This window comes from Citrus sinensis, chromosome 7, assembly GCF_022201045.2.
Source record: "Citrus sinensis cultivar Valencia sweet orange chromosome 7, DVS_A1.0, whole genome shotgun sequence".
Taxonomy (NCBI): domain Eukaryota; kingdom Viridiplantae; phylum Streptophyta; class Magnoliopsida; order Sapindales; family Rutaceae; genus Citrus; species Citrus sinensis.
The window spans coordinates 24871594-24941972 of record NC_068562.1 but is presented as its reverse complement, the minus strand read 5'-3'; the positions used below and the strand labels follow the sequence as shown (position 1 = coordinate 24941972).

Genomic DNA, 70379 nt, shown 5'->3' with positions numbered 1-70379 from the left:
TAAAATTTATTACTATTACTGATGTATAGGATATGACCTTTATATCTTTTTGGGATTATAATTTGAGTTACATTTATTTGTTTTGTTTGAAATCATTATATATTTTTTTGAAGCTCTCGAAAAGAAGAACATGATTTATTATAAATTCTCTATAGTGGATCAGCAGATTATCATCAATTTTTTTTTTGTGAGTCTCAATTGCAGTTAGAATACTTTTTTTAATTTTTGGAATTCTTTCCAGATTTTGTCTTTTTTTCCCCTAGAAGTTGGTTTTAAGAATTTTTTTTTCTTGATATTAAATGGCTATTAAGTTGAAATAATTTAAATTTACCTCTTTCGGTAAATTTGGGTATTAGGATTAGAAAGGGATAAAACCTAGTTGTGATATCATAAAAATTATCTCTTTGAGAGCATTCTTGCGTTTTTATTCCTTTGCCTTATATACATAAGAGAAGAATAAAATGAATTTGTTGATTTGATTAGGTCTTCAAAATTGAACTGCTGCAGTATAAGAAAAAAGAAGAATAAAATGAATATGATTTTTAAATGAATTTGTTGAATTAATTAGGTCTTCAAAATTTCAGTTATTGATTTTAATTTGTATCTTTTTTCTGCGCTGAAGATTTCAATTATTAATTTTGGATTTTATTAGAATAAATAAAATTCCTCGTGCGATCATCTTTAATATGAAATCATGAATTGACCCGAATTATTATTCTTCAATATCTATCGGTCTCAATTGGTGTGCGAATAAATCAAGAGAACACCTTTTTGCTGGGCATGGAAATAAATCAATGCAAGATTTTTGCTGAAGATTTGCCCGGTAATAACTACTCATGTGATGTGGATAGTAATTATCACCGTAAATTAATTGATACTGGAGCCTTCTTTACCATGAATATTTGACAAGATTATCAAAAAATTATTGACGATTTTATAAAAGAAAACAACTGTTTCCATCAATATTATTTTCAAAAAGTAATGCATTTAAAAATTCAAAATTCAAAATAAGAAAGAATGAAAACTTTGAAAAATCGAGATTAGGAAGTTATTTCACTTAGCAAAATATTTTGTTTTGATAATGGATTTAATTTCTTTAATTTCATTAAAAAAAATTGTAGAACATTTATGGAAGAATATAAACAAATCATATACTCCAATATTTGTGAATATTCATTGTGCGTAATTGTGGGCAAAATTAAGGGAAAATGACATCAACACCCTCAAGATTTGGAAAAATGTTTATGTACACCTCAAAATTTTAAAAAAGGGATAGTAAGACTTTTTTTTTTACCATAATACCTTTTAATTATAGTAATTAACAAATTAATTTTAAAATTTTTAGTAAATATAAATAATGTAATGTGTCAGTAGACTAACAATATTGAACAAATATAATATTTTAATTTTAAATAAATTTAAATATGTAAATTACTATATTTGTATTTTTTGTAGAGATTAAAATAAATATTTGGATTAAATATATTTTACAATTAAAAAAATTCACGTACTAATAATGTTAAAATTATGGAATATTCAAAATAATTTAAATTTTTAAAATTTTATTTTAGTATAATGTTTTTATTTATTATAAAATTTACTTCAATATAATAAAATATGCCTAATAGATTGTAATATATTAAAATATTTTAAAATGTACATATTATTGCATTTATTTTATTATAAAATATTGGAGTGATTTTTTCAGGTTAATAAAGTCAAAGGGTATTAGGGTTAAAAATAATTTTCCCTAAAACTAAATTGATTTTTTACCTCTAATTTTTAATATTGTAATTCAGCGACTATTAACTAAATAAAACTACCTAGAAACCATTTGGGCATATCCCAAAGGCATAAACATGTGGATAAAATAGATTGTTAAAAGTAAGATATCCACAAATATGACAAGAAATTGTTATCTGATTCTACGAACTTTTGTTCTTGTTACCTATAAAAATGTATTTCTCAAAATTACACATAAATAAAAATTTATTTTCTCAAAATTATATTTATACTAAAGCACAAATTAATACCAGCAAACAAAAAATTAGTTTAACAGCAGTGGTATATAGGAGTGAAGTATGTCATAACCAAATGGCTGTTCTAATTAATTATTAGCAAATGGGATTAATTAGATTAGAAATTTATCATGCTATAATAATAACCAATGGGCAATGGCTATATATATTTAATTAGCAAATGGGATTTATTTTTTAAATTCAGCGTGTGGTTTCACCTTTTTTGCATTTAAATTGAGAGCAAATCGAGAGAAGATCGAGCGGAGATTTGTCCCTATAATTGTTGTTTGCTTAGGTGGCCAGTTGGCTTACTACGTGGCTCTAGCTTCATAAGTTTCTTTGTTAAATGTTTATTATATATAGTATCAATTAATAAAACATAATATCTTATACACATATCATTTTTTATTTATTGGCCATATATATATATATATATATATATATATATATATATATATATATATATATATATATATGCCTCTAATAATTTTGTAGTCGCTAGCTCTCTCTTTCTATCTATTAAAGCATCGATATATTTTGGGATCATTTGCTCTTTACTGTTGAGGACTCAGCCACTGTTGTTGCCTTTTGCTTCGAGGTTAGTACTGTTTCTGCTTTCTCTTTTTTGCTTTCTCTGCTGTGCCAATGATTTTTTTTTGTGAGTTTTTTTTTTTTTTTTTGGCTCGTTTGATTTGCTTGCTCAGCCTTGTAATAGGAGGAGTAATGTATATACAGTATGTGTGTTTGTGTGTGTGTGTGATTTAGGGTTGCAGAAACTATGTTACGATATGATAATATAATTTCTCTCTCTCTCTCTCTCTTATTTCTTTGTCTAGTCTGTTTGTTTGCTGAGAAAATATGAAGGAAAAGAAAAGAAACGAGTAAAAGAAAAATCACATGATAGCGGTGTCCAAACACATGTGGCTGCTTGAATACTAGTCTTTGGCCTACTAATCTGACAATCAAAGTCAAAACTATTATTTTTCACGTGATTTTCATTTATTCTCCTGAAAATTATTCCATTTAAGCAACACTTATATAATTCTATACGCTCTCTCGTTTTCTTTCTCTTTAGAAGTCTTCCTTTACCATTCATCTTCCGCTCATATCAGTTTACATTTTTGACTGAGTAAATAAAAAGGAGTATTTTCGTTTTCGATAATTGCTTTAAAAATAATAATAATAATAAAAAGAATATATATGGGCATGAGAAGCCATTAGTTTGGTAACATTACCAAACTCTCAACTCTTTTACTAGATAACTTCCATAATTAGATAGTTTGTTTTAGTATTAGTTAAAGGTTTAGACTTTAGGCATAGGATTTGCATTAATTTTTTTAAAATTTGCTCTTTGTCGGTGTCTTGATAGTGCCATTTAGCATTATGTTGAGGAGCCTGGGAATTCTCATTTTCTCTCCAAGTTTCTTGGCACACGAAACTTGAGATGCCGGGAAGTAATTTCATTTTTGAATGCTTGCAACTTACAAATATATATATATATAGATAGTACAACTCATAAATCTATTTAGATTAGCTCAGAAATCAACTTCCACTAATAACATTGGAGATAAATTTATCTTTATTCCATACATCACTTACCCTTTTACTGTTTCAATAACAATCAATAACTCACCTTACATAAAAAAATTTAAAGGAAAATAAGAGTAAATGAGTCATTTGCTTGATATTTTATCTTAAGAATATAAAATATGTATTTATGATAAAGCAAAGACGTTTAAAAATAACAAAAAAGTGTTAGAAAATATTTTATTATTAATTTTTTTATTTATACGGAAACTTGTATTTCTTATTTTTAATATTTAAAATTTTTATTTTTATTTTATATAATTCATTTAATAAATAATGAATATGCGTATTTAAAAATAAAAATAATAGTGTAAAATTATGATATTATTATAAAAACAGTAAGAAAATAAGTAGTATATATTAATTTTAGTTGAAAAAAATACTGGTAAATCTCCCTTAAAAAAATCTAAATGAACCAATGAACTAGGTAACATATGTACCCCTGTATAGATATCCATATTTCACCCATAACCTACTACATGGGGTCAAAAGTTAGCATAATTAGTTAATGAGAAAATGGGTTTCTTGATTGTTCCACCACCTGTTTTTTCTTATATAATCATGCTTTATTAAATAATTAAACACGTAAGACATGAAAAAGATCATCACTTGGCTCATTTGTCATAAAAAGCTAAACAAATTAATAATAAGTGCTAATGCGATGACTCAAGAGATCTCGCAAATGCACGTGCGGATCATAATCTCTCGGACAGAGCAAAACAGATGCCATTACCGGATAGAGCTATTGTCTCAATATTTCATAATCAATCCAAAGCTTTGAAAAAGAAATATTAGAAATTAATTTATTAAATAAAATATATATTTTTATATACAAAATAAAGAGATATCATCATTTTGCCAGGCAAAAACAGCACATTTATGGTCCATTTTCTTTGAAAATTGTTTCTTCACTTTACCCTGACATGTATAGTGGTACATGCATATCACAAATGACAAGTGGCTAGAAAGTTGCAATTATTTGAATAGAAACATTTAATCTAAATCTATGTGCAGTTACATGAATAATTTGAACCATTCTTTGTTTATCTTATCTTTTTTTTGTACAGACATTCATATTTCTTTCTCTTTTTTCTTCTTTTTTAATAAATGATAAAAAAATTATAATTCTTAATAGATCCAAGTAATACATAAGCGCAAAACTACAATCATGATAGTAGTTTTGTATAGTTCAGCAATTGAATTTTCAAGTTTTTTTTTTCCAATGAGATTTCTCAAATTTTGGGTTACATTTTAATTACGTGTCGAGTTTTAAAAATTGTGAATGACGTAAACATTTAATTTTAATTTTCACAATTGTTATGTCGAACCTTTAAAAATGTATTTTTTTTAAAAAAAATAGAAGGATGTACAAAAATAAAAATTAATTTTTAATCTTTATTTCTCCTAAAAATCGAACTCAGATACGATCACAAATATAAATTAAAAAAATCTTAAGAAAAAAATTATGAAATCAACCTACAACAAATTTAGAATAATAGGATGAGAAAAGATTATTTCCTCATGTAGATAGATACACACTAAAAATGTATCATATCTTGGCATTTGCATCAACTCTCTCTGTCTTTTTTTTTTTTTCACAAAAGTATTTGTTGTATTTACCAAATACGTTTACCCCAACCCCCCTTTCATCAATTTGCCATTGTTGATCTGTGATAACATAAGATAAGGCTATTTCCCCTTCTTTTTCCGAAGGAGGGTGAGGTCATAATTGATTGATATTTTAAGTGCATGGGACCCTCGAGACACCAATCATGATTTCCTGCCAAAATCAACGGCAGAAAATGAGTGGTCGCGACTCTGGGGTCCCACTCATAGTCAGAGTGTAGGGACACTTGGTTTTGTATGCTTGCCCCCATTAATCAATTTATGTGTAATAACATGTAGCTCCCTAGGGTTCTCAAAATTTCTGAACAGAGGATCTACCTTGTTCATTCATATCAAACAGACCTTTACTTTTTATCTTAATGACCAATACTCCTTAAGTTTTAAGTTACGTAGTCTTTAGCTTATAAAGGTAATTTGATTTGTTTAATTAGGATTTAGTCTGTAAACTACTCTTTAATTGAGTGATGGGTTTTTTCTCACCTTATTTTTTAAATACAAGTAATTTCGTATGTATTGAGCATATTAATTTTTTTTCCAAATATTTAAAAATAAATACAACTTGATTTGAACTCAAATATTTGGACTATCATATCGCACAACTATTATTCAATTAAGTGGTGGATATTTAATTTCCTTATTTATTAGATTGTGAGATTTTTCGTATATATTATAAAAATCGACTTTCTTCCTAATCTTTAAAAGTAAATATAATTTCTTTCAAACTCAAGTATTCAGGCTGTCATATCACAAAATTAAAATTCTTCTAAATATTTAAAAGTAGAAATAGATTATTTTAGATTTAGATATCTAAATTGTCATATCACAACATTAATATAAGAGTTTTGTGAATATAAGAATATTCTTAAAAATACTTTGTGGGATTTATCACAAAATTAATATAAGAGTTTTGTGAATATAAGAATATTCTTAAAAATACTTTGTGGGATTTAGTACTATATTTTAGGACTTATTTGATGCAGGCATGGAAACTATTTGCTTATTTGAGAAAATATAGAAAAAATAAAAAAAGGAAATGTAGGTTGATTTAGGAGTTTTGTGAATCTAATAATATTCTTAAAAAGAAACCGTGGGATCTAGGACCACTGTTTAGGACCTGCTTGATGCGAATATAGAAGCTATGGGCCATTTGAGAGAATAAGAAACAAGTAGGGATGTAGAAGTTATATTCCAGTAGACCATAATCTATCTTATCACCTCTCTTTCCCGTCCGTACAACACCAGATCTCTCTCTCCTACGCCGTCCGTACAATATCTTTCTGTAAGTGAAGATCTTCGTGAGCTCAGATAGATGCTCCGATCTGATTTCTTTCATCATCGGTTATGATTTGAAAGAGAAAAAGAAAAAAAAAATGAAAATAATTTCACGTGAGTTTCTTTTGTTTCTCTGTTTTACTGCATTTGCTTGCATGCATGCAAGCAAGCTCAGTCAGTCCCAAACAAGTAAAATCAGTTTTAAAAAACAAAACCCTTTTCTGGAAAACAAACAATTTGCTTCCTTCTCTCTGAAAAAACTTGTTTTGCCCAAAAAAAGAGATCAAAAGTTGTTCTAAATTTAGGAGCACCTTAAGAAATGAAAGGGATTGATGATTGAAAATGGAAACACAGGAGTAAAGAAAGCAAAAAGGTCTGTTTTTTAAAATTAATTCAGCATTATTATTATTGTTATTTTAAATTTCTGTAGTAATAGCAAACAAGAGTCCCAGAAAACACGGAAAACTGTTTTTAAAAAGCAAAAAGATACAGAGTTCTGCTGCTGCCGCTGGCCTTGGCTGCTGCTAATAATACTACAGAAGCTATATCATAGCTTTACCTTTAACTTTGGTTTGGTTTCATTTACATTAATGGGCACCAAAAGATACATCAAACTGCAAGACACAACACCCAAGAAAATTGTTGTTCATTTGTTAAAAATGAAACCCAATTGTCATTTGTCTCTCGCTCTCTCTCTCACAGGCCGGATTGTTAGTTAATTTTTGGGATGGTTCGTTTTCTTCTTTACTATTATCATTATTATGTTGATGTTGTAAATTCTTTTAGCTCCATTTAATGCCCCTTTTTAGAAACTCTCAAAAGAAACACTCCTAATTATTACATCTCTACATATTACATAACCATTAAGCAACTGTTTTCTGTACAGTCGTTTTAATGATTTTTATTTATTACTCTCACTACTCAATTTGAATTTTTCCTCATGTGGGTCACTTAGATTTCCAATTTTTTCAACTGGGGATCTGTTAAAAATTTAATTTAATTTTTTGTAATATTAAATTTGCTTAATTGTGTGTAGTACTAATTGTGGGCTTGCTTTTTGTTCTTGCAGAGAGATTATATTTATAGTAGCAGAGAAAGCACAACTCTAGCTTGTAGCTTCTTGTTTCCCGGGCTAGCGCCGCTTGTGTTTGTTGTTGTCGTTGTAGCTCGTGCGCATCAAAATCCAGATCTCGAGAAGCCACCATTGGCGATTTGGTTTCAATTTCGAGGTTTTAAAAGTACTTTACTTTCTCCACCATTAACGCTTTATAATTTACGCCTGCCAAGCCAAAGTGCTGCCAACCTTTGGAAGTGCTTTTGTTGGGTTCAATACAAAGCACTTTTGAGGAGTTTTGGCTCTTTTTTTATATTGTGCTCAAAGGTGGGAAAATTGACCTTTGAGGTGTTGCTCAAGCCTTGATCTTAGGTGGGTCGGTAATTGTTTTGGACTTCTTTTGTTTGTTGCTTTGCATTGAAACCAAGATATTAGTCCTAAGAACCTTGTTGATTGATGCTTTGGTTTGTGTTGCTTGTATTTGATTATTGTATATTTTCCGGGTTTTAGGCAAATTTTATATTGGGATTAATGAGCAAAGGTGGTTTAGAACATGCTAAACGAAAAATTGGCAACTTGCCATTGGTGTTTTGAGGGGTTAGAAGCTGGTTCCTCGTACTTACCCATGTTAGTAAATTGTATATTCTGTTGAATTACTTATTACTAGCTGTTTAGTCTTATTAATTTACATAGTCTAGAGAGGAAAACTCGGTCCGTGATTTGAGGTTTCGGTGGGTTATTTAAGGGGTCTGTGAGCTTTTTGTTTAGATGCATAGGAGGAGTGCTTGAGAGAAGTGGTCTTTAATGTGGAATTTTGGTCTCGATTACAAGACATGCTGAGCTCTGATGAGGGTGTAGATGATGTGTTCTTTGACTCCACTGATTGTTTGTCATTCGAAGAATCAGTTGTATCAGAAGAAGAATTGGGGCCCGGGAAATTAGATTATGATATTTGGATGAGTGAGCCACGAAGTGTGAAGGAAAGACGTAAGAATTTTTTATGTAAAATGGGTCTTGTTGAGTTTTCTTCAAAGAATGAGATTACTTTTGATGATTCATCGCAGATGATGGGATTGGATAGGATTATTGAATGTAGTGGAGCTGTTTCAGGTTCTTCGATGAACACGGTGGATGAAAATCTGAATTGTTTTGATAGAGAAATGGATAGTGAGGCCAATTGTATGGTTGATGAATTGGAGCAAGATCAGATGAATGAATGCGTCGTTACTCTCGAAGGTGAGAGCAATGGACTTTCACAATCAGTTGATAAATTTGAAAATCCTTTTCCAGAATGCAAGGGTGTAAATATAAAGAAAGTGAAGAAATTGTGGAAACGTATTGTTAGCATGAAAAAGAGAAATGTAGAGACCTGTATGTCTGAGAAAAGAAAACCAAATTCTGAAAAACCTAAAGCAAATAAAATGGAGGTGAAGCAGAACAAAAAGAAGTGTATGGAGTTCACAGCTCTTTACACAAGTCAAGAAATTCAAGCTCACAAGGGCTGCATTTGGACACTGAAGTTTAGCCCAGATGGCCGGTATTTGGCAAGTGGAGGGGAAGATGGAGTTGTAAGAATTTGGCATGTCACGTCGGTGGCTGCCTCTTGCAAATCTTTCACTGATGACGGTGGTTTTGGCAGCAATGCCAAAGAAGGCAAGATTAAGTTTGGGAAAAAGAAGTCTAGTCATGTGCCAGTTGTCATACCAGATGAGGTTTTTCAGATAGAAGAATCACCGCTGCAAGAGCTTCATGGCCATAAGGGTGATGTTTTAGACCTTGCTTGGTCTAATTCGAATGTGAGTACCCCTGCAAAGAATTTTTCTTTTTATTGAAACTTTCTAGCATGTTTAATATTTTCCATTGGGGTAGCCGCTGAGTTAATACTAATTCAAGCTTCTGGTTGCAGTATCTTCTTTCATGCTCAATGGATAAAACAGTTCGTATGTGGCAAGTGGGCTGCAATCAATGTCTAAATGTTTTTGATCATCATAACTATGGTGAGTATGATTATAGTTTCATTTCCATTCAAATTTTCCATAATATGATGCAAAATTTAATTCCCTTGTCTTAAATTGGAAACAGTGACGTGCGTTCAATTCAATCCCATTGATGACAATTACTTCATCAGCGGCTCCATAGATGGGAAAGTTCGGATTTGGGGGGTTTGTGAGAAACGAGTTGTTGATTGGGCTGATGTACGCGATGTAATATCTGCAATTTGTTACATTCCTGATGGAAAGGTATTATCTGAGAGCACAATCTTTCCGCAAATTTATACTCCAGTTTGTAAGATTGCTATTGAAGTACTTTTGTTAACTCTTATACAAGCAGGGGTTCATAGTTGGTTCCATTACAGGCATTTGTCACTTTTATAAAGCATCAGGTACTTCTTCTTCCATCTATTTGGGATTTTACTTATTAAAATGTGAATCTGAGTTGATCATTTTTTCTTGAGGCATGCCTAAACTGCTTTTGTGACTATGCAGGTAATGATCTCAAGCTAGAAAAGGTACATTTCCACGATAGGAAGAAAACCTCTGGCAACAAAATAACTGGGATTCAGGTTTGCACTAGCAGCTCTAACTAGCATTTATATTACACAGACCATAATCTTGTTCATTATTGACATCCCATATCATCTCACATTGCAGTTTTCCAGGGACGAATCTCAAAGAATTATGATAACTTCAGAAGATTCCAAACTCCGTATACTTGATGGAGTTGATGTCATTCATAAATTTAAAGGTAAATGTTTGAAATATAGCATACTTTGAAACATTTTTACTTTGATTTTCATTTCAATTTTCAACCAAGTGAAACTTAACCACCCACATAGAGTCAATGCATAATAGTTAAAGAACAAAGCATCAGACTTGGAAGTTCACTGAGCATGTTTCGGAAAAATGGAAATCGATAATGCTTTTTTTGTTTTGTGTTTGCTTTTATCTCCTTTCAAACAAGCTGTTGTGTAACTGTTTTCCAGAAGGTGCATTTTTAAAAGACATTTGTTTTATTACTCAGTGTTTTTGTTTATCCTTATAAATTATATTCACAGGATTATTCCAATCAACTTCCACGTCAAGACAAACAAAATTTTTATATTGTTTCAAGATTGCTTTTTCCAATCCAACTCCAGAAAGCTGTAAATCTTTGGTTCAGCTTGAAATCTCATTACAGCTACACCGTGAACCTTATAAATCATATTTTGTTAGTCAATCACATCCATGTGTACTATTACAAGCTTCTTACTACCAATACATTAAGGAAAAGAATATATTACTTCCCTTCTTTTTATTACATAGTGATAAGAAACTTGTATTTTCTTGAAGTTTCTATGCATATTCGTATCGTTTCCCATAAATATTCTATCTAGCCTTGACATCTTACTCATACATTGCATCTATACTTTGATGAGTTTAAGAAAAGGAGAATCAGCTTCATTGTATTAAAACCTTACAAAGTTGATCGCCTTTTCCCATTAAGCTTTACAGCTGTACTAGTGCTTGTATTTTGTTAGTAGTTATCTTTTTTAATGGAGTTGTCATTCTTGGTTTTCTAGTAATACTTTTCAAAATTGCAAGCATTTTACACAAACAGTGAATGTAGGCACAGTTAACAAGGTTTTTAATTTTTATTATGTTCACATTAGCTGAAGTTGAATTAATAGCATTTATCTTGTGGGAATCATCCAATTCTTTATATTATTTAATATTGGAGCAATATGTTGCTGTCTTCCTAAAGCAATTATTTAATAATGCAGGTCTTCCAAAGTCTGGAAGCCAAATGTCGGCTTCATTTACCACAACGGGGAAACACATAATCTCAATTGGAGATGATTGTCGTGTTTATGTCTGGAACTATGATGAGTTATGCTTCCCATCATCGAAACAGAAAAACTCTGTACGTTCTTGTGAGCATTTCTTTTCTGAGGGCGTGTCTGTTGCAGTACAATGGCCAGGCATCGGAACAGAACAGAAGAGTCTATGTAGTAGTAGTCTTCGGGATTGCTCACAGAAATGGGACAATCTAGAGACTGCGCCCTGGATCAGAGATTCGGAACGTTTTTCTCTTGGTAGTTGGTTCTCTAATGACGGTCCTTGCAGGGGCTCCGCAACGTGGCCTGCGGAGAAACTTCCTCTATGGGATGTAACAATCGATGGTGACGGATATTGCCAGGATCCTCAACAGCAGCGGCTGCAACAACAATGCCTGAACAATGTCGATGATGTCAGAGCAATTTCTGCAACATGGGGTCTTGTAATTGTGACAGCCGGATGTGATGGTATGATCAAGACATTCCACAACTATGGGTTGCCAATTAGGCTCTAGGAGCTGGCACAGATCATAACTCAACACAAATGATATGCTAGTAAAATTAGAAGCAGGCTTAAGATGGCATGAAGATTCAGAAAAATGCATTGTGCCGAACTCACTGTATATATTTTAGGTTGCTCAGATCTCAGTAGGTGAAGTACTCTGACATGTTTTGTAAGTTAGTTTATCTTGACAAATCTTCATGTCACGAGGCTTTAGTGGCTGATCAGCTCATTAAGGTGGCTTTATCTATATTTATTTTTCTTGTGAATAATAATTATAGGACCAAACGAAAGAAAACGGGATACAATTACATTTTTAGAGCCAATCCCCGTCTGTTTCCTTGAGCGATGGTTTTGGTGTCTTGAGTATATATCAAATATCACCACCTTTGTTTTGTTATCAAATTTTACACACACATAAATACACATACATATACACCCACATATATATATTTTCTTCGGTGCAAATGTTTGTATTTTAATAAATACCGATTTGTTATATGTACCATATGACAAGCATTTTAAAAGATATATATACATTTATTTTGCCCCGTAGTCATATTAAAGTGGGGATCCACACGTAATAATAATAATAATAATAATAATTCTCTAGTGAGAATGTCACTGACAAATAAAAATATATTGTTTTAATGTATTAAAATATATAATTTTTAATATTTTAATGTGCATCGTCCTTTTAATAAAATGGAGATGTGCTTACTATAGAGGGATTATATATATGTATTAATGTATATACATACAATTATTTTTTGGTGAAGATGTTTGCATCTTTTAAAATACCAATTTGCTATATACACTATATGGTCAGCATTTAAAAGATATATACATTTATTTTGTTATATATATATATAGGTGCATGTCGGTTCGATCCGGTTTCGAAATAAACTGAATCAATTGGTATTTTTTACAAAATAGAAGCCAAATTTAATTGGTTGAATTGGGTTTTTTTGGTTTTAAACTAGGGCTGGGCAAATGGTTCGGTTTTTTCAGAACCGAACTGAATCGAAAAAACTTAATTCGGTTCAGTTCGATTCTAAGGCAAAAAACCGAATGATTTGAAATTATAAGAACCGATTGGTTTACATTCTATTCGTTTCAAAACCGAATAGAATCGAAGAACCGATCAGTTTAGTCCAATTATTTACAAATTATTTTAATCAAAATTAAAAAATATAAAAGCTAAATCCCAAATTCCCTTTTTTGATATCCTAATTTCGTAACCCTAATTCCTAAACCTAAAGTCCAAAATCCAGCTATCATTGGTGTCTCCCTCACCGGATCGGTGACTCGCCGCCTCTCCCTAAGTCCCTCGCCCCACGGTCAGCGGTGGCACATCCCTTCAAGCATGGTGACGCCGTCAAAGCCCTCGGTCTCTCACGGTTTCACGCGTTCACTAGCTCTATCCCTCACGCTCACGGTCAGCGATTGCCGCTCGTCTTCGAGCCTCACTGTTCTAACTGCCACTCGTCTTCTCTTATCACTCACAGTCTCACACCTCACAGTCTCCCTCTCACTGGTCCAAACCTCCTGCCATCAGCCCACATCTTTAATCTTCATTGCTGTAGGTTCTTTTTTTTTTTTTAATTTATGTTGTGGCCTTTGTGTTTGTTTTCTTTTTGTTTAAATTGAAGCTTATATGGGGTTAAATTTGTGCTGGTGTTGGTGTATATCGGTTGTTGGAAGTCTGGAATTGTACAATGAGCAAATATAATGGGTAATTAGATATGGCCATTGCAAGTGAAATAGTTGTATAATTGTATATTGTGAGAATATTGATAAGTAAATATTAAATTATCAACACCCTTCATTGCTTTCGGAATTTGGATACAAAGAATATTTGTGGTCCTGTAACTTCTATTTAGTTTGAAAATGGATGAGAAAAAGTAGATATTGTTTGGTGGTTGAAGACTTGAAGTTACTTAAATATCCCATTATTATCATGTTAACTAGTTGAATTTGAATTGCCAATGCCATAATTATGCAATTGTAAACAAATATTGCCGCATAGAAAAGAAAATTCAAGAATAAATTTATAATTAGTTAGCATAATTGTGAAGTAAATTAAAGTTGTTGTTTCAATTTTTTTCATTGAAAGTAAATCAAATTATTAAATAAATCAAGATTGCTTTTTTTTTAATTTTTTTATTTCAGATGTCTAATTATTCAAGAGTTCAAGACAACCTTGATTGTGTAGCCAATGATTTTGAGCATAAAGTTGAAGTTGATGATAATGAAAATGATTCGGCAACAATTGTCACCGGTGGAAACAAGCGGAAAAAGTCATCGTCATCCAAACCACCACTACCAAGGAAAAAAATGGCTCCAAGATCAACATTGTGGCAACATTTTACTAGACTTCCAAATAATGATACAAAGTGTAAATGCAACTACTGTGGTGAAGAATTTGAATGTGGGACTAGCACTTTGAGAACTCATAACCGTGAAAGATGTCAAAAGTTCAAGGACTTGCAAAAAGACCAAACAATATTTACTCAAGATGTTGGTAGTGATGAAGTTGTAGCAAGGGATTTAGTCAAAACGCTTGCAGACGGGCCACCGTGAAAACGATTGTTCTTGATTAATTGCTTTTTTCTGTTGTGGAGAATCCAGATTTTAGGCATTTTTGTAGTGTTGCAGCTCTGAGATATCTTCTCCCATCACGAAGAACCATTGTAGGGATACTCTTGAGATGTATTTAGAGGAAAAGACTAAGTTGAAGAGTTTATTGGCAGGGAATAAGTAAAGAGTATCTTTGACCACGGATATTTGGACTTTTATTACAACATGGTCATTACAACTCACTTTATTGATAGAGATTGAAACTTACATAAGAAGATTATCAGTTTTAACACTGTTCATGATCATTCATCGGAGACAATTGGTAAGCAACTTGAAAAATGTTTAATTAACTGGGGTATTGAGCGAGTGTTTACTGTAACTGTTGACAATGCAAGTCCAAATGAAGGTGCTCTTAGGTACTTGATTGATAGAGTGAAGACTTGGAGGGATGATGGCTTAGTGTTGAATGGAGATTATTTGCATGTTCGTTGCTATGCACACATATTGAATTTGATCGTTACTGAAGGGTTGAAGGAATTAGAGCAGAATATAGTTAGTGTTCGGAATGAGGTGAAGTATGTGAGATCTTCTATTGTCAGGATGCAAGCATTTCAAATTCATGTGCAATAAGAGAAGATTAATTGTCAAGGAAGTGTGATTTTTTATTGTCCCACCAAGTGGAATTCTACATATTCCATGTTGAATACGACATTGAGATTTAAGTCGGCATTTGACCGAATGACACTTGAAGATAAGCTTTATGATGCTTATTTCAATGAAAAAGAGGGTGGGAAGAAAAAAAGGAAGGGCCCGCCATTGTACAGTGATTGGGAAAATACTCGACGCATAGTCAAGTTTTTAAAAACTTTTCATGATGCGACTTTGCAGTTTTCTTCATCTTTGAAGGTAACATCAAATCTTTATTAATTTTTTTTAATTTTTGATATATAATAATATGTTCTTGCTATTCTGGTGTCTACTGTTGCCTCTGAGTCTGCCTTTAGTACTGGAGGTCGTATACTAGATCAGTATAGAAGCTCTTTGACTCCAGACATGGTGGAAGCATTGGTATTGTTACAAAATTGGTTGCGGACTTCTCTTTTCGTGGATACAACATCGGACCTAAATAAATTAGTTCAAGACAATGAGTTTATGGATCAACTTGCGGAAGGTATATTTTGTAAAACTTTAATTTAAATTTACTTTTTAAGTATTATCAACCTTATATAATTTGTTTAATTTTAATTTAAGTTTATTTTTTAAGTATTTCTAAACTTGTTCAATTTGTCCAATTTTTTTATGTAGAACTTCGCAAATCAACAACGGCCGACCAACTTTGTAGGTCAACATGAAAATTGCAGTTGAAATAAACCAGTTTTAGGTAATTAAATTGATATATATTTATTTGTTAATTATTAAATCACTTTATTTTATTTAGTTTAATTATTGAGTGCTTTGGCTCACTTTGAAAGTTTGAATTTTGATGTAGGTGATGTGGGTGGTAGATGAAATTGTTGCTTGTGTATTGAAGTTGAAGGCTTCTCTTATTTTGTTTAGAGCATGGGATTTTGATGTAGGCGATGTGGGTGGCGGATGAAATTGTTTTTTCTCTTATTTTGTTTTTTACTTGATGGCTTTGTATTTGAAGTTGTTGCTTGTGTTTTGTAGACTTGTGTTTTATTTTTCTTGTTATGAACTTATAATTTGTAATAGATTTTAAATTTAGGTTTGTTTTTGAATTGTGACTATTTTGTATTAGGACTTTTGTTATTTTATTTTTTACTTGAAGGCTTTGTATTTGATGTTGTTGCTTGTGTATTGTAGACTATTTGTGTTTTATTTTTCTTGTTATGAATTTATAATTTGTAAAATGCAGGTGAAAATTGTAAAATACAGTAAGATTTGGTTAAAACTGTAAAATACAGGAATATGTGCGAACCGAACAAACCAAACCGAACCGAATTTTAGAACTAAAATTCAATTTGTGTTCGGTTTGAGTTTTTTAAAACCGATCGGTTTCGGTTTGGTTCGGTTCAATTCTGAACTCGAATCGAACCGAACCGAAAAATGCCCACCCCTTAATTCCTTTGCCTTAATTTTAAAAACCTAACTGAGCCGATGGTTTGGTTTTTTAAGGGGCGACGGCTTTTTGGCCACCTCTAGCAGAATAGGTAAAATGGGATACGGAGTGACGAGATAGCAAGAAAAGGAAGTGTTACATACAAACTGATAGCTGTAAATGCTCCATAATCTTGTGTTTATTCAAAATGTAAAACAGTCTAGGTTAGTTATTCTCAGTGGAGGAGAAATAAATGAGTTGATGGATCAACTTTTCTGTTTTTAACCTTTCTGTTCAGTCTTGGAATTTGGTTTAGAAGAATTAATGGGAAGAAATTATCTCAAGCCAATGCCAAATAATCTTAACATATAAAGAAACAAAAAGAGGTGGCCGGTACGTTGAAAGAACGAAAGGGCGAAAGTGAGAGAAAATGAGGCAGTGGCGTGAGTTGCTTTGAGGCTAAGGGTTTTAATCTTTGATAGATAATTGGAAGGTAGATTTTAACTCCATTTTCACTTAAATTTGAAAGGTAAATTTCTGATATCGTCCTTTACGTTTCTATTATCTTGATTTTTATTTTATTCTCTCATTAACTGTTATTTGAAATATCTACTTATTAGAGAGATAGATATTAGACTCTTACTGTGAGCCAAGATTGTCGGGATTCTTCTTGTTATTAGTCTTTAGTGTTATCCATTAAGATCGGTGCTTCACGAGAGTCTAACTAGATCTTTTCAATGTTAAGTGAACGAGTACTTGGGAATGGACTAAAATGTATTGACATAGATGATAATCGATTGCTTTGCTCTTATGTGAAGGGATGAGATTAGCCTATTCTATGTATCCATTTAACAATAAGATCTTCTCTAATTGTGATTGGTAGTCTTTTGAGCTTCCTTGCAGATGAATATTTGTCAGAAGTGTGGTGATAAAGGTGTCTTAAACGACCTTATTTACTGTGTCGACTGTAAGGTTTCTGCAGAGCATCGGTATGTTAAATGAGTAGACCTCCATTCTTACTTCTGCAGTACTTAGGATCGAACATTTTTTTGGTTTCCTACTCGGTCTGAAATACCAGTTTGATCGGAGTTGAATTCAATGACAGCATTCTTGTAATTTAATGCTTTATCTCGCATTACCATCATCTACTCATACCAATTCATCTCTGTGCTAATTGTTTGCATGATAATTGATGATATTGTTTTTCTTTTTCTTCCCCTGCCTCTCATACTTCATTCTTGTGCATGTTAGTTACTGTCTGGATGTAATGCCGAAAAGCAAAAAGGAAAAGGTTGTTTGGAAATGTGAGGAATGTAATCCAAAGGATACCAAGATTGGTCCAGTTCCATCCAGAAAAAGTGATCGCATCACTGAAGCTGCTGAAGTTAGATTGAGTAGGAAGGAGCTACGAAAGCAGACCAGTTTCTCAAGATGCAGGACTAATGTTCATGTGGGCAGGTCACCTGAGACAAAGCAGCCCAAAGGGGATTGTTCAGTCTCTAATGAGGAGTTTAAAAGGCTGCCATATTCTGATGAAACAGTTTGTAATCAAGAGCTTAGAAAGAAAAGGAGGAGATTGATACAGGAAGACAGCGATGCCTCAGATGGAGAATCCAAAGAAATTAAATCTGAAGCTTCTCAGTCAGTCCCCACTATCTTTGATGGTCTGTCGAACTCATCATGCAATTTTCTACCTTTAGAATCCAGCAACAATGTCCATTCTCGATCGACTGTTGATCCTATTTGGAGGTAGTGGTTGTCCTCTTTAGTTGTTTTACTGCAGTAGCATCAGTGTTTTAGCTACTAAACATTTAAGAACTTTCTGTTTTGCTAGCTTTGTGATTTCGACATGAGGAAAGGTTGTTTTGTATTTGAAAAACCTGTCACATTTTTGACAGGGGATGCTTCAAAGTCAATGGTGGCAAGGTTCAAACATCTGTTGGACTTGTAGCTCGCTTGACAGTCAGAGCTTGTCCAAAACTGGTGTATGCGGCATCTGTGCTTCCACTGTGGGTTCCTGTTGAAATCCTGTCTAAGTCTGATGTGTGGCCTCAAAGATTTCAGATATCACCACCGACTGTGGATGGTGCTGCTCTTTACTTCTTTCCAGAGTATGAAAGGTAGCTACTTCTGGATTGTAACATATTTATGAAGGAAGTTTTTCATTATTGTTTAAAGTTTTTGCCTTTATTATTCATCACTTCATGTTCTTACAGTGATGAAAGAGCTTTTGATAGCATCCTGGATGACATGATCGACCACAACCTCGCTCTTAAGGCAGTGATAAAGGATCAGCAGCTCTTGGTCTTCTCATCTCGTGAATTGCCACCTGATCATTGGCGTAAGTTAAATAACCATTTGTGCTTCGTAACTTCAATGTAATTTGCAATTGAACAAAAGCATGGAGTTTAATCATTTCCCGATGTATTTTTATGCAGGAATCTGTAGGAAGTACTATTGGTGGGGTGTGTTTGAGCCAATTAATCATATTGTCCGAAGTGGAGATACCAAGTGTGCCACAACTACCGAACTCACACACAATTTGAGCAGGCAAGAGCAAAATGATCTTAATAAGCTCGGGAACTGTCAGAGTCCTCATAGTCCTTTGAGCCTATGTAGTTACACATCAGACCCAAGAGGTTCTATCTTTCATCCATAAGTTTTAAAGCATGTAGATCCCTTCTTTTAACCAATTTATGCATGATGCTGGGATGTCTTGATTGCGAAATTTTTCCAGTTAAGAGTTAGAAAATATCCTGTTTCCTTTCTCCTGTTCCTCCTATAGGTTGTATGAACAATTTTGCTGTTACATCATTCTTTTCTTTCCCTTTTCTGTACAAACAAACACTTCTGGGATTAAATCTTTTTTACATGATTACAAAAGCTGTCAATCTCGCAGCAGTAGTACTCGCCTTGTATTGGAGGCCTGAGCCTAAATAAGTAAACAGCCTGATTTTGATGGCGATGAAATGCAGGCATTCTTGTATGACCTTAGTTAGACATAATGAGCTCCAATACATTTCGTATTACTTCATTTCGACAGGAGCATTAAGTATTGTTACCTCGGTTTTACAGATGCATTTGTTTTCTTTTCAGATCATTCTTGGTCTCCAAGTAGCGCATGCATGGAGACCACCAATACAGGGCTAATTCATGGCTTTTGATTCCCATATCAGTTGTAAAACAATGCTTGTTTGTGCATCACTCCAATCAGTGCCATCAATTCTAAATGTTGGACGCTATAACTGATATGTAGCATAAAAACTTGCAATTTTTTTTAAAAAAATTTTATATCTTAAATATCACGTACTTATAAAATAAATTTAAAAAAAAATTTTTTTTTCTAAGAAAATTGTCTCTGCACTACTTCAATTCTGTTGATGTAACTATTAAAGAATTATAACAATGTCTATGCAGCATCTAACTTTTTTTTTTCTATTATTTAGCCACTTCGTCATTACAGAAAATTTAATTTTAAAGAATTTATGGTGAAAGGCTAATTTGCCACTGGAATTTTATGGATATGATTTTACCAATGAAATGTAAAAAAATTATGAAGACAGTAAATTACCAATTACCCTTGCATTAAAAAATATAATGACAAACATGCCCGCAAAAGTAACTGTTGGAATTAAATAAATAAATAAAAAGCCCGACTACTTTTTAGTTACTTAAAATGTCTTGTTAATAAAAAACTGAAAGTTAAGTGCCGTGAAGATATTTTTAGAACTCTTGAGTGAGTGTATAAAATTTCAATGAAATTGAGGTGGTCCACAGATAATTTTTTTTCTATTAATACAAAATAAAAAAAACAAGAAGATATTTTCTAACGTAATTGACTCGAATAACTTTTTTTAGCCAAATTCCAACAACACTGACAACAAGCACAACATGCATTTCACATTTGATTCATTTTGTTTTTTTTTTTTTTGGGTTTTTGGCCCCAAAAAAAAAATTATTAATTTATTATTGAAAGGCATTATCCGTTAGTGGAACAAAAGACACTTAAACGGAGTGCAAGAAGCTCAAATCTTTTATCAATTTGGCGGCAGGAATTTGAAGAAACTTTGTAATTGGACTGTTGGATGGCAATCTCCACTTCTACTGTATCATCGTCAAATTTGCTATCGTTTTCTTCTACCTTGGGTTCTTCTAGAATCCATCGGAGCAGTCTTATGAGTTTCCATAATCATCAGCAGACCTCAAATGGACGGCTGGTGGTCAACTGTTGCTCTTCTTCTGATATGGGTTCTGCTCAAAACCCCACGAATGGAAGGTAATAATGCTTGAGTTCGTCGCATCTTGAATCGGTGGTAATATGCACATCTTCTGTTCGTTTAAATGTCTCTGTGGAATGTGATTTTATGTTGGTTATTTAAGACGAGCACTTGAAGTGCTTTTTAAAAAATAACCACTTTTCTGGCAAGTACTCTTAATTGGTGTGTTTGGTGTTTTAATGTTTTTGTGTTCATGCCCATTTTGTATTATTTGTAGATGTTTTGTTCTTGCACATGAAAGAAAAGAAGGCTGAATTATAGAGCTGACAGAGGAAGAAAATTTTAATCGGCTTTATGAGCTAGAGGGGCATTTTGAGTTTACTTCTCCATTCTGCTAATTGCTAAAGTGGTTTCCAAATCATATTTGTGAAGTTTGGTTGTGCTTAACTGACGTTCTTGATCCTTGCAAGTGTGATTTTTCCTTTGAAAATATATATGCTGATGTAAATATTTGCATTACCTGCATTTGATTTCCTCATGGCAGATTAATTTATTGAAATTAAATGCTAGTTCTGAGATATCCACTGTCTTAATGTCATTTGTTTAACAGGCAGCCACAAATGTCATCTATGTCTCCCTTTGGAGTGACATTGAATGACAATGGGATGTCGAAGCCATCCTACAAATGGCAAAGGGTGCTGCTTAAAGTGAGTGGAGAAGCACTCGCAGGAGATCACACACAAAACATTGACCCGAAGGTTGAAATGTGAAGGATTACGCTATTCTCAAGATTTCTCTTATCTTTGTTCTTGTGGTTTTTATGGATGGATTTATCTTTAAATGTAGATTACAATGGCCATTGCTAGAGAGGTTGCATCGGTTACTCGCCTTGGCATAGAGGTTAATTTTCTGTCCCTTCAGATTTATTTGTGTGGCATGTTATTTGTTTTTTTAGTTCCTATTTTTCTTTATATTTTTGTGGATGTGTATATAGTTCTTTTTTCTCTTTAGTTAGAAACTCTTATTACTTTCTCTATTTGCATTTTCATAGCATATTGCTGATTTTTGTTGAATTATCTTGTAGACATGAGTATAGTTAGTAGTTTGAGTATTCCCAAGGACATAACTATGAGTGACGTAATGCGGTTTGAGTGTCTTATGGATAGAACCTGCATAATTTGGCAATTAGGGAAAAAGAAAAAAAAAAAGGAGAACCACAATATGTTATGAAGGGAAGAAGAATAAATATCAAAGGGATAACGGTTCTGTGTTTATGTTCGGGTTATTATTTAATCAAAGGGATTGTGAATTCCAAAGTAGGTTCATAGTCCGTTTCCATTCCACTGTCTATCGTCTAAAACATTTTTGGGGAATGTTTCAGGTTGCTATTGTGGTTGGAGGGGGAAACATATTCCGTGGGGCATCAGCAGCAGGAAATAGTGGCCTTGACCGCTCATCCGCTGATTACATTGGGTATTTCCTTTTAATCTTGATTGATTGAGTGCATTTTAATTTCACGAAGGAGTGCCTCTGTTCCCACATAGAAGTTCAGTTTCCATCTAGGACAGTTTATGGTTATAGCAAACTGATTTGGAATTGACTTTGTCCATGGAAAGATAACTAAGCTTTTTCGTGCCTGCCCTTTTTGTGGATGAGAATGAGAATGGCTCAACGAAATATTGTAATTAAGCATGCTGTATTGGATCCTATTGAAGCATGTTAGAATCTGGTGCACAGGAGAATTATCACACTGTAGAAGTAGAATACTCTTAGTTGAAGTCTTGCGTTGTAACAAAGATGCTAGTTGGGTTTAAAAACTATATACATTTTTGGTTCTTTTCTTTTATTACAAGCTTGTACATGTGCTTACAACCTATAATATTGAATTATTGTTTATTAACTCATTTTTTGCTCCTAAAAAATAATGGTGTTTCACCATCTGTCAGTGAAAGAGAATTATTTTAATAAGCACAGTTTTCTGATTTTACTTCCCTACTACTGATCAACTCAATGTTGTAGAATGTTGGCGACTGTCATGAATGCTATATTTCTTCAAGCAACCATGGAGAGTATCGGCATTCCCACCAGGGTGCAGACTGCTTTTCGTATGTCAGAGGTTGCAGAGCCATATATTAGGCGAAGAGCTGTGAGGCATTTGGAGAAGGGTAGGGTTGTTATTTTTGCCGCTGGAACAGGAAATCCATTCTTCACCACAGATACAGCTGCCGCACTTCGATGTGCTGAAAGTAAGTCTTTGATTTATTGGCACATTGAAACTTGATGGTACCTGCTGTAATGTGGGTACTTCTTGGCATGCTTACTCGCACTGTTCTGAGCATATGAACTTATGAATAAGATAACTGTGATACATTGCTGGACTTTTATACCAATTTAGTTTTGCTGTTCCAAGAATCTAATCAACATCCAATTGTTGAGTCAGTTAATGCAGAGGTTGTTCTGAAAGCTACAAATGTTGATGGGGTTTATGATGATAATCCTAGGCGTAACCCAAATGCCCGTCTTCTTGATACTCTAACATATCAGGAGGTGACATCAAAAGATCTTTCAGTAATGGACATGACGGCCATTACTTTGTGCCAAGAAAACAACATTCCGGGTATATTGAGATCATCTTTAACTTAACTGCTGTTGGCTCTTGTGGGTTGGTGACATTGTCATATAATTGCAATGAGCTTGTTTCCTTGATGCAGTTGTTGTCTTCAACCTAAACCAGCCTGGTAACATCGCAAAAGCCATACAGGGAGAGAGGGTTGGAACATTGATCGGAGGTACATGGAATTCAACAGTGTCAAAGACACTAGGATGATCTTCTTTACCCCATTGGAGGCGGCTCATTTATTGCAGAAGCAAAAGTGATTTTCTTCTTCAGCACTCAGGAAGCAACCGGGGGAATGCACGACCTAAAGCGTGCTGGTTTTGAATCCCTCTAAATTGACTTTTTGAACGCAATTAAATATGACTTTTTTGTACATAATTATTTATTTTGCCTCTAGGGCTTCTGGGAAGTTGCATAGAGTTTTTGCACTATCGAAACTAATTCTTATTGAAGTGTTTATTCGCCATTACCTGGTTTTGGAATTTTCAATGCGATGAAATGAGCCGCAAAATGGGGACACGAATTGGCAATGTTTGGTTACTACTTCTAGATATTTGTACAGTATGATAGTGCTTGGTAAAAAGCCACAGCTATGAAACAACAATATCCCTTCCAAAAAAAAAAAAAAAAAAGTCCTATAAGATTACTATTTAAACTAACAACTAAAAGGGATTAGAGAAGTTAACAAAACAATAGTTAGATCAGACTCTTGATGGTTGAACTGATATTATCAGATTGGCTAAAAGTTATGAGTTAGATACCAGCTGCATTAAATTTACAACAACCTCAATAAATGATCAAGTGATACATGTTACAAACATCGTTACAAGTTACATCCATCTCCCACCAACCGTTTTTGCAAAATTGAAGAAATTTTACCCACTACTACTAATCACAATTAGTCCCCTACACATTTCAAAATCCTATCTACCACCAATCCCTTTTAATACACACACACACAACATCCTATATATCGGACATCCAAGAAGAATTACATTCAAGACTCTTGAATCCAGAACTACTAATCTCTTTCTTCTCTTTTTTTTTTTTTTCAATCAACAACGACAATGATTACAGCTACCATGAAATGTTAAATGGTACTGGAAGGACTTGAAATTACTAAAAATTCCAAATTTGACCAAAAAAATCAGGAGATAAAACAGGAGAACCCAAAAAACCTGATGAGAACAAACCCGAAGCAGATGGACTGTTATTCAAGAACCCATAATTCCCATGCGTAGATAACCCAAATGGGTCAGCCCCCGCCGATGCCGACGCCGCCGTTGGAGAGAAGTACATTTCTTGAACCAGCGGCGGCAACGTCGACGGGGACAGTATCCCCGGAACTCGACCCACTTCAAATTCAGCCCCTTCTCCTCTTCCTTGATCTTCTGTTTCTTCCACCACGTAATCATTATTTATTACAGCAGCGGAACTGGCCTTATCCCTGGGACTGTCCATGACTTTCTCCACCACCGCTATTCTCGCAGCTGGAGAAACGTCTCCGTCGCCGGAAGAAGAAGAAGAGGCACCGGTCAGGCGCTGGACAGTGGTCATGAAGTCGGCGACTGTGACGTTGATGACTTTGGGAGAGATGGAGTAGATGATCACCGGCTGCTGTCGTTCGCTGTGGTGGTGGGGTTGCTGCTCCGTCGGCGGCAGCGGTGGCTTTGGTGGTTTCTTGATCTTGTGGGAGTCTCTGTGGATGCTTAGCGGCGGAGGCCGGGGGCCTTGGATTTGCAGCTGATCCTGTCTCCTCTGGCCCGCGCTGGGCAAGTTTGACGAGTCCATATGGTCAAAATCGAGAAAATATAAAAGTGCAGGGGTGTGATTTTACAGATGAAAAATGATTGAGATTTGAGACTTGAGAGAGAGCTAAGATGGGGAAAAAAAAAAAATCTCTACCGCTCCAGAAATGAATGGTTTGACGAAAGAGATGATTTTCAAAAAAACACCATATATTCATTGGAACGGGGCTTCATATAATTGACTTTGACCTCAAAATTTTTTCTAAGAATAATGATTTTCAATATCTTCATGTGGGTCACTTGTTTATTAGCAGTCTTTGGACACACATAGCTATGTGTGTCTAAAACTTAAGCCAACTAAGAACTATTTGAATTAAAATTTAATGTATTAAACAATATTTAAAATTTATTAGAAAAATTATAATTTTAAGCACAAAGAGGTGAAGTTATTATAAAACACTCTCATCTAAAGTTTTCTTATATTTAAAATTCTCATTCACTAAAAAAAATTGATAGTTGAATAAGTATAGGATAAAGAAAATGGATAAATAATAAAATAATAAAAAAAATTTATATGATAAAAAATAAATATATGTAATAAGGGTATTAATGAAATGGCATATATAATATTTTGAATCGCTAGTGAGTGAAGTTTTAGACTAATTTATAAAAATCATAGACAATAAAACATATTGTCTATGATATAAAGTGGAATCACATTATAATTTATAAAAATCATAGACAATAAAACATATTGTCTATATATGTCAAAATTGTTACGAAATAGTTATAACAATATGGATATTTATCAGAGCAGCTCTTCATCTCTTCACCAAACAACTCTTTATCTCCTATAATTTCTACTATTTCATAAGAATTTATGACTAATGATGTATCCATTTTCTAATCATTTACTTTATTTGTATGGTTATAAAACTATAATGGGGGGTTCATCTCCTTCATTTTACTCCTTCATTGTATACATTTGAGATTTAATATAAGTTATCACTAAACTATCATTGAGCCTCTTATTTGCTTTCTCTCTTTCTCTTACTATATTGTTGTGCTCTTAATTGATAAATAATTAGCACTGGAGACATGAGTTTATTTGGTCGTTCTCCATCGCCTCTATTTAAGATGCAACCACTTGTATAGCTTAATGTTGCGGACCGCCCAAGTTGTTAGCCCAATTGCCCACAATTCCAGGCCAAAAGTGCTAGCTTGGCCCCATTTCAGAAATTTCTAGGCAATTCTAGCACATTTGAGCTTGTACATATATATAATTCTCTACACATTTCTAGCTCATGTAAATATCTAGAATTCTAAGCAAGTGGTAGAATTCTCTAGAATTGTAGAGCTTGGCAAGCCTCCCCTATAAATAGGGCATGGCATTTGGCATTTGAGCAACAAACTTAGAGCAAGCAACTCAAGCATTCGTGTAAGCACTCTTTGAGTAATATAATTTCTCTTATTCGGCTCCATTGCTCTCTTCTCTCTAACTCTCCAAAAACCTCTAGACTTAGCTAGTCGAGAAGTTCAAGGCTTCCTTAGCAACATTCGGCAAAGGTTGTCTAAGTGCTGCATAGATTCGTTGCGCAAAACACTCATCACGTGACATTAAGCAAAATTGTAGCCGTTTTTCAATACTAGAGTTTTTCCTCCAAAAGTATAATTTAATTAAATTTGATTTAAATTATATATTCTCAATTTTCACAATTTGCATTCTTGGAATTAAAAGAATTCATCTTGAAGTATGAATATTATAATATACAATGAAAGAAAATTAAGATTGCATCCTTAAAAGATTGCACTACACATAATGAAGATTTTCTTTCAAAATATGTTCCTAAAGAACTATTTCAAAATTGTGATAGTATTCACCAACATCTTGTTCATAGAGGATTCACTATATAAGTGCATATTTTACATGTCCTTGAAGGACTATACAAATATTATGAGTTCATGTATATCATGCAAAACTATACAAATTTCCTTCTCCATATCTCCTATAAGGAGTTACAAGTGAATATTAAATAAGGTATAATTATTTTTTTGAAACAATTTTGAAAGAAAAATAAGACAGTCAAAAGTGATTGAGTAAATGCAGTCATTAAAAAAAGAAAAATTGTTCGTCTCTGGTTTGAATAGTTTATTGACTTTGTTCACTTGTTGTTTTATTTTCAATCTCCTAAACTTTTAGTGATAGATTTATACATGTTTATTTATATTAGATAATTTTCAAGACGAGTTTGATATGATAAAATATAGAAATAAGTTGTAAGTAGCATATTTATGCACTTAACCCTTTTAATTGATCTATATATTTTTATTGAATTCTTGATGAATGATTCTTTTATGATTATCTTGAATTATTAAAGTCTAATTAATATTCACATATTTAAGATCGTGAATAGTACTTAAATAATTTTGTGGAAGAAATCAATCCCTGAAGGATTGTAGAAGATTATGATTTTCTTTTATGATCATGTTCCTGAAGGAGTTAAAAGTTCATCTATATAAGCTTGATGATAATTTCAAAAGCTCGATTGATTCTCTCATTTGAAATTATGTAGAGAGAGTAATATTAAAAAAATATTAGACGACACATGATTGTATAGCACAAATATGCTTCTATAGTAGCAAATAAAAAAATGCTAATATAAATCAATGTTGTGTTTTCTTTTATTAAAAGAAAAAAATGAGTTTTTGAGTAAAAAGAAAATCATGATTAATTCAAATCCTTAATGAATTCTTATTCTTGTGGGAGTAGTAATGGATGTAACCATTATCAAATAACTTTTTTTAAAATTATAATTGTTATAGATCTTATCATAAGAAATTAACATGTGAATATTATACCACTAGAAGTGGTCTAAAATTGAATCAATATTGGTGATGGACAAGAAGTTCAAATCCAAAATCTTCACTAATTGGCTTAGTAAATTTGCTATACAAGCTTAAATATTTTTTAAAAGTTCTCCTACGATTAAGGAAAGTAAAATGATATACATTTGATGGACAACGCAAATGGTTTGTTTCACCTTTATCCCATTTTGATCTTTATATAAGTTAATTTATTTGAACTTGAAGTTCAACAAGATTATTGTACAATGTGCATTATTGATCAATTATTGAACGAGTTTATTGATATTGAAAGTGGAAAATCACAAACAAAATATGATTGTTGGTTGATATGATGTCTTTGAAGGGTAAAATGGTGAGACAAATAAATATATAAATGTCTGAGGCATGTGATAGATCAATTAATGCAAAAATTTAATTCTTGGGAAGTTAACGTGAAACAATTTGGTGCTCTTGAAGAGATCATATTTGTGTGTATAACAAAATATTTGATCTATATTAAATTATTAAATTTATTACCCCTAGAGAGGCATAATGTACCAACTAGAAAATGAATCTAAATACCCTTAAAGAGCGTAATTATGAGAAATAAAGAGAGATTCAAATTGCCCTATAAAAGGCAAGCGTGCAAATTAAGAAAAAGAAATCTTTAGCTCTTGCAACGATATATTTATTAGAAGTTTTGAAAGATCTCGTTGGGCATATTTATTGAAAAGTAAAAAGTATTTGATTAACGATATGTCGGTACTTGGTGCAATAGAAAAATTAAAATTGACATAAGATTTTTGTCAATAAAAATTTAGTTATTATGATAAAATTTTTAGGATCCTAAAGCAAAAAAAAAAAAAGTGAAGATCATTAGATTATATAATTGGCCAAAATTGTAAAATATTTGGACCTGTAGTCCATATGTTAGAGGACATAAAATTGATTAGTCAAATTTGAGGAATTTTAGATTTGTAGCTCATACACCTGAAGTTATAAAATTTATTATTAAAATGGGAATTTGAGCTGCAGCATGTAAAATTAAATTGAAGAATCTACGAACTTATCCCCGAAGGATAAAATGCTTGAAACAAGTAGTTAAAATACTAAATAAAAAAGCTTACACCTTATATGTTCTTGATAAAACTATAAGCCTATAACCATAGTTGTGTATATTATAGCAATCTAAACTTATAAAGTATAATTAATAGACTAAATTTATTATAAGTGGGATTTGTCATTATCCACTTTGCTATGTGATTTTATTAAAAACTAGAAATTAAATATGCAAACGTTGCAAAATATGTTGATGATATCAAAATGGAAAAGACTCTTAAAGAGCTTACGATTTTATTTCTTTTAATAATGGAATTCAAGATGAAAGATCTTGAAATGAAAGAATTTCAATTTACGGATTGGAATTTATCAGGTGAAATACTAATATTATAGAAATACTAGAAGTATTTCATATTCAAAATTATTCTACTTTAAAATATATTGCATATGTCTTGTTCCTGAAGAACCATATTTTTATGGGAAATTTGTAACCTACCCCCAAATAAATTGACATTTTGCATCGCGTCCCCAACAAATTTGACTTGTTGCACTGCGCACCCAAAAAAATTGACATTTTTGCACCACGCCCCCAATTCCGTTATTTTCTCAGTTAAGTTTAACGGTGGAGGGGTAAGATTGGAAGTTTATTCCTTAAATTAATTTTAATGGGAATTCTCTTTATTGTAATTAAAATAAAAATCTTTAAAAAATTAAAGGAAAAATAATAGTGGTGACAATGTACATGTAACAAGAAATTTTTTATTACAATTAAAATAAAAATCTTTAAAAAATTAAAGGAAAATAATAGTGGTGATAAATGTACATGTAACAAGAATTTTTTTTATTAAAATCGAAATAAAAATCTTTAAGAAATTAAAGAAAAAATAATAGTGGTGACAATGTACATGTAATAAGAAATTTTTTTATTGCAATTGAAATAAAGATCTTTAAAAAAATTAAAGGAAAATAATAGTGGTGACAAATGTACATGTAAGAAGAATTTTTTTTATTAAAATTGAAAAAAAATCTTTAAAAAATTAAAGAAAAAATAATAGTGGTGACAATGAACATGTAAGAAGAATTGTTTTTTTTTTTTTATTGCAATTGAAAAAAAAACCTTAAAAAATTAAATGAGCTAAAAATTTTGTTTTTTTACATAGAGGGGCATTTTTGTCATTCAATCAAAAGTTAAACGGAGCCGTTAAACTTAACTGAGAAAATAACGGAATTGGGGGCGTGGTGCAAAAATGTCAATTTTTTTGGGTGCGCAGTGCAACAAGTCAAATTTGTTGGGGACGCGGTGCAAAATGTCAATTTATTTGGGGGTAGGTTACAAATTTCCCTATTTTTATTCCAAATTTTGCCTATAGAGACATTGGAAAATTGCATAATTTCAATTTAAAATATGTTTAGCATAAACTTGAAAATGCCAAAATAGTGTGAAAAGTATATTACACTATTTCCTTGATATATCAAGCTAAAGAAGATCAACAAAAATTATGAAGGTATATGCATGGCAATATTTTTCAAATTTAAAATGATAGTATCTGTAATTTATTTTATGTTTTCAAGCTTTCAAAGGATGAGGTTGATCCTGTAGATTTTTTACCAAAGTATGACCAACAAAAAAAAAAAAGGATTGATCATTGAAGCACCCATGTCATTTCGAGGGGGATCGTATTTAACAAAGAGAATTATTGATATGGAGGATTACATGCATTGTACTCTTTTTTCTTCACTAGTCTCTTGTCCCACTAGGTTTTTACTAATAAGGTTTTAATAAGGTAGTTTGCACCTCCATAAAATATAGATAAATGATATACTATTTTCCTTTAGCTAGTCTTTTTCCGAACGAGATTTTACTAACAAAGGTTTTAATGAGACAATTTTTTTATTGGATGAACATCAAATGGGGAGTGCTATGAAATAATTATAATTATATGAATGTTCATTAGAGCAACTCTTTATCTCTTCATCAAACAACTCTTTATCTCCTATAATTCACACTATCTTATATGAAATTATGACTAATGATGTATTCATTTACTAATTATTTACTTCATTTGTATGGTTCATCTCCTTCATTGTATACACTTGAGATTGAACAAAAGTTGTCTCTAAACTAATATTGTTGAACATCTTATTTGCTCTCTCTCTTTCTCTTACTATATTGTTTTTTGTGCTCTTAAATATTTCAGATGTTTTATTCTTAAAAAACAAACTACTTAGTCATATATTTAGATATTGAAAAAAAAAACAAACATGTTATTCATATATATGCATTCAAACGTATTTAGACTTTAATAAAATTTAAATCTATTATAAATTTTAGATAAAAAAATAAACGTCAGCTTAGACTGCGATGAATTCTTCTTCAGTGAATGGGCAACTCCATCCTGTAGCTTGATATGATCACCTTTCAATGAATTTCTTGCAAGATTCATAAAAAGTTAGAGGTGTCGTTGTTGCTGGCAAGAACCCTTTGAATGTTACCAAGGGTTTTAGGTTTTCTATACGCAATTTGTGATTTAACTTATGCTACAGTACGTTCTGTGATATGTGCACTAGGTTTGGTGATACTTGTCATTATTTTGTGGCAATATATGTTCATGATAACCCTACCCATAACTGGCAATCTCTTAATCATGCCCCCTCTAAAAATATATGTGAGATATGCAGTTAAGCTCACTAGATTTTCGAGCTCAAATATTAATTTTGAAATTTGTAACCCAAAACATAGTACACAATAATAGTCAAACCAGAGGCCAGGCTTGGATTTTGAGAATTAGTAAATTAAAATAATAAGTTATAATTGAATAATTATTTTAATTAAAAATAATATGTATTAAAAAGATATTAATAAGTTCAAATAACCCCACTCATAATTGCCAATCTCCTAATCATCTTTGAACTAAATTCTCCTTCTCTTTTTAGGAATTTTTCTTGGTGTTCCCTCTAAAAATATACGTGAGATATGCAATTGAGCTCATTAAATTTTCAACCTCAAATATTAATTTTGAAATTTGTGACCCAAAACATTGTACACAATAGTAGTCAAACGGGGGGCCAGAGTTCGATGTGAGTGTGACAATGCCTAGACCCGGCCGGAGCATGTTTATTGGACAACCGGACCGGACTTAAAAAAATCTTTGCTCAATTGCTCTTAGTCATGCCGCCACAATGTGGTGCTATTGGCACAACTCTAATAACCTCTTCAAACCCTCCACTTACTCTTATTTATAATTTTTAGCCTAACTATAATTACTCCATCGCACCCACACTCACATACAACACAAATGAAAAAGTTCAGTATCAGTAGCTAAAAGAGATAAATGAGGGTGTTAATAGAAATTATATGATAATTTAAATAATTTAATAGGGTGTGTTTAGAAAAGTGGTTGAGAAAACATGGGTGTCGATAGTCCAATTCTACCATTTAATGGTACTACTTTATTGGATCGATAACAAGCATTAGGTCCATGTAAAATGTTTTCATGGTGGGCCTGAATTTGTATTATGCATTTGGGATAGACCATTAACAAGCTTGGCCCTTTAAGGGTTCATTTGGTTATGCTGTTGGGAAGTAGCTTAAAGAAATCATAACCGTAAACGGTTTTTAAGGTGATGTGATTTTATTTGAAATTTGTTTTTGATTAAAAAAAATTATAATACATATACTAATTTTATCAAAAATGTCATTTAAGAATCATATTTACTAAAAGAGCCAATTTCTTTTCAATACTTAAAAATGAAGATTATGTCCTTCATCTTCAAGCTTCTAAGCTTCCAAAGCTTTAAGAAACTATTCGATACTTGCAAAAGGCACCCGAAAGTGAAGTTAGTGTTTGATTCTTTAGAAAATATAAGAAAATCAAGGAGTTTGAATTTAGAAAATGTTTTCTATTTCCATTCATGAGAGAGAATCTGTTAATTCTCCCTTGAGACTCTATGTCGCGATCCTTTTCAAGTAGTTCAACATTTCTATTTATAGAAATTTTCAACTATGAGTGATTAGATTGTTCTAGATCTAATCTCAGTCTTTCTTCTCTTTATTTAATCTGGTCTTTTCTATTTATTTATCTATCATGTGACTCACATGCCTTTTCTTTTTGAGATTTCTCTTTTTATTCTTATTGCACAGTGAGCACATTTGGAGTCTTTAAATCTGCAACTGATAGCCACTTCGGCACATTTGTGGGGGCTAACGTGCTTATTTGTTTAATATTTCAAAAAATTTCCTCTCCCTCGTGCAATACGAGTGGAGTATGGACATCCCTCTTTTGTAAGGGATTATTTATCTAGGCATGTACTTCACAGAATTCAATATAATAATATAAGTCCCAATCATGTATTTCTAATTGTAAATATCAGTGTAATATATCTGCTATAATAGCAGTTGTAAATATCTGTGTAATGCAGTAATATGATGATTAATCAGTATTCAAAAAAAAAAATCTGCAACTGATAGGATGACAAAAAAATCCAAGTCCCACCTAGATCCACAAAGATCAGGAAGATTTGGATTTAAAAAAATTCGGACCCACATATTAAAAATGCGGATTCGAATTCTAAGAATTACGATCCGTGCAGATCGAGATATGTATCTGGACGCACTAGCCGGATATCAAATTCAAATTAATTTTAATTATATATTGACTTAATCAAATTTGTATTCAAAAATACATAAGCTAAAAAAAAAAAACAAAACAAAACAAATCTAGTAACCCTAAACCATTCATGCCTCACGCCTCCCCTACTCCGCAGTCCGCACCACTCACAAGCGGCTAAAATTAGAAACCACCCCAAATCCCTAACCGTTGAATGTCATCCGCCCCGCAATCGCTGTCGTTGAACGCCGAATGGCTCGCCTGAGCTGAGCATGCGTTGCTGGCATCGAATGCCGACTGCCTTGCCTCTCCTCGTTCAGCACACTTCGTTGTCATCAAACACTGGCAACCCGATGCATCATTGGCTCGCAAAGCACACTGCGCGCACACGGCTGCTTTGTCCATTCTTTCTGTCATTAGCCGTTGTTAATACATACAAAAGGTGAGCACGCGAGTTTCCAACAAATCAATTTCAGATTTTCAAATTTATGTTATGATATATTTATTTGTGGATTTATGATGTTGCTGTATGTTATTTATGTTTAATTGTTAATTGTTGGATTATAATTGAATTTTATTTGATATGATTATTTGAATTGTTGAATTTTTAAATTATTTGATTTTTATTTTTACAGATCCGGAATATCCGCCCGCATCCGTTGTGGATATTATCCGCATTCGAATTTGTATGTATGTATATATATATATATATATATATATATATATATATATATATATATATATATTATGGATATAGAAATGTAAATGCAGATCTGGACCCGGATGCACTTACATCCATATCTAAATCCGATTTTGCCAACCTTACTACATACGATGTGGTGTAAGTGATCATATTTTATGGTACTTAAATTTACCAAACACAATTAACTTTTATTTTACAATTATTTTTTTCATAACAATTTTAACTTTAAAGACTCCCATCACTTTAAATATCGAACGATCTTGGATTAAATAGATTCAAAATGGTATAGAATCATTGACTATACTAAAATCAGGAACAAGTTAAAAGATAAAAAGACGCACGCTTTGATTCAATGTTTTTTATTCTGTAATAGATTAAATTTGTATTCTTATATCTTTGCTGTGTTTCTTTTTAAGTAAATGAAAGAGGCTGTGTTTACTTTTGATAAAATAATGGTACTGATTGATTATTTATTTAATTATTTATCTTGACCAAACAAGCTAAAAGATAAAAAAAAAAAATCTAATGCCTCTGAAATCTATGTTTCTTTTTGTCCTAGTTATATATTATATATATTATTCAGTGTTATTATTATTTATTTATTAAGTTATTCTTAAATTTTAAATTTATGCAAAAAATCAAATATTATTTAATTATTTTTTACAATTTTATTTTAAAATGGCTTGTATATCTTTAATTGAAAAATCATATTTTTCCCTCAATGAATTATATAGTATACTAATGATAAATTTATAGAAGGGTGTTTTAGGCTATTATTTAAAAAGCAACGATTAAATGGACTACTATTTAAATAGTAAGGATAAAATGAGCTATTACTTCAAACTTTAGGGATAAAAAGAGTTTTTTCCCTTCATTATATTACCGGGTGTTAATACTTATTTCTTTTATTTTGAATACTTCTATTAATAAAAAGAAAAGTGTGAATACTAACATCATAAAGTAGTGGTTATTTTCTCTAATACAAAGTAGAGATGACAATTTTTTTTTATTATGATGGGATCCCGCATTTGGGATGCGATTGAGATTTTTTTTTTATCCCACTTTCATAAACGAGACAAGACTGGGATTAGCATATCACATCTCATCCCACCACATTGCCAACTCTGTTAGTTTAGTTTATTATTGTATTATTGAATTATTGGATATCTTAATATGGCTGAAGTTGGCTGTTGTTCAAATCTAAAATCTTTGAAGCGTAAGTCTTAGTATTAATGTGCAATGGAAGCAAATAGATAATTTTAAAATGTTAGCATAAAATTATATTCGAACATACATGTAGTTAAAATAAAACTATTATTTAATTATTCTACTTTATATTTATTCATGATTTTTGCTGTATCGAATTATGATGATCTTTAAAAGAAAAAAGTCTGAATTTATTTATTTACATTGGAACTATTCATGATAATGGGGTGGGACGAAATATTTAATGGGACATGACCAAGACAAATTTTTGTCCTAAAAAAATAAAGGGAAGGGAATGGAGGTTTTTTTTTTAATCTCATTTGCACATACGAGACAGGACTGAGAATGACAAATCTCGTCCCATTACCAACCCTAATACAAAAACTCTCTTAAGTACTTTCAGAGTCTTACTTTCTCTCAAAGGCGAATCCATCTCATGATCAATGAGGGCTCAAGTTTCTGTCATAGAAAATACTTTTAAAAAATTAAGAAAAATTATTTAAGTTATTAATTAACTCTCATTAAATTTATTAAAGTAATCCTGTTAAATTTATAAAAATAATTTTATAAACTCATAAATTCATAAAATTTAAACTTTAACTTTAAGATATAAAAGCTCACATTTTAATTAAAATATAAAAGTCTACGGTAACTCATATAAGTGATTTTACTATTATTTAACATAACCACCATTAAACATATCAAAATAAAATCTATTAAGTCGTTAACCCATAAAATTTTAATTTTCAAGTCTTGTTTTTATGTAATTTAATTTTCCGATAAATCATTTTTCTGGGTCCGCGACTGCCTCCCCCTCGGCTAACTTGTTACCGTCTGCGTATGCAGTTGGAGCATTTATGATTCTTTGAGATTGTGCTCAGTCTAAAGAATTTCATGTACATGAAGAGTAAAGTAAAATGTCATTTAATTGGCCTGCCATTCAAGTATTGAGAGAGCACATTTTGACAAATTATAATGAAAAAAGGAAAAAAGTAGAGTGACTTCTCTTTGGACTTTAAACATTCTTCACAAGAAAATAAACTCCACCCTTGCTCATTTCATAGCTGTAAAGAGAATAATCAATACAAGGAAAAAAAAAAAAGTAACATCTTTAGTCATCAGCAAGAACTAACCCGTGATTTCTGATTGTGTTATTCGATCCTCCGTTGGCAGTAAAGTGTGCTTCCTTGAGCTTCACATTGCTTGAGGAGAGAAAAAGAAAATTAGAAGAACTATCTTTTTGTTGCGTTCATTTAAGCTTTACGCATTGCATAGAGTTTAAAATCAGATGCCATATCACGATAAAGTTAAAAAAAAGAAAAAAAAAAAAAGAGAAAATGATAACACACTGATCTTTTCCACTATTCAATAACATTTTCCGACTAATCTTAAAGATCATCAATCTCCTTTTACTTTTTCTTCTTCTCCCCCCCCCCCCCACCATATTTTTGGACCGATAATTTTCGTCCATTTATCTAATTTCCCAACAAAAAGAGTGAGAAAAATACACCGAAAACAATGTCATTTTGAGTGTGTGTTTTAAAATTAAATTTAAAAAAAAAAAACACCACCAAACAATGTCGTTTTGGATGTAATTTAATTTTCACCCTTTTGTCAAAGTTTTATTTAAATAGTAGTGCTTGAAATTGGTAGGTGAACCCTCCAAAATCACTCTCAATATTTTGGCTCACATAAGATACAGCCCAAAGTTGCCCCAAGCATCTGGGAACTTAATTATATGTAAGTTTAATTGCTTTTGTTAATTTGCCTTCTGGTTTCTTCAGCAGATATTTCTTGCTTCACTTATAATTTTTTTTTTTTTGGCCCCCTCCTAGAGGTTCTCATATTTACCTTCTTTAAATAAAAGAACACTAGAAAAATGCCAGCTTCTTGTTATATTTCCTCTTTTGTTAGTACATAACATATATTTGTATTCACAATTATTACTGAGAAACTTTTATGTTGTTTCTCATAAGAAAACAATGTCTGAGCCGAATGCTTCAAGCGAATTTGACCTTAATGTCTGGCTAGCAAATCTACCACAAGAACTGCCACCAGGATCACGAGAAACCTCTGGCGATGACCAAGGTAAATCTATCTATCCTTGCTGCATTTATTTGCCAAAAACATTTGAAATTTTTTTGGATAGAACTTAAGATTATGTTTTATTTATTTTTTTTTCTCTTTTTCAAAGATAAAGGGTATTTTTTTTTTTAATCTCCCATAGGATTCGAATTCAGGTAAAGGCTAACTAGCAAATAAAAAACTGATTGAAAACCACTTACCAAGCAACGGAGGTGGTTAGAAACTAAGATTAATTAGCAATTCATCCATGAAACTTCTGGTTGGAAATTTTGCTCTATGTGTTATACATGTCACTTAAGGACTAACCAAAAAAATTTTAAAGGCTAATTGGACAAATGTTTCAGAGCATATGAATCCCACTATATGTGGTACATTAATATAATTTTCCTTATTCTCTTAAGAGTTCTCATTTTCTCAGGTATAGATAATTTTATCGAATCAGATTTTTTAATACATGCTGATGTCTATGCTAAAAAGAATCTTACATTCTTTTATTTGCTTTCATATCTTCTTGAGATCCCATTAATAGTATATATAATCGGAACAATTTCATGTCTCCTTACAGTTTTGGTAGAAGCAAAGGACACTGATTACATCCACAACCTGACGCTATATAGAGCTGTAGACAGTGGGGATTTGGAAACTACAAAAAGCTTCTTAGATCTTCATCCCGATGCACTAACCGCGAGCCTTTCTGCGGATGGAGACACAGCTCTTCACATTGCTGTTCTTGCCGGACGCGTGAAGGTTGTCGGAGAGCTGGTGAAACGGATAGACGAAAAGGACTTGGCGATCAAGAACAAAAATGGTGCCACAGCACTGAATTTTGCAGCCACAGGTGGAGTCACAAAGATTGCTGAGTATTTGGTGAGAAAGAACCGAGAGTTACTAACAATTCCTAATCAGCATGGCAATATCCCAGTTGTTATAGCATCTCTTTATGGCCATGATGATATGGTTAGATATCTCTATCGGGAGACTCCAATTGAAGAGCTTGATCCTGATAAAGGCACAAATGGCGCTATGCTTCTCACAAGTTGCATCATTGATGACATCTTTGGTGAGAAAATCTTTTGTTGTGTAATCGTATTAGGTCAATGGCTCCTCTAAAAAAATAAAAAACTCAAAATTCTCAGCTATGCCTCTAAGTCTTTCGTTAACAACCTCCAAATAACTTTCATGACTTGGGGATCGGTGACGAAAAGCTTAGAAGTGGTATCGAGATATCAGGAATTTTGATGAAGAATTGGGGAACTATACTATAGTAACCCTCAAATCTTATTTTTATAATTTCTATTATCTTTGTGCCCTTAGAGTTAACTTGTTAGTACCACTCGCCCTTTATCCAAGTGGTTATGGTTGTCTTCCTCACAATTTGTGAGGGCAGCAATTTCAATCCCCACAAAAATATTGTGGGAGTAATTCATCATTTAAAGAGTGGAGTAGACATTCCCACAAAAGCATTATAGGATAATTCCTTCCTCAATTGAATTATTGTGGGTGTAATTTCTCCTTTAAAGAGTGGAGTAGACATTCTCACAAAAGTATTATGGGATAATTACATCCTCAATTGAATTGTATAATTGAGTGGAGGCAGTCTTTTCCCTTACAATATGTGAGTGGAATAGATATTTAATTGAGTGGAGGCAGTTTTTTCTCTTACAAAATCTGGACAATACTTAATTAGATTAAATGTAAACTAATCTCATAGATCAGTGTCCAAAAAAAAAAGAATTAACTTGTTTAGTTTTACGTTTTGTAATTACCAAATGCACATATTTTCGCTTTTTTTTTTAGTCTTATCTTCTTTGGGTTTAATCTACACGGGTTTACCTTTGGGATCACTAAAACTTTTTTAACTGTTGTTAGAGGTTCTTACCAGACAGCATGAGACTTTGGAAGGTGCCTTTATTTATGATTATATATTTTGGTTTTATTTCTTCTTATAGTTATTTGTTACAATAGATATTCCCCTGGATCTGCTGCAACGCTACAGAAAATTGGCTTATGCTCAAGATAACGATGGTGACACAGCCATAGATATGTTGGCTCAAAAGCCCTCTGCATTCCCCAGTGGAACTCAGCTTGCATTTTGGAAAAAATGGATTTACTCATGTATGTACTTCTTGTCATTAATTAACTGCATGATAGTTAAACTATACATTATTAAAAAAAAATCCTAAATGAAAACACTTTGGCTTAGTTTTTTATAAATAAGGAAACATCACTAAATGAGCCATTGCTTCTTGAAGCTATTTACATACATAGTGCGTATGCATCCAACAACATTAGTCATGGAGACATCGAGAGGCCACATCTGGGACCAGCTGAGCACAAGAATTTCTTTACCCCAGGTATATTTTCTTTCTAGACAAAAAAAAAAAAAAAAAAAAATATTCTACAAAAATAATTAAAAATAAATTTCGTATCATGATATTAGCTGTACTGAATTTTGAAAAATTTTATGTCACGCGTATTTATAAGATTGTGGGTAGGTGTAAGATTTTAATTACATATAAATTTTTATTAATAACAATCAATCTTACTCGGATTCAAATCCCTAAAACACACCAAATTTATGAATTATAAGTTAATTTGTGTTTCATAATTGCAGCAATGACTAAATTGCTCCACATGGTCTGGAAAAGCCTGAATCTTTTTGGTAAGCGACTTTACTCCATTTACAGCAAATTATTACTTTGAAGTTCAAAGTTATTAGAGAACATCCCTAACATTAATGAACTGCTCAATCTTTTTCACAGTTCCGGCAATCAAGCACATATATGAAGTAAAGTTAGCACATGTGCAAACCCAAGAACTGCTAAGCTGCGTCTGTCGAGAAATCTCGACACAAGGGGAGTCACAATTTGAGAAAGTGGGTATAAAGAAAGTGGTATTCATAGCTGTGAAGCATGGCATTGTTGAGTTCATCACTGAGATAATGAAACATTACCCTGATATTATATGGTGCTATGATGATTATAACCGCCACATATTTTCGTACGCGACATTGCAACGCCAAGAAAAAATTTTCAACCTTATTTACACAATGGGTGCCAAGAAGAACTCAGTGGCAACTAATTGGGACAAAGCCCACAACAATATTTTACATCAAGCTGCATTTCTAGCACCATCTTCTCAGCTTGATCGAGTCTCTGGTGCAGCACTACAAATGCAGCGGGAGCTACAATGGTTTAAGGTAAGTGTTTCACTATGTTAAGCATTAGCTCTTAGAGTACATATAAGAAAGACTCTCGACATTAGTAGTCTAAAGACTCTTTACAAAGGGAGACTGACATTTTAATGAGCTAATGAACTATATTTTTGAAATTATAGTGTGTGACAATGCCACACTGCGCATATGGTACTATCTAGTTAATTCTTAATCTTAGTATTGTCAAAAGAATGATATCTTTTAGGGGAAAAAATGAGAGCATGAACTGAAATTTTATCAATTTCTATACGTTTTTTTACGTTTAATCGCTCTTATATATATATATATATATATAATCATATTCCGGTGTAGGCATCCTGATTTTTTTTTCAAACACACTATTAAATCATCCAATTTAATAGTTAATTAAAATGACTCCATTAAATCGCATGATTTATTAATGTGTCTGCATAAAAAAAAAAAGTGTCCGTTCCAGAAATTGATTGTATATATATAGCTTTTATATTTGATCCTATTTAGATCCATGGTTTCTCAATTACAATCCTCACTTTACATTTGTTGACACTTTTAGTTTTACTAATTTTATATTATAGCCCACTCAAATTTATGATTTCTATAGTTACAATGCCATCAAACCAAAATCCTAATTCTGCCACTATATACTAAGAGGAGGTTGCTTAGTAGATATTTTTGTCCAAAATAGAAATGAAAAAGATAACTAACTTTATCTTTTTTTTTATTATTTCTATAGGAAGTGGAGAGTATAGTACAACCCAAGTACAAGGAAATGGTAAATCTACATTACAAAACTCCTCGGGCTTTATTCAGTGATCAGCACAAGAAACTAGTGGAACAAGGGGAGAAATGGATGAAGGAGACAGCAGAATCATGCACAGTTGTGGCTGCACTTATTGCCACTATTATGTTTTCAGCAGCATTCACTGTCCCCGGTGGCTATGATGAATACACAGGCATCCCTCTCTATTTGCACAGAAATTCCTTCATGGTGTTCATAGTAGCTGATGCAATGTCACTCTTCTCTTCTTGCACTTCAGTGCTCATGTTCTTGGGAATCCTTACATCAAGGTACGGAGAAGAAGATTTTCTCAAATCGTTGCCGAGGAAACTGATAATTGGTCTCTCATCACTTTTCTTCTCAATAGCAACAATGATGGTAACTTTTGGAGTGACCCTTGTGATTATTCTTAAAGCGAGGATAGCATGGGTGTCTTTTCCAATTATTCTGCTTGCCAGTCTTCCTGTGACCCTTTTTGCTCTGCTCCAATTTCCTCTGCTTGTTGAGATTTTTTATTCAACTTATGGACCTGGGATCTTCAACAAGCCAAAGAAATGGTGGATAATTGAAACGGAGTAGTCTTACACTGATTTGTAATTTGCTCTGTCTCTTTTGTTCCCCTACAATTCCAGCCTCCATTTTAAAGTAGCCATAGATTTTAAGTTACATCACCACAACACAAACAGAATGTTAAGGTTATATATTATCCACTTTTTTTTTTGGGGGTGGGTTTGGAGGAGCAAATTAATAGTATATATTGGATTTGTTTTGCTGTAAAAAAAAACTATGAACTGATGATGATTTTCATAAGTTATGGGATTGTTATTCCTGCCGTCAAAATTTACTTACAACAAAGATTAACGGATGATGTGTACTGATTACTTAGTTTCTAAAACATAAATAATTAGCCTCTAATAGAAGAATATGGTGAAGGAGGAGGTGGTGTAGCAACAAATCCTTCCATCATCAAAATCACTTGCTTCATTGTAGGCCTTAAACTAAACTCAGTCTCCACACACCAAAGTCCAATCTTCACCATCTTCTCCAATTCCTCCATGTCTACATGATCTTCTTCAATAACCAAATTTTGAACCTCACCAGCTTCATAGTAATGATAAGCCCAATCAATGAGAACCACTTCTTGGTCTCTCAATGTCTCATCCATGTTCTTTCTACAGCAAACAATTTCAAGCAACATAACTCCAAAGCTATACACGTCTGATTTCACCGTAATTGGACTGTTGTTGCTGTGCCATTCTGGAGCCGTGTACCCTCTTGTCCCTCGCAAAATTGTGTATGTTCTCGTTTGATCAGGCTTCAACAGCTTCGAGAGTCCAAAATCCGATATCTTGGCCGTCCATGACTCATCCATGAGAATGTTCTGCGGTTTGATGTCACAGTGGATGATTCTTGTTTCGCATTCATCATGTAAGTAATGTATCCCTTTGGCAATCTCTAACGCAATCCTTCTCCTTTCGTTCCAACTTGGGCGTTGCTCGGATGTAAAAAGAAGATTTGCCAGAGAACCATTCTTCATGAACTCGTATACAAGAAGCCTGTTTGATCCTTCCGTACAAAAGCCTACCAATTGAACCAAGTTCTTGTGATGAGTTCTTCCAATTATCTTAATTTCGTTTCGAAACTCACTCTCACCTTCTTCTACCATCTTTATTAGCTTCTTCACTGCAACCTCTTTTCCACCATTAATAGAGCCCTTATAGACCCGCCCTGATCCTCCCCTGCCTATCTCCTCCTCGAAATTTTTGGTAGCCACAACAAGCTGCTCATAGCTAAATGACCTCATATTGATTTCTTCAACTACATCAGGTGGGCTTGCTCCCCTTGAGGTTACCTTGTAGCTCCATATCTGATGAGCATAGAAAAGATAGAGAGCTGATAAGAAAACAATCAATGAAAAGGCAGTCAGGAAAACACCAATAATTACAAAGTCCTTGCCAGTTTTCTTGTTGACAATCCTGTCACCACCTTTAGGGAAGCCGCCAATTCTAACTTTGACCAGAGATTTGATTCCGCTTGAGTCATTTTTCATTCCGAATCCCAATGGAAGCTTGTGTTTATAGCACACTGGGTCTTTGTACTTTGCCACAACACAATTACAATCACCCAAACATGCGTTTGAACAAGTTTCTTCATGAGGTATATGATTGATAAGATCATATTCATCAGGCTCCCAATAGATGTTTTCTAGATGAGAAATGTTGTAACTGTTGCTACCCTGATCTTCAAGGCAATCATCTCCAGTGGAAAAGTTTAACTTGCAGCCGTCCTGGGGCCGTTGCTGATCATTGTAAATGAATCCAGGAGGACACAGGCAAGCAGTTCCGGAACCACGAAGGCTGCAATAGCTATTCAACCCACAAGTTACTTTCACTTGACAACGATCTTCTTCGTTGATCGCCGCCCAAACAATCTTGGAGCTCAAGCCACCATTAGTCCCAACTTGATTCTGATAAAGCCTGAAAATGCCATCAACATCAAGAGTAGCTCGATACAAATTTGTCCTATTAACTGAAAGACCCCCTTCAGTTAAATTCTTTACAGTATACCCAGTTGAATTTTCAAGATATAAACGCCCATCTCGGCCTAAATTCAATGTTACATTTTGTCCAGCAGCTGAATCAGTAAATGACGACCAATAAGCATATTTCGTCACTTGAATACTTATCTTTGGGAATGCAGTGAGACTTCCCCATCGTTCCATCCAAAGTTCAAAGTTTCCAACAGATTGATTCGTTAAAGATGTACTCGAACGGAGAGCAGTATTTTGAGCTAGCTTTTGGCCTACCAAAAGGGTGTCAGTTGGTCGATCAAAACTAGCCCAAACAATCCGAGAGCTTGAGTCGTACAACACGAAGTTACCCGAATCAAGCATTGAAGCAGCTACAGCACTGCTTTGAGTAGGCTCAGCTATAGACTGGACTTCGCCATTGGAGTTGCGAAGCAGGACTCTGCTGCCATCTACAGAGAACTGCAGAGCCGCACCAGATGAGACCACGGGGTCTTCTCGTCGAGCAGTCCATACAATTGTTTTATTTGTTCGGTTGCTGCCGTCAACGAGCCATATTCCAACCTTGAAGCCATTGCCACTGGTGTAAAATCCGAAAGCAAAATGGCCAGAAGGAGAAGGCCAGAAATTTGGAGATGAGTTTGTGTAAAGAGTGGAGCCTGGGGCTATATTGTAATTGGATCGTGGGGATTGAGCCTGTGATGTGGAGAATAGATAGATGAATATTATAATGATCAGAAGAAAAAGCTTCATTTCCTCAGGAATACTAATATTTTTTTTTTCTCATTTCATTAGTGCCACATGTATATGTTATAAGTTTTTTATGAAAAAGAAAATTCAACTTTAGCTTGTTCTCCTCTCGAGTTTGCAATTGCTTGGCAACTTCTGATCACCACTTGCAATTCAATGCTTCACACACAAGCTTGGGTTGACATTTGGCCATACATTAGTGAAGAAAGTCTGACAAAGCGGTGGTGTTCAAACACAAAACTTCATCAGTTGACTCAATTTCCAATTGTGAATGCACGGAAAAATGTTGCGTATAAATTGACTTATGTGAAGTCTTGGTCTGTGATTCCTGCTCTAATTTATAAGTCAAAGAACGACTTGCACTGCGGTGCCTCGCAAGTCTGTGTTGATTTTAAAATTCTCTTAACAAGAGGTAAAATTGTAAGAGATTACCCCTCGAGAAAATTATTATCTTAAAAATACTTTTAAATTATTATAAACCTCATTTTATCTCTATTTTTTTAAAGAAGATAAAAAAAAAAAAATTTCATTACTGCACCCTGATTTTTTCTTTATTTTTTAAATAAAAATAGAGTAAATTAAAATTTTACAATAATTTAAAATATTTTGAAGATTACCATTTCAAAAAGGGGGTAATTCGACCTTTTTTTTTTTTTTTTTTCCTTTACAAGAGTCCATTCTATGCCCGTTTAGAAAAGAATTTCAATGTCGGAGTGTCCAACGTTGTTAAAAAAATAAGCTCAATATGCGATTCTAACATTTTAAATTCCCATGAGCTCTCGTTCTTAAGGGGATTTTTGCTGTCGAAAACCATACTATTAAGAATTGGCCATATATAGAAACCACATAATCAACATTTGTAGTCGTTGACTAATTAACAAGAACAAATAAACAACTCAACAGATTTTATTATCTCAATTTTTTTTTTGTTATTTATTGTAATCAATTTTATCGCTGAACTCTGATTAATTTTTTATTAAGTGTATGTGTGATTTAAATTTTTTTTTATTGATTTGTAAATTGCTAATTTCAATCAAACGTCACATGAAAGGCATGCAATAGAAACTTTACGGAGGTTATTTTCGTCGTTTTACTCGTTTTCCCAAAACGGCTAGTACAAAAATCAGCTGAAAGGAATGCCTCAACGACAGCGTAATACCTGCGAAGATGCGCACCTCAAATTCCGTGCGCGCAGTCGGCGCACGTTAGCTTCGGCCCCCTCTTTGCGCCTCTCTCTTTTCCCCGCGAGACACCAAGGCAAAAAATCTCCTCCATTTCCTGCAAAACATACAAAGTTTTCAGCTCTGTTACAAAAATCCATCAGTTTTTTCAAAATTTAATTTCTGCCCTCGATAATCATCATAAATTTCAAATTAGTCCTTCCTCATTTTTTCGTACAATGGCTCCGGCCACCACCTCATCGGCGGAGGCTAGGCGGCTCATCGGCTCGCGCCGGAGAACGGAGGCGCCGCGACGAATGCTGTCTCCGTCTCCGCCGCCGAAGAAGGTGAAGTCGATGGAGGAGATACTTGCGAAGGCGCACTACGCGGTGGTGGAACGAGGCGACTACGGCGACGTCGGCTGCGAGCAATGCGGCTCCGGCGAGCGAGCCGAGGAGCTGTTGTTGTGTGATAAATGTGATAAAGGCTTCCATATGAAATGCCTCAGACCGATCGTCGTTAGAGTGCCCATTGGAACCTGGTTATGCCCCAAGTGCTCTGGCCAGAGACGTGTAAGAAGTAGGGGATTTTTCTTTCCGTTTTTGTTATTTTTTATATTTTATTTGTTGTTTTTAAATTATCTAACGTAAAATGTGGCAAAATAACTTGTGTTTTTATGCGTGTTTCAGGTTTTTCACAGAGGAAGATAATTGATTTTTTCAAAATTAAGAAGCCTAATCTGCCAGAAGAGAAATGTGACTCTCCTCAAGGTGCAATTTTGATTATTCAAGAACGTACATCTCTGTCTGTCCTATTAAAAAAAATTTAAAAACAATAACAAGGGTAAAATTTATCATGAACACGAGAACCAAATTAAAATTTTGAATGAAGGTTTGTGAAGATTATGTAATTAATTCTATGGGATTTAAAGGTGTGACCTACATGTTAATCAAGGTTTATCAAGTGGAGTCATGAGTTTAGTAATGGAATCACAAGATGTCGGCTTACTAATAATGACACAATGCAGGAATGTATTTATTAACTTGTTGAACAATGTAGAGTTGGGATCAATCAATAAATTATATTACATATTCAACCCCCTATAGAAACTATTCTCGCACAAACTGAGATGGCAATCATAAATACTGTTACATTAGTTCGCCGAAAATTTCTACTCTAGGAGTTTTCACATGCAGTATTGTACTTAATGAACTTTTATTATTATAAAAATTGATTCCATTTGGAATGCTTCATCCTTTTCATTTGATTACATTTTGGTCAAATACTTTGTTTCCAGCATTCACCTCAAGGAAGAGGAAAGACGAATAAGACTCATTATCGTCAACATTTGAGTTGTCTCAGCTAAAACAATGAGATAAAGAACCCAAAGCCCCATTGATCCCAAGTATATTCTGGATTACCACAAAATCAACTGAAGCCTAATTCATTCAATATAAAACCAAGAATTGAACAAAATAACTGAAGTGCAAATATGAATCTGCAGAAAACTAAATCCTAAGATAGAAAGTTTTAGATTAACTTCATCCATGTAGTTGATCCTACTTTTGGTCAGATACATGGTCGCATCAGCTAGGTTCTTGACAAATTTGAAAATGGTAAGCTTAATGAATTAATGGAACTGTATGATCTGTTTAAACTTATTGTAAAAGCAATTAGTTTAGATTTTAATACAAGTGAAGTTTTAGGATAACCATTTAGATAAAGGAATACGAATGTTGAATGGTCATCTAATAGTGAGCAAAAAGATTACTGCCACAGTGGATATATGCAAACACGAATGCTTTAAAATGTGCATCAGTAATTCTGCTTAGCAAATGATGAACTTGTCACTTCCTAACTGATAGTCATGCTCCCGTGATTCCACTTGAGGTAGCTAGGTATTCTCTAAGTTATGACAAGTGAAGGCCAGCAGGATGTTATAGTAATCATGCAATGAACATTATGAACAGCAATCTTGTTACAATAAATAAAAATATTCTGTGAGTTCAGACTTTAAAGAGCCTTTCTTTTTCATTCACTAGAATTGGAAGGCAGTGGTTGCCTGTCACAGAATATAAGTAAATAAAATTATGGGCTTAGATTGCTTCTCCTTTGCATTCGATGAAATGATTATCTCTAATTGGTGTTTTCTATTTGTTACTTCTGGCTCAATCCTCAGATACTAGAAAGCGTCGAAGACGTTCTGCATCATTGGTGTTGCAAAAGAAGAGAAGGAGATTACTGCCTTTTACACCATCAGAAGATCGTTCCCAAAGACTAAGTCAAATGGGCTCTCTTGCTCATGCTTTAACAGCATTGCAAATGGAATTCAGTGATGATTTAACTTATATGCCCGGCATGGCTCCTAGATCTGCTAACCAGGCTGAATTTGAAGAAGGTGGCATGCAGGTTTGCTGTTGTAACTATACTTTCCTATTTGCTTTCCCTGAAGAACTTGTAGGCATTGATATTGCACATTAGTTAAGTATATTGTTCTATTTATCAGGTTCTTTCCAAAGAAGATACGGAGACGTTGGAACAGTGTAGAGCAATGTGTAAAAGAGGCGAATGCCCTCCCCTTGTAGTAGTTTATGATTCATGTGAAGGGTATTTTTGTCTTTAACTAATTTATAGTGCTAGCATTTGTATTTGATAATAGTACATTACGTAAAATGATGTTCATTTTGGGATGCAGTTTTACCGTAGAGGCAGATGGCCAGATAAAGGATATGACATTTATTGCAGAATACATCGGCGATGTGGATTTCATTAGAAATCGGGAACATGATGATTGTGACAGTATGATGACCCTTCTTCTGGCAACAGACCCATCTAAAAGTCTTGTCATATGTCCTGATAAACGTGGAAACATTGCTCGCTTTATCAATGGCATAAACAATTATACTCTGTAAGATTGTGTAACTCATCTCATTGTTTGTCCGTATTCTGACTATAGCAAAGATATATATATACTTGTTTAGTTTATATACTTATACAAACTTGTTCCAGGCCATGAATTCTGTTGTTATCCCTCAACAAGTTGACTAGTGTAGCTCCAATGTACTCAGTACAATTCTTTGTTTCTTTTTGTAGTTTGGATTGACAGTATACTTAAGTCCAGGGATCTTAAAACATCTCCAATTTTGTGCAGGGAAGGCAGGAAGAAGCAGAACTGTAAGTGCGTGAGATACAGTGTAAATGGTGAATGCAGGGTCTTTTTGGTTGCTACTCGTGATATTGCTAAGGGAGAGAGGCTATACTATGATTATAATGGATATGAGCAGGAATATCCGACTCATCATTTTGTCTGAGAAATCATAACGATATCACTCTAACAATCATACAGAATTGAGATGCAATTTTGGAACCAAAATAGATCTCTTTCTTTCTAGCATTCTTTTTGGCAGATTACTTATTATTGTTGCATGGTCAACATTTATTCAAAATTGTACCCATGGGTCATTTAATGTAATTTATGATTTAGGGCTGGCCCATTCTTTGGTAATGAGGGAATAGAGCAGGCGAAAGAAAATCTTTTTGGGAGGTTTGCATGTTAAGAAATATAGAAGATGATGTTTAGTACAGAAACATTTTTTTGCAAGTCGATTTAATGGAAATCTTTACCTTTCATCTGATTTCTGTCAGTCTTGGCATTGATGATGATTTATTATCTTTTTTATCTAATATTTCATCTTTCCATAATTCTTCTTCAGTCCAAAGAAATTTTATATTCCACCCATCCTCTTATGATGCTTACCCACCATTTGAGGGAGATGAAAAAAAGTGAAATACAAAATATATATATATGTTGTCAGTTCAGTTTTGATGCTGTATTTTCTTGCAGTCGCACAATTATTTTGATGCAGTTTGACCCTTCATATGATGCCTCAGAATCGGATTGAGCACTTTGTTGCAGAGTTCTCCAGAGATGTAAATTTCTTCTTCGCTTCATCCCAAGGATTTTACAAGTCAAGGATTCTTATCATGACATATACAACAAGGTGGTACCTTTCTCCTCTTTTTTAATTTGTACCATTGCATAGGTACAAAAATTTTCTTCATCATGGGATGTCCAAATTAGGAACACTTGCTGAGTTGATTTTCTGAAATCTTTTGTATCAATTGATTGTTCTCACTCTCACTCATACTAGCAGAGTTGCATGTGAATCATATATAAAATAACTTCTATTTATTTATAAACCTTTCTGACTGCATCAGGAAGAAACGTTTTAAAATATGCATCTTCTGTCTTTCAACCTCTTGTTTAGTTTCAATACCTTTTCTGAATCATATTATCGTTTAGATTATCAATTGGCTTTTCTTATGTTAATACGACTTTCAGATCCTCGGAGGTACTGCTATGCCCTGTGTATTTTCTGAAAGGCTCTGTGACATTATTGTGTTTGCGATTTGTTTAATTTTGGCAACTGCATCTAATATTTTATCATTACTCTAATTGCTGTTGTGTACTATATATATCTCTCTTTATATTTCGATCATAATACTCTTACTACTATTTAGCTTCCATATGAATCAAGTGGATTTCATCTAGACTAGACAACTCAATATTCGCTCGCTATTTTATAGGTGCATGAGCTTTCATTTTTATGATTTTATTATTGGTCTTCCTTCTGTTAAATCCACTGAATCCTCGTGCATTTTGTCCATAATCAGGTCTGGACAGATTCAAACTCAAGGCTCTCAAGGATCAGAGACATTGCAAATCACTTCATGCTACAGATGTTTTATTTGCCTCGTACATATTGATGTACTATGTTCGTCATATCAGTTTGATGAAAGCGTTGACGAAGAAGTCTGTGGGAGTAGTTTATGGTGTCTGTATATAGCATGGATGGTTTATTGTCGAGTTGAGTTGATTTTAATTGTTTTTGAAGCTGCCTCAATATTGGAGTAGACAAGAGCTTTTACGAAATGTATTGTTCATTTCATTTCAATTTGTTCAATTTGCATCTTTTACATTAGGGAAATTATCACCGATATACCTTTAAATGTCACTAGTATCAAACGTACTACAACACTTTTCGCTTATATCACTCGTATACCATAAGTAGACAAAAGAGTTCTGGCGTCTACATTTCCGTTTACTACCGTTAAGAACTTAATAGAATTTGAGCAAAATGATTATTTTACTCTTTAAACTCAAAATGAGGTAAAAAAATAAATTTGCTTTGAAAATTAATGTAAATTTTCAATACACAAAATTTTTTTTTATTTTGTTATTAACAATTTTTTTTATTAAAAAAATATGAATTATTAATGGTACATATTATTAATAATTATCCATAAAAAATATCCATCTTATACCATAAAAAATTATTAACAACATATTATTTATAATTATACATATTATACCATAAAAAATTCAAGTTGGAGCTTGGAGGAGTAGATTTTCAATAATTTAGGTTAAATTTTGGAGGAGTAGATTTGGTTGTAAAGTAACTTTTTTTTTTTTGCAATTATTAACAATTATCCGATAAATAGGATGACATATCATTTTTATCAAAATATAGCATATGACATGTCGTTTTTTACTAGGTAAATGGATGACATGTCGTTTTTAAAAAAAGACTAGATTACCCTTATGATGTCAACGCACGCAAATGGCAGTTAACAGATCGGTGGACGGCAAAAGTATTTTGTCAACTTATGGTATACGAGTGATACACTTGAAAAGTGTTGTAGCACTTTTGATACTGGTGTCATTTAAGGGTATATGGCTGATAATTTCCCTTTACATTATATACACTAAGGCATGTTTGGTGGTAGCTTTAAAGCATGAATTGGATATTTAGATGGGTAAATTTCGAATTATCCCCTTCTGAATTGACTAGTTATAAATCATCCTTTTACTTTTGGTAACCTCAAGTTATCTTTATTTTCGTTGAAAAGATAAGGCAAAAATGACAGTGGTGTTGATGATTTTTTTTTAAAATCCATTTAACAAAAATGATGTTAAATTTAGATTTTAAAAAGTAAAAAGGTGATTTCAAGATAATGTTTTTGTATTAAGATAAGAGGAAAGAATTACAATATGTTCTATTTTTACTATTTTAAAACATTAAATTAATTCAAGTAAACTTTGTGGACCGACCCATTGGAGCGAGCTCAGGCTAGCATTAGTTTATGGACCATGAGTCGATTGGTCTGCAAGCCCCCTGGAGTTTCAATTCATTTGGCAGTCCGGCCTGCCCATAAGAAACCTGCATTTAAAGCATTTCTCATTTTAACATAAATATTTTTTATGTCAAATTTTAAATCTAAAAAATCAATTATTCCATTTATTTTTTTTTCGAATAGTTTTTTTTCAATCATGAAAATATTGATAAAAAGAAACGATTGAAGAGTTTTAAATTCTTTATCAAATATTAAAGTTACTTTAAAGGGGCTTCTTGGGCTTATCCACGTAAAGCCTGCCAAGCCCACCAAAAATTGAAAACTGGAGCCCTCCTACATTTCTTTTACCCAGCAAATATTATGGTAATTGCATTAGATTCAATTTTGGAAAATTTATAAAAGTAATCATAAAATTTTTACTATTTTCACAATTAACTCGCTAAACTTTTTTATATCAACATTAGTCAAATACAAACTTTTCTCCCCAAATTATCCTTATTTATAAACTAAAAGTAACTTTCTTTCTCCCATTTTATCAAACCAAACGCAGCTTTACACTCTTGAATCATCACTGGCAACGGCAAACGCCGAGGGCGAATGATAAAAGTAAAATCCGATCATAATCTATCCGGATCCAACACTAATCTGCATCACTAAGTGGTATGAATTATTTTCTGAACTTGCGAGAGAGTTTCAGTGCGATTGCTTGTTGCGGCATGCACCTGTCGCATGCCTGTCGCACGAAATTTTCCCCCGACAATCTGCCTTTTTGTGCGACAGGGTGAGGTAGATTCACCGACTCTGCCTTTTGGTGCGACAAGCTGCCTTTTGGTGTAACGGGCAGCCTGTCGCACCAAAAGGCAGATTCATTGCAACAGACTCTTTATTAATTTAATAGTGCGTAATTAATTTTTTTTTTTTATAATTTCAGGCTTAATGGATTCAGTTGTGTTATGATGGTTGGTGGGAGATGTTAGAGAATGGCCGTATGGAGTATGTGAATGGTAAAAATAGAACTTTTTTTTGTTGGGAAAAATTGTCTGTTTGATTAGTTTTTGGCAAGAGTATACGGGGTGTTACAAATATCCTAATGAATATAATATCATAATAAAGACAACTTTGAGGTCTAGTAACACATTATATCGTATATGTGTATTGCCCATTGATATATTTGATGATGAAATGGTGAGAGTTGGTGCTATATAAAGTAGCATTTAAAATAAGGAAATGAAAAGTCAAAAATTTCGATTAAATAAATAATAGTACTTATAGGTGACCGACCTTATAAACCTAACCTGGAATGCGTGACATGTAATCCTTCAGAGTGAGCCAATATTTTTTGCTACTCTTCTTTGCATTCGGCTCAAGGGTTTGTAAAACGTCCCCCTGCCATGAATTCAACCCAAAATTATAAGTATACAGAACTTGAATTTAGTAATGTTAAAAAAAAAACAATACATATTACTTACAAGACGAGATTCGTCATTGAAGAACGAATAAACCTTAGCAAAGTTGATTTTCGAAGAAGTCATGGGCTTCCATTGCACGATGCGGGGAATATTCTTCTTTGTTTTCACGACCCATGCTGATGGCAAACCTCTAATCACTTTGTAAATCCAAGCCTACAACAACCAAAGTGAAAAAGCTATTAAAACAACCATCAAATATTTAATACTACAAAACTTATTAATAAACAAAAAAACAACGCACCTGAACCCCGGATGTAAAGCCGTAAATATTGTACTTTTCAATTTTACGATATGGGTTTTCCAACCGAGTCGTCCTAAATTTCTCGTCTTTCTCGTACAGTACATAGTTAAGACTCTCGTATATCATTTCCCACGACAAACGACCCCATGGACAATTTTGAAAGTACTCTATATCATCTACTTCGTTAAGCCATGAGAAATTGATTTGACAATGGTCTTTTCTTCCATTTACAACTTTGTCCGCAAAATAAAAGAGCGCAGTCTTTAATGCTTCAATGTCGTCCATTGTCTCGAATTTCAACTTCTCAAATAATGCCTCAAATTGCTTAAGATTTATGTTGCGATGCAAACCATCAAAATACGTATTTAGGAGCCTATGCACCATTTTTTTATTTCTTAGTGCGGTATCTACACCATAGGAAAGTCCAGTAACCAAGCACCATTATGTAATTGACAAGCGTATCAAATGCTCACCAATTTGAAACCATAACTGATCTTCCTTGTTGTCTTCTCCATGGGTCACTTGCCTAACCAAAACATTGTGCGAAATTACATCACTAAATGGAAAGCTTCGACACTCCAAGAAATGCCTAAATATATCCTTCTTGAACATATGTAATTGCCGCTTAGTTAATTTTCGCTCGATGGCTTTTACGACTATAAATAAGTTACACATGCTCGAAATTCGACCCGGGAAGTGATCGGCATAAGCAAAATACATCCTACCTAGTTCGTTTTTGGATAGTTCTGATTTTGCCATGTATCTGTAATATTATAACATTATTACATTGCATTTACAACAGAAAAAAAAGGAAATTGACTTCACGAAAAAAAAAGACCACTGTAATTAGGTGCAACAGGCGCGCGCGAGCGACATCGCGCCTGTCGCACGTCGAGCGCACGTGTGACATCGCGCGAGGCGCGCGTGCTGGGCGCCTGTCCGTCGCTTGCGTAAGTTTCCCTCCTCCACCTCACGACAATTTTTTCACCCATGCACCACACCAACAACTTCACTCATGCACTTAACATCACAAACTCCTTTAATCTTCACTCACCATCAGAAACACAACACAACAATCACAACATAGAACAAGAATAGAAAATAGAAATTTAGGGTTTTTTACCTAACCTTTAATTTCAACTCTTGACCGAATTTAAGTAAGTGTTGGCTGCCGAGAATGACTCCGGGAAGCCGCCGGCGACGAGTGAACAAGTTGGAAGTGAATTCGGTTGGGGGGGGGGGAGAGAGAGAGAGAGAGAGAGAGAGAGGAAGGAGAGGGAGAGTTATGGGAGGGGTATTTTCGGTACTAAGGATGATTATTGGCTAATGTTGATAGGAAAAAAGTTGAGGGGTTAGTTGTGAAAATAACAAATTTTTTTAGGTTACTTTTGTAAATTTCCCTTCAATTTTAAAGCTCCCAACATCCAAGCCAATATTATGACACTATTAAGTATTCAATTAATCATATTGTATTGACTCATTTTTATCCAATATAATTATGTTGAATTTTTTTAATTTTAAAATTTTTTAGGTATATTTAAATTTTAGAAAACATTTTAAGAGATTAAATCTAAAGTAAGATCATAGTATTTTGATCCCAAGTAATTTGGCTATTAATTTGAACAGCCACATCAATATAATATCACTTAGGAGCTGTTTGGTTGCCTCTGTGTGTGGGTGTTAGGATCGGATAATTATGGGAGAAAATAATTCTAGCAAAAAATAGAGTTAGGATAAAGCAATCCCAAGGTCCACCATTAATACTGTGAATAGTTGCAAAATCTATCCTATGAAAATAAATTTTTAAAGCCAAAATCTTATTCTACACTATTAAAAGGAATAAGAGAAAATGAAAGCCCAAATTGCTTGATCTCTCAGTGGAAATGTGCTTGCATTATCTCTTATCTTCAATATTTTTAATTCTACACTATTAATTCTAACAGCTGACTTAATCAATAAAATTTCTCAAAATTTGGATTACATTTTTTAACTGCTATTTTTTTTATATTTATTTTCTTTGAATTTACTTACTAATTTACTTCTGGTAAGTACAGTGTTTTACTTCTCTTTTGTTTATTGGAATCTATTACAGAAAATGATGAAATAACTAAAATTTGTCAGGTTAAGAGAGGAACTGGTGACCTCAGGTAATCTTTGATTACACTTCCCCGTCTTTATTCAAAAAACGGCATAGAATAAATAGTCAAAATTACAACGTTCAAATCCCTTAAAAATAATTAAAGAGTTGCAATTAATCCCTACTGCAACCACTTCCTACGATAATATAGAAGCAGTCTGCAATAGATTAGGACTACAAGTTATCCGCTAACTTTTATAGCCAAATATAAGAATTAAAAATAATAATTAAATAAAAAACATATTAGTGCCCTTAACAACTTCTTCACCCTTAAAAAACAGCCTTTCCTTAAGGCCAAACACTTGAAGTTAATTTCCAAAAAACTCAATTACAATGGTAATGAAATTTCAGGAGTTCCATCAATAATTTCCATTTCTTTATCAGCACCACTATTGTTGAAGCAAGATTGAAGCATAGATAATTTTTTACAACAATGTCTTGGACCACATTGTCCATTGCATTTGAAGGACAATCCTTTCTTTCTTCTTCCATCTATCTCTTCTGCGATTAGTCTTTTGATTAGTATTGATGCTGAATCATTTGGAGCTTTAGAATGTGTGGGCAAAAATTTTACTGGCTTTTGAGTAAGATCACGAGCTTCGTATAATCGAGCTAGTCCAATGGCTGATGTCAATATTGCTAGTCTATCGACAAGAACATTAGCTTTAATTGTGTCTTTTAACTCACTAATGAAAGAATTGCCTCGTTGATCTTGTGAGAGACATCCCACTTGAGCTAAAAACTTCTTAAACTAGGTCTAATAATCACCCACAGAGCCGACCTACTGCAATTTAATTAGTTCACCAAAAAAGTCCTGAAATTGAGTGGCGCCATATGTGGCATGTACGCCTTCACAAAACTCTTTTCAAGTCATAATTTTTCCTTCTTGTTTGATCAACTGGAACCATAGTCGAGTGTCTCCCTCTAAATGGAATGAAGCTAGTGCTACTCGTTCTTCTTTTGGAGTTTGATGTTGTTGAAAGAGCTGCTCAACTCTACATACCCAACTCGTCATATCTTCAGTGCTATTGAACCATGGGAAATCAAGTGTAGTTAGCCTTGGAATATATGACTGTTGTGTGTTGTTTTGACGACAGTCCATGGTTTTCTCAGATCGTCTCTGATCAGGGGGTGGGGCATTAGAGTGTTCTCCTTCCTCTCGTTCTATAATGGTCTTTAGTGGGGAATCTTTTGAATTAAGCTTCCCAAACAGCTCATTGATCTTCTCTAAAATCTGTTGTTGACTGGTCATAAAAGAACCTACATTCGACTCTAACTTCTCCACCCTTTCATCCATGTCCATGCTCTCATACCACTGTGGTACGTACTATGGTTTACTTCTTTGGAACCTATTGTGAAAAAGGATGAAACAACAGAAATTTGTTAGGTTAATCGAGGAACCCTTAACCTCAGGTAATCTTTGATTACTTGAATGAAACTTTCCCATCTTTATTCAATAACGACATAGAATAAATAACCAAAATCATAAGCAAACCTAACTAAGGCCGAGGAGGGGCTCCAGTCCCCTTTAAGCTATTAATTTTTCTTTTAAATGTATGTAAGTCTCTTTTGAAAGAGTTAAATAAAAAAAAATTTGAACACATTTTTTATTTAAGAAAAAATTTATAATTTAGTAGTAAGAGTCTTATGTAATAGTTTTAGAATTTGAGTTTTTGAGCTTAAAATGTGTTGAAGTGAATATTTAAAAAAAAAAGTGCTCCAAAATAAATAATTTTTTTCAACAAACCCCCTACTTTTAAGGGCTTGGGTCCACCAGTAGCCAAAATTATAATGTCCACATCCCCTAAAAATAACTGAAGAGTTCCCCTACTGCAAGCACTTCCTACAATAATATAGAAGCAACCTGCAATAGAGTAGGACTACAAGTTATCCACTAACTTTTGTAGCCAATTATAAGAATTAAAAATAATAATTAAACCAAAAATACATTAAGGCCCTTAGCAACTTCCTCTCGAAATTTGAGATTATCTAATTTTGATTGAGAAATGATTGATTTCTGGGTAATTACTATGGATCTTCGAATATACGAAGTGGAAAAGGAGACGTGGCTGGAAAGTGGAAAAGGATCCATGTGTTGGAAATTGGAAAATAGTTAATTTCTTTCGTTTTTCTTAACCTTTAAAATGCTTCTAAGTTATATTATATTTCATATTACATTAGAATTTTATTAAGGGTTAATTACTCCTGTGTAACATATGTTTTGACAAATTTAAAAAAGATAACACATGTTTTGAGAATACTCAATTAGGTGATTTTCGTTAACTTTTGCTGTTAATTCTAGCAGACCAAAGGTAAAATTGAAAAAAAAGATTTTTTTTTATAAAGCCAAAAAGATAAAAATATTAGATGTATATAATACTTTACAATTCATACGAGATCTGCATCTTTATGTTTACAAATATTCAATAAGAATTTTTTTAAATTTTCTTTTTTATTTAACAAAAAAAACCATGTTAATTAGACATAGATTTAATTATATATATATATTTTTCTATTTAAAAAACTAAAACAAGTGCAGGAATAGAAACATCATTTTGTAACTAATTGTAGAGTAGAAATGTCATCTTGTAACTTACTACAGAGGTAGGAACGTCATTTTGTAATTAAGTGTAGGGGCAGAAACATTATTTTATAACTAATTTATTATTCCTGTTAACGGCAGAAGTTAACGAAATGTCACTTGATCAAATATTTTTAAAACATATGTCACCTTTATAAAATTTGCCAAAATATGTGTCATGCAAAGGTAATTAACCCTTTTGTTAATAGATATGTTCCATATTCTCACGTTAAAAGTAATAATTTAATGAGTTAAGCAAAAAATAGTAAAAAACTAAAAGTATAACATTAAATTTAACATAATTTAATAAAATTAATTTATAATTTACATTAGGCACTAGCCAATCAAATGGCACACCAAACACACAACATGATTATTTATAGTGCGACCCTATACTACACAAATACAACATAATATTATATTTAATCTTATCATATCTCATCCTATGTCCTTGAATGCAGATATTGGAATACCACTCGAAAACCCTAGCACTAATTTGTTAAATGGATAGTTTTTTTTTTATGGGAAATTATCAATCGTATACCCTTAGTTTACTCTGTTATCAAATTTAATACAACACTTTCAGGGTATATCAGTCGTCTACCTTAAGTTGACAAAATATATTTGTCGTCCACTAAACCGTTAGTTGCTATTTAAACATGATAACGTCATAAGAGTAATATGGTATTTTCATTTTATACAAGTGATAATTTTAGGGTATATAAGTAATAATAAGAGATTTTAAGGGTATACAAATGATAATTTTTAAAGATAAAATCGTCAATTCACTACCGTTAACTTTCAAACGACAACTAACAGTTTAGTGATCGGCAAATAACTTTTATCAATTTATGGTAAACGATTAATACACCCTTCAAATATTGTAGTATTTTTAATAAAAACACAAATTTAGAATATACAAATGATAATTTCTCTTTTTTTATTAAATATTAATTGTTAAACACATGACATGACTAATAAATGAGTCTGATTGGTATTTAAAAACTCTTAAAATAATTAATAATAGTCAATTTTGTATGGTTCCAAATTATATATATATATATATATATGCAAATGCTACTGATGCTAATGTGTCGTTAGTACAAAATAGCATAGTATTCCCCCACCTTCTTGGTGGTTATTAAGGGAGAAGGAAAAAAAAAATAGCATAGTATTATTCCTCACCAAAATTGGAGAATCTCTCTGCCGAAAAAAATAAAATAAAATAAAACTCAGCAGCTGCAAAAGGTTCAGCAACAATTTATGCCCATGTTAGAAAACTGACTAGACAAGCCACTGCAGCCAGGACCAGCACCAGCAGCAGAAGCAGACCCACCGCCAAAAGCACTTCTCTCAGGGTTCTTCACCATTGAAATGGCAACATTGCCAACGGAAGCACTTCTATTTTCTTCTTCAATATTTTTCCTGCCAAAAGCACTTTCAATATTTTCAGAACATTTTTGACACCCAGCTGATAGCCATTTGGAGTGCATGTAAGTGCTTGTCCTCCATGGAGGAATGTGAAGGCCTCTCTCTTTAAGGGACTGTTTGGCTGCTGAACAAAGGAGACTGATTATTTTGTTGAGCTTTTCTTCTTGTCCTACAAAAATTGATGGGAGTATGTTTGTGAGCTCCTTGTATGCCTGTGTTGGCCTCGCTAGCTCAAATTGCGACTTGAAATCTATGTCTACTATCAGCCTTATTGGCTCTTCAGTTTGTTCATCCTCAACCATTATGTCAATGTATTCATAATCTCCTGTCAAAATTCATAAATAAAAGACCATCAAGGAAACTCTTGATATTTAATTTTAACTATAATTTCCTAACAAAAATTGTAGTCAGTAAGAAAATTGAAAAATAAGACAAGGATTTAATACTGATCAAATGAGTTTGGGTTTAGTACTCATCATCATCTGAATTTGTGCTAAATACTGAATTGATGGTCAAGATTTAAATGTTAAACATTTACATCCTAAGTGCTCGAATCTTGATTCTTGATTCATTATTCAACAAGCGTACTCGGTTAAATTTATTCATTTTTCTTTATTCCTTATAAATATGCAACATATATATAGTAATTTTTTGGTTCAAGATCTTAAAATACGGGAGAAATTTGAGAAAATTTTTAAATTATGGAGTTTTAAAAACTTAAAACTTAAAGTATTTATAAAACGTTTAAACGATTTATGTATTTTTTCAAAATTTTTAGCACTTTAAAATTTCAGATCGAAACATTTCTAATATATAGATGATTCATAATTGTTTCAATCAAAATATATTAAAAAGAAAAAAATTGAAAGAATGAGAGACGGTTAAGAAGCCATACCAGCAGGACATCCCGAGGAAGTGGCCCAAGAAGTATGACAAAGAGAAGCATTAAAGCCATCCATTTTGAGCTTCCTCACTAACCACTTCTTCAAACCATTACTGCTTTTTAAAAGTACTCCATCTCTTCTGCTTCTCATCACAAGATGCTTCTTCACTCTCTCAAGCACCTCCTTCTCAGCTTCTGTATTTCCACTCCTCAAAATCTCCTAAAACCAAAACAAAAGTAAACCCACCAAAATAAACAAACAAAAAGCACATGAACAAAACAAATGAAACAAAAGAGAATTAAAATGAACCTGCAAAGTTAAGAAATAACTAGGTTGATGGTGATGTTGAAGAGAAAGCAAGCACTTCGAGGAAGATGGTGACGAGGATGATGATGACTCTGATGATTCTATAAAATCATGAACCATTTGAACAAGTCTCTCTTCTTCTTCTAAGCTACTCATTTGCTCTCTTTGCCTCGATCAAAATGATTTTTCCAAGGGTTTCTTGCTTTCTTTATGATATCTTAATTTGCAGACTTGATCGGTATGGCGGTGGAATTACAGAGCTTTATAATGATGACAGATGAGGTCATAATAAAATGTGTACTGTATAGCAGGTAGCACATCGGCATATATGAAAGTTGTACTACACAGTAACAATAATAAGTACTGAAATGCATTAATTAGTTAGATTAAATTAAAGGGTTTTGGGAAATATTGCTTGAGAATATCCTTATCTTTGGTTCGTCCCAAAAAAAAAAAAAACAAAATAATAATAATAATTAAAGGGGGAGAGAAAATGACACTTAAAAGAAAGGATCTCTAATTTTTCCAGAAGCTACTTCTAAGATTCAGTTTTTCTTGCGATTTGGTACAACACCAGATGCAGATGCTTCCACTGTTTTATGATGAGACTCCCCCCACACACACACACGCACGCATATATATGGCGTCTAAAAACGAATATCTCTATCTTATCAATTTTTAAGAAATGCTATTAAGATAATGATAATGACTCCATTTTTTGTTTTTATTTACTATATTGTGGGTCTATATATTAGTGTCGTATAGGTATATATAATTCATTTAATTGTTATATAACTCATTTAATTGTTAAATAATAAAAAATTAATCTGTGAGTGCTACTTTATTTGGGTTTTTTTTTTTAGTTTTTAATTAGTATAACTGGTAAAAAAAATTTACAGTGGTATAAAAACTCTAAGTTTAAAGTCTTACGCTTCATTTAGTATAATTTTCAAATAAAGTTTATTTAATTAAAACTTTAACTAATGAAACTTATACAAATAAAGCTTTTAGCAAAAAAAAATTTATAATCCTTAATATAAAAAAGAAAATCCATAAAATCATGTTAAATAATTATTTATGTTGATGCATTTTTTAGTAGTGTTTTGTCAGCAACTGTAATTTATGCCAGGCTCAAATCTGTGTAAATTATTCCTTCGAACTGTGGGACTTCTGTAACGTACATGTGGGCTTGAACAAATGTTTTAATTTTATAGTAATTGGACCCACCAATATGAATTTTATCATTGACCTTCTTATTATGACTAGAGTTAATTATTAACACATTAATGTCATTATTTATCCTTATCAACGTATTTAGCCTCAACTGACATCTTTCATGAACTAACTGAAAACCGGATGATTACCGGTTTCTTTCTTACTAAAATCAATATATATTATTGATTATCTAATGTTTTCGTAACACTTAATAGTTCTTTTGGAACTATAATTTTACAATATTATTATTATTTTTAAAATTATATTCGTTATAAATAAAATAAATCATATAAATTGAAATACTAAGAATAAAAAAATATAAGTTTGGGTGTAAAAAAAAATTAATAGTGAGAAAATTTTCTTTTATTTTTGTTATTTTTATAAAATTTTCTTATAACTATATATTTTACATTCTTAAAATAAAATATGAAGTAAATGACTCATTTGCCCCCCTCTTTTTCTCTAATTCTTTTTTATCCCAATGAGGTTTTTAAATATTATGAAAATAAAGGATAACTGTTACATATTGATTTTAGGATGGAGAAAACTAGTTGAATTTCATATAATCCTTAGCTTTTTTTTTTTTTACAGACTCATCAATCAATTTGTGTGAGCACTTATATATATATATCTCATTGCATTTTTGTGTGGATATAAATAGAGAGGATCCATTAATTAAAATGATATAAAAGAATTAAAATTCAATCCTTCTCACATTAAAACTTAAAAAAAATAAAAGAAAATAATGAATAGAAACACAATTAGTGCCGAAGAAAAAAAAATGCATGAGGTCAAAACAAGGCTCGAGGCGGTGGCCAATCTCAAATACAAAATTTTGATACGTAGGCATAAGATCTCCGAGAATAATTCAAAATTTTGAAATTTGAATTCCGATTCCAATACATGCATGCATACATATTCTTTGTTGGGAGCAAGACAATTGCAAGTGCATAAGAGATTACAAGAAAAGTTTGATGTGGGTTGGCAAATCGAAAAATGTAGATTGTGCATAATTTGATTTCAGTGATGGGAAAAAAAGTTTCACCATCAGCTTTTTTGACAAATGGAAATATTGGAATCCAATGAAATGTTAAATCAAATAGATTTTATGGCCTGAATTTTATGTACTATGATATCTTTGTGTGGGAATAAATTTTGAATAGTGGAAACCACATATAAATGCATTATTGTCGATTAGTTGTTCAGCCAAAAAGTGGAGTGTGTGTATTTCATTTCTGAATCAAAGGCATCACGCTTCATGCTTGTATTCCTCAAAATTCTTTGTTCAGAAGTGTGTCGGGTTCACTCGATGCACTATGCATACGTTGTTTTTACAAGGGGTATGAAATAATAAACCACTACACGAAATATTAAAAAATAACACTTTACAACATTAACTTTTAAAAAATAATAATTTATTATATTTATGTTACTCCTGTTAGTTCACCCATCATTTGGCTTATAAAATATCAATTTCTTCCTTAATGAATAGCTCCTAAAATAAAAAAAAATGATACAATTCAATGTCATGTGAATGTACAAGTCAACTATTTTAAGAGTTTGTTTTCGCTATCATTTTCTTACCTGCTCAAAGAAATGGCATTGATTTATATAATTTTCTTTTTATTTTAGGAGCTATTCATTAAAGATAAAAGAAAATTATCATTTTACTATCAAAGTTTTGCTGACATATCATGTCAGTACCAAGGTTTGCTGAAAAGTACATTTTACTACCAAAGTTTTGCGCCGTTAACAATTCACTACCATTCCGTTAAGAAAAAGTTAATGTTTAACGGAAATTGAGTTAAAAGTCTATGTTACCCCCAAGAGTTTGGTAGTAAAATGATAATTCCCCTAAAATTTTGGTAGTAAAATGATAATTCCCCTAAAAACTTAGTAGTAAAATGATAATTTATCTATCAAATTAACAAACAAATTTACTCTTACAGCTGGAAATGTCTTTGATGCCCTTATGACATCAGCAAATTTTTAACGTTGTTAACGGAACAGTAGTGAATTGATAACGGTGCAAAACTTTGGTAGTAAAATGCACTTTTCGGCAAACCTTGGTACTGACATTATATGTCAGTAAAACTTTAGTAGTAAAATGATAATATCCCAAGGTAAAATTGGTATTTATAAGTCAACTAATGAAAGTGATGGAAATATAGTAAATTGTTATTTCTAAAAAGTTAATGCGGTAAAATGTTACCTTTTAATAGTTCATATAGTAGTTTGTTATTTTGTAATACTTGACAGTATGAAAAGATAATTTTTAATAATAAGTTATTTCCATGAAAGTGAATAATACAGTGGGACATACCAAATGCACCCATATAGCATTCGAAATTTGTCTTCTTAAAAAAAAAAATTCTTAGGGTTAATATGTATTAGAATGAAGTGTTTGGGAATATTGTCTTATTCAAATTTATTTTTAATACGCATTATCGTTTGTATATTATTGAGATATATTTGATATTATGTAGATGTTTGAACTAGAGAATAGTGGAATACTATTTACATTATTATAAATTAAATTATTAACCTTTAAGTGAATAATAATTCTTGATTATCCTTAGCAGATTCTCAAATTTTGAGAATCTGTGAGTAGAGTTCGTATGATTTTTAAACAGTTAAATTATGTAAAACACTTTTGTTTTATGTTAGAATTTTTTATTTCATTCATTTTATAACATAACCTTTAAAAAAAAATTATTAAAAGATGTATAATTTTTCCAAACAATCTTATAACAAACTAGCTAGAATCAAAATGCTTTTATTAAAAAAATCTGTACTAATAGAAGAAGGCTTAAAGAAATTCTACTTCAAAAGTTACATCAAACAAACCTTTAAAAATATTATCCTCCAAAGTAGATAAGCTTACTATTAGTTCATATTATTTAATTAATGTACTTTGATAACTTTCAATTCCATTACTTTCTCTTTCCACTTATGACCCAAAAAATATTTGAAATAAAATGATTTTACAAAGTTTTTTTTTTGAATACTGATTAATCATCAGATTACTGCATTACACAGATATTTACAACAACTGCTTTTTTTTTTGAATACTGATTAATCATCAGATTACTGCATTACACAGATATTTACAACAACTGCTATTGTAGCAGAGATATTATACTGATATTTACAATCAGATATACATAATTGGGACTTATATTATGACATTGAATTCTATGAAGTACATGCCCAAACAAATAACCCCTCACAGGAGAGGGATGTCCATACTCCACTCGCATTTCGCAAGGGAGAATGATTTTTTTTGGAAGTATAAAGAACATTTAGCCCCCACAATGCTTTTGTGGGGGCTAGAACCGTTGCCCTCACAATGCTTGTGAGGGCAGCAGCCCACCACTTCAACCAAGACGGAAGTGGCAATGATTTTACAAAGCTGATGCCTCATTTAAAAGAATATTAAGTACCACGTATTTAAGTTTAAAATTAAAAATAACCGAGTGAAATAATTTACATCATCCCAATCTGATGCTATTTTCATTAAAAATAAAATAAAATGCTGCTGCCATTCTATTTTATAATAGTTATGATCTCACATCCTAATCCCTAAGAAACTGTGATTGATGAGGCAACCAAGGTAGATCCTATCTGATCCAAAAACTTATATTAAAATATAAGAAAGACAGCAACAATTTTGGAGGCTAAAGAACATAGTATCCGATGAAGCACATGGTTTTCAAATTGGGAAAATTTTAACCAAATTAAAGCATTAATTACAATATTGTGATGTGGATAAGTTAGTAGATACATAGACCGTTGTAATTTTTACTTACCGTTATGTTAAAGAAATCGTTAAAATCAAAGGCTCAAATCAATTGACAAGAACTCCGTATTAACATTAAAAATAAGAGTTGAACTATTGACACCTCTCTATAATTCTTATAAAACCCCTCTCTTATTGTAATTATATTAAATGACAAAATAAATCTAATTATACTATTATATTTCTCTTTTTAACTCTTTGCACCTATACAACTACACCAAAGTCTGTTACAATTTTTGTTTACTCACAAGCAACTTTTTCTTGAGAAATTTAAAAAACTTATTTTTAATTTAAACTTAATTTTAATTTAAAAAATTTTAAAAATAAATAATAACTATTTGAGTCCGCCTTAATTTACAAAACTTTCTAAACTTTCTAATAATAAGTTTTGTAAACTGATTTTTAATTTACAAAACTTTCTAAACTTATTTTTAATTTTAAAAAATAAATAATAGCTATTTGAGTCCACTTTAATTCTACTTAATTCATACATGTATTTGATTTTTTTTTAGTAAAATATGTATGATTTAATAATTCAAAAATTTATAAAAATAATATTTGTAATTAGAGTTGTTTGGAAGAAATTGAATTGTTTTTCTTTTTGAATAAAAAATTAAAATATAGAAAATGATATTTTGGGAATTAAAGTAAGTTTTGATAGAAAAGGGATTTGAAAAAAAAGTTATAGGGTGCTAAGAGTCCCACTCTAAAAACAATCTTTATAATTTTTTTTTAATTTGAAGCCTGAATCCAATTTCAAGCTCATACAAATTTTAAAATTTTAAAATGGCCTAAAAGATCGATAAGGAGTTCAAAAATCATGTCGTGAAAAATTGATAGAAATTAATTAAGAAGACGACATGACACTCTAATACTATATAAAATGCAACTGTAATTAAGTCAATAAGATATAAGAGTCAACATATTTAGCATTAAAAATAAGTCTTAATATAGTATTTCAATTTCTTAAAAATTCACAATTTTTTATAATACGAGAAAAATATCATTTGAGCCAACATTTGATTGAACTGTTGACAGCTACAGAGACTAAAATGCATGAATGAGAGAAACCAGGGGCCATTTGAAAACAAGTGGCACTCTAAACAGTGGGGAAATTTTTTAATAAATGTGCTAGATTATTTTCTTCTAGTAAATAAATAAAAAAAAAGCAAAGTATATATATATATATATATATATATATATATATATATATATATTCTTCTAGTAAATAATTAAAAAAAAAGCAAAGTATATATAAATATATATATATATATATATATATAGAGAAATATATATTGATGTATAAGCAAAGTATATTTAAATGGAAAGAAAAAAGTAAAAAGAACGAAAGCAAAAGCACAAAGTCTTTTTTTTAAAAAAAAAAAAAATTGTCCGGCACATCTTTTAACTTGTATTCGGCCCCTCTCAGCAATTTTGGCAAATAATAGTTCGAAAGCACTTATGGCTTACCTGTCTATTGTTCAAAAGCACTTTTGACTTCTCTCTCTGTTCTTTCATTCTAAATTCTACTGTAAGCTCCTCTTCCATGTTGTTCCTGACTTCTTGTCTTGCATGCAATAATAAAATATTTAATTTGGAATTCTAAAATGTAAAAAAAGAAAAAAATGAGAATAACAAGTAACATCTGGCTCCCTAAATTTTTATAATTCTTAAATAAAGACATTCAGTAATATATAGTTTTATAAATTTGTATAAAATAATGAATTTCTCTTTTATTGAAATGGTTTAATGCCCTTTAGTGTTAAATTACAAATTCTTCATTGCGCCAACAAAAATTAATATTTAAAGGGTAATTTGGCTACCACTAGATTTGGAGCCCAATGTTTAACCTACATCACTAGAGAGTTCAACTTTTTCAAAATTTTAATAAGATTAGATATCTCTCTGCATATTCTAAACAATATTTAAATTTCTCAATTTTACATATCTGACATTTAAATTGTAACGTAAAAAAATAACACTAATTTTTAGAATTTCTTTATTATTATAACCTTATTGTTGGTCGAATATAATGTACTTGTTAAAAGGTATGAATGGTTCTATCTATTAAAAAGCCAACATTTATCATTGAACAATAAAGTTTAAACATTGAAATTATACTACTAAAGATGTTGTCAGTTATTTTTTTTTTAAAAAAATAAAGACATAAGTGGTCAAAATGGGAAATATTAAGGACTTAAGGAGAAAGGATTATTCTTTCTTTGGTTATTCTAATTGGAGCGAGGGACTTATTTCAGTGAAATTGACATAAATATATCTTACTTGATAAATCATAAAACATTAGGGACCGATATGTCATTTACCAACTAACCACCATAAAAATTAGTTGAGCACCACATCTCCACCCCAGATTTTTTGTGAATCCACCCCATTTTCAAAAAATAATTATAAAAGTTGTGCATTATTTTTAAAATTTTCAAATCAAGAAAAATTTTAGAGAATTAATTAATTAAATCTATCTTATTTTACTTTTTTGTGACTTAGATTTATTTAGTATATTTGATAACAAAGATTGTTTTGACATAAGTTTAAATTGAATATTTTACTCTTATAAAATAAAATTATCAAGAATTTACTTTAACTTTAATATTTTTCTAATTTGTACCTATCTCATTGTTTCTAATACTACTTTATTAGTATGATTATTATTTTTTAATTAAACTAACACAGTGTTTTGATAGTACAATTCTCATGTAAATTATTAGGCTGTCAAATTTATGTCATTTACACGTAAGGGTTGTGAAATAATAATTAGGTTTTATTTAAAATATTAGATTATAAGTTACAAAATTAAATACCTAAATTATTAGATATAATAACTCATGTTTTATGAGGGTAATTTTATCTTCTTATATCATAATAATAAAATAGTAAAATAAGACTTATGTTAAAATTTATGATTAAAGATGGTCAAAGAACCTTAAGAAAAAAATTAATAAAAGGATTTAATTAATTAACTGTACAAAACTTTTATTAATTTGTATTTTTTAAGAATATTGTGAATTCATTATTTCCTAGAAATATCCCCATCCAAATTGGTTATAACTTGTAATTCTCTTTTGAGGGTTTCGTGCAAAATAAGAAAGTTATATGTCTCTAACTTCAGGGAAAAAAAAAATTATACCTCTCTCATTTTGAAATTCATTGAAATTTCCTAATGAAAAATTTGAAAATCATATCTAATTCTTCTAAAATTCTTGAAATAACTCCTATAAAATTTTATAAAACTAGTTAAAAATGTAGATATCTTCAGGCAAATCTCAAATCAAATAACTTGAAGAAAGATGTAAAATTCTGCACGCACATCAATTCAAAATTGACTTAGAGCACCATAATTTTTTTTTTAACCCCTGCATTCAAAGTATTACTCGAGAGTTTTTTGAAAAGTTCAAAATCATTTTCCATTATCAACTCTTACTGTGAAGAGCAATCAATTTAATTAAGTTCATTACGCCATTTTCACTATGGAAAAAAAAAAAATTAATCTCTTCGTGTGTGCAATGCAAATCCACTTTTTTTAAAAAAGGAAAATGATGAATCGTATGCTAGATTTATAATCTCACTATTTATCAACTAAAAAAAAGTAACTTCAATGAAGAAATGATGACAACATTTTATAATGTATTAAATACATTGAAGTTGGCAACATACAATATCAAGATTGCACTCATTCATGAGCATTAGTTTGAAATTCTTGGAGTATGATTGAAATATATCAAAATCAAAAACCCTCATGTCTAGCAAAAGAAAGAATCATTATTCTAAATTGCATTAATAATTTAATATGATAAGTCCACTTTTTTTTACCCCCATATTTTGTGGTTGTGACAAGTACCAAATTTGACTTTTACTACCATGCTGGCTCTTAATTAATGGAGGTTGATTCAGCTTGGCTTTTAGTTAGTTCATTATCGATTTGTAAGAAGATTTGGTTTGGGCAGAGTGTTGGTTGATTTTATTTCGGGCAAGTGTTTGGTCTTATTGAGAAGAATCATCCAGAAAATTTGATTAGTTCCCTTTTGTGTTTGGTCATAATTCGATTCTATAGAATGCATGGGACCATTTTCCGTAAGAGTTCAGTATCTAATTATATCAAAGATCTAACATATTTTTCAAATTCTATATCTATCAAAAGATATGTTTCTAAAAAGTAA

General features: G+C 32.2%; 8 protein-coding genes across 20 annotated transcripts; 5 read left to right on the top strand and 3 right to left on the bottom strand.

The window, feature by feature from the left end:
* Positions 1-2474: 2474 nt before the first annotated feature.
* LOC102606796 (uncharacterized) lies at positions 2475-12278 on the top strand. Of its 5 annotated transcripts, XM_025092861.2 has the most exons (9): positions 6928-7233; positions 7573-7741; positions 8668-9353; positions 9464-9554; positions 9640-9797; positions 9889-9940; positions 10044-10120; positions 10209-10302; positions 11318-12278. In XM_025092861.2, exons 1-9 carry the CDS (start codon positions 7231-7233, stop codon positions 11884-11886), a joined length of 1899 nt encoding a protein of 632 aa, XP_024948629.1. In that variant the 5' UTR covers positions 6928-7230; the 3' UTR covers positions 11887-12278. The 5 variants fall into 5 exon arrangements, with proteins under 5 accessions (XP_006464607.1, XP_052299868.1, XP_052299867.1 ...); XM_006464544.4 differs by lacking the exon at positions 6928-7233 and adding an exon at positions 2475-2616 and having other exon boundaries at positions 7573-9353; XM_052443908.1 differs by lacking the exon at positions 6928-7233 and adding an exon at positions 6406-6510 and having other exon boundaries at positions 7573-9353.
* A 4298-nt stretch (positions 12279-16576) lies between these two features.
* On the top strand, positions 16577-19776 carry LOC102607669 (uncharacterized). Of its 5 annotated transcripts, none has more exons than XM_006464550.4 (7): positions 16577-17005; positions 17396-17501; positions 17764-18261; positions 18411-18632; positions 18729-18853; positions 18951-19151; positions 19609-19776. In XM_006464550.4, exons 2-7 carry the CDS (start codon positions 17416-17418, stop codon positions 19674-19676), a joined length of 1200 nt encoding a protein of 399 aa, XP_006464613.1. In that variant the 5' UTR covers positions 16577-17005; positions 17396-17415; the 3' UTR covers positions 19677-19776. The 5 variants fall into 5 exon arrangements, with proteins under 5 accessions (XP_006464613.1, XP_006464612.1, XP_006464614.1 ...); XM_006464549.4 differs by having other exon boundaries at positions 16577-17041; XM_006464551.4 differs by having other exon boundaries at positions 17416-17501; positions 19609-19775.
* A 625-nt stretch (positions 19777-20401) lies between these two features.
* Positions 20402-23815, top strand: LOC102608741 (hypothetical protein). Its single transcript, XM_006464553.4, has 7 exons — positions 20402-20788; positions 21340-21487; positions 21576-21629; positions 22111-22202; positions 22749-22975; positions 23170-23346; positions 23441-23815. Exons 1-7 carry the CDS (start codon positions 20598-20600, stop codon positions 23554-23556), a joined length of 1005 nt encoding a protein of 334 aa, XP_006464616.1. The 5' UTR covers positions 20402-20597; the 3' UTR covers positions 23557-23815.
* Positions 23816-24115: 300 nt separating this feature from the next.
* Positions 24116-25362, bottom strand: LOC107175535 (protein MKS1). Its single transcript, XM_015527019.3, has one exon. The coding sequence runs from the start codon at positions 25135-25137 to the stop codon at positions 24466-24468; it is 672 nt and encodes a 223-aa protein (XP_015382505.1). The 5' UTR covers positions 25138-25362; the 3' UTR covers positions 24116-24465.
* Positions 25363-37063: 11701 nt separating this feature from the next.
* LOC102609031 (uncharacterized) lies at positions 37064-42399 on the top strand. Of its 2 annotated transcripts, XM_006464554.4 has the most exons (8): positions 37064-37253; positions 37490-37601; positions 38164-38658; positions 39564-39713; positions 39851-39952; positions 40213-40260; positions 40361-40797; positions 41525-42399. In XM_006464554.4, the coding sequence occupies exons 2-8, from the start codon at positions 37496-37498 to the stop codon at positions 42146-42148; spliced, it is 1962 nt and encodes a 653-aa protein (XP_006464617.1). In that variant the 5' UTR covers positions 37064-37253; positions 37490-37495; the 3' UTR covers positions 42149-42399. The 2 variants fall into 2 exon arrangements, with proteins under 2 accessions (XP_006464617.1, XP_024954931.1); XM_025099163.2 differs by lacking the exons at positions 37064-37253; positions 37490-37601 and having other exon boundaries at positions 37694-38658; positions 41525-42251.
* LOC102616709 (G-type lectin S-receptor-like serine/threonine-protein kinase LECRK4) lies at positions 42333-44894 on the bottom strand. The gene has a single exon (XM_006464809.4). It carries the CDS (start codon positions 44847-44849, stop codon positions 42474-42476), a length of 2376 nt encoding a protein of 791 aa, XP_006464872.1. The 5' UTR covers positions 44850-44894; the 3' UTR covers positions 42333-42473.
* Positions 44895-45990: 1096 nt separating this feature from the next.
* Positions 45991-50988, top strand: LOC102609318 (probable Histone-lysine N-methyltransferase ATXR5). Of its 4 annotated transcripts, none has more exons than XR_003066680.2 (7): positions 45991-46585; positions 46696-46776; positions 48186-48415; positions 48513-48613; positions 48702-48914; positions 49851-50007; positions 50681-50988. XR_003066680.2 is itself a non-coding variant. In XM_052431553.1 (7 exons), the coding sequence occupies exons 1-7, from the start codon at positions 46246-46248 to the stop codon at positions 49865-49867; spliced, it is 1005 nt and encodes a 334-aa protein (XP_052287513.1). In that variant the 5' UTR covers positions 45991-46245; the 3' UTR covers positions 49868-50001. The 4 variants fall into 4 exon arrangements, 3 of the variants coding, with proteins under 3 accessions (XP_052287513.1, XP_024957453.1, XP_006464618.1); XM_052431553.1 differs by lacking the exon at positions 50681-50988 and adding an exon at positions 49158-49180 and having other exon boundaries at positions 49851-50001; XM_025101685.2 differs by lacking the exons at positions 49851-50007; positions 50681-50988 and adding an exon at positions 49016-49252.
* An 8735-nt stretch (positions 50989-59723) lies between these two features.
* Positions 59724-61599, bottom strand: LOC102609588 (uncharacterized). Its single transcript, XM_006464556.4, has 3 exons — positions 61194-61599; positions 60896-61103; positions 59724-60325 (listed from the first exon to the last, which is right to left on the bottom strand). Exons 1-3 carry the CDS (start codon positions 61344-61346, stop codon positions 59820-59822), a joined length of 867 nt encoding a protein of 288 aa, XP_006464619.1. The 5' UTR covers positions 61347-61599; the 3' UTR covers positions 59724-59819.
* Between the last annotated feature and the right edge of the window lie 8780 nt (positions 61600-70379).

Coding starts and splice junctions, on each gene's coding strand:
- LOC102606796 (XM_006464544.4), top strand. CDS start 8,391: ATGCTGAGCTCTGATGAGGGTGTAGATGATGTGTTCTTTGACTCCACT. Junction 9,555..9,639: donor TTTTGATCATCATAACTATG/GTGAGTATGATT, acceptor AATTGGAAACAG/TGACGTGCGTTCAATTCAAT. Junction 10,303..11,317: donor TGTCATTCATAAATTTAAAG/GTAAATGTTTGA, acceptor TTAATAATGCAG/GTCTTCCAAAGTCTGGAAGC.
- LOC102609031 (XM_025099163.2), top strand. CDS start 37,962: ATGTGGTACATTAATATAATTTTCCTTATTCTCTTAAGAGTTCTCATT. Junction 38,659..39,563: donor CATCATTGATGACATCTTTG/GTGAGAAAATCT, acceptor TTGTTACAATAG/ATATTCCCCTGGATCTGCTG. Junction 39,714..39,850: donor GAAAAAATGGATTTACTCAT/GTATGTACTTCT, acceptor TGCTTCTTGAAG/CTATTTACATACATAGTGCG.
- LOC102608741 (XM_006464553.4), top strand. CDS start 20,598: ATGGCAATCTCCACTTCTACTGTATCATCGTCAAATTTGCTATCGTTT. Junction 21,488..21,575: donor CACAAAACATTGACCCGAAG/GTTGAAATGTGA, acceptor CTTTAAATGTAG/ATTACAATGGCCATTGCTAG. Junction 22,203..22,748: donor TCATCCGCTGATTACATTGG/GTATTTCCTTTT, acceptor TCAATGTTGTAG/AATGTTGGCGACTGTCATGA.
- LOC102609318 (XM_006464555.4), top strand. CDS start 46,246: ATGGCTCCGGCCACCACCTCATCGGCGGAGGCTAGGCGGCTCATCGGC. Junction 46,586..46,695: donor TGGCCAGAGACGTGTAAGAA/GTAGGGGATTTT, acceptor TGCGTGTTTCAG/GTTTTTCACAGAGGAAGATA. Junction 48,915..49,157: donor GGCATAAACAATTATACTCT/GTAAGATTGTGT, acceptor AATTTTGTGCAG/GGAAGGCAGGAAGAAGCAGA.
- LOC102616709 (XM_006464809.4), bottom strand. CDS start 44,849: ATGAAGCTTTTTCTTCTGATCATTATAATATTCATCTATCTATTCTCC.
- LOC102609588 (XM_006464556.4), bottom strand. CDS start 61,346: ATGAGTAGCTTAGAAGAAGAAGAGAGACTTGTTCAAATGGTTCATGAT. Junction 61,104..61,193: donor GTTATTTCTTAACTTTGCAG/GTTCATTTTAAT, acceptor TTTTGGTTTTAG/GAGATTTTGAGGAGTGGAAA. Junction 60,326..60,895: donor TTCCTCGGGATGTCCTGCTG/GTATGGCTTCTT, acceptor GAATTTTGACAG/GAGATTATGAATACATTGAC.
- LOC102607669 (XM_006464550.4), top strand. CDS start 17,416: ATGAATATTTGTCAGAAGTGTGGTGATAAAGGTGTCTTAAACGACCTT. Junction 18,262..18,410: donor ACTGTTGATCCTATTTGGAG/GTAGTGGTTGTC, acceptor CATTTTTGACAG/GGGATGCTTCAAAGTCAATG. Junction 19,152..19,608: donor TTACACATCAGACCCAAGAG/GTTCTATCTTTC, acceptor TTTTCTTTTCAG/ATCATTCTTGGTCTCCAAGT.
- LOC107175535 (XM_015527019.3), bottom strand. CDS start 25,137: ATGGACTCGTCAAACTTGCCCAGCGCGGGCCAGAGGAGACAGGATCAG.